This window comes from Engraulis encrasicolus, chromosome 24 (genome assembly GCF_034702125.1).
Source record: "Engraulis encrasicolus isolate BLACKSEA-1 chromosome 24, IST_EnEncr_1.0, whole genome shotgun sequence".
NCBI classification, from domain to species: domain Eukaryota; kingdom Metazoa; phylum Chordata; class Actinopteri; order Clupeiformes; family Engraulidae; genus Engraulis; species Engraulis encrasicolus.
The window spans coordinates 44,490,539-44,562,076 of NC_085880.1; the positions used below are offsets into that span (position 1 = coordinate 44,490,539).

The 71,538-nt window shown below is 44.0% G+C and overlaps 3 protein-coding genes across 3 annotated transcripts in view; 2 read left to right on the forward strand and 1 right to left on the reverse strand.

Annotated features, from left to right (window-relative positions):
- Positions 1–11,859: 11,859 nt before the first annotated feature.
- LOC134441117 (uncharacterized) lies at positions 11,860–12,740 on the forward strand. Its single transcript, XM_063191306.1, has one exon. It carries the CDS (start codon positions 11,860–11,862, stop codon positions 12,646–12,648), a length of 789 nt encoding a protein of 262 aa, XP_063047376.1. The 3' UTR covers positions 12,649–12,740.
- Positions 12,741–23,076: 10,336 nt separating this feature from the next.
- LOC134441397 (GTP-binding protein 2-like) lies at positions 23,077–43,835 on the reverse strand. The gene is made up of 12 exons (XM_063191687.1): positions 43,491–43,835; positions 38,306–38,332; positions 36,825–37,009; positions 33,780–33,888; positions 33,233–33,430; positions 32,446–32,620; positions 31,486–31,705; positions 30,220–30,355; positions 29,328–29,386; positions 28,805–28,976; positions 26,943–27,107; positions 23,077–26,174 (listed from the first exon to the last, which is right to left on the reverse strand). The coding sequence occupies exons 1-12, from the start codon at positions 43,677–43,679 to the stop codon at positions 26,025–26,027; spliced, it is 1,785 nt and encodes a 594-aa protein (XP_063047757.1). The 5' UTR covers positions 43,680–43,835; the 3' UTR covers positions 23,077–26,024.
- Positions 43,836–60,074: 16,239 nt separating this feature from the next.
- Positions 60,075–71,538, forward strand: part of pcsk2 (proprotein convertase subtilisin/kexin type 2) — a 45,856-nt gene continuing 34,392 nt past the window's right edge. Inside the window, exons 1-2 of the mRNA XM_063192211.1 lie at positions 60,075–60,424; positions 61,767–61,871. Coding sequence (XP_063048281.1) covers positions 60,242–60,424; positions 61,767–61,871 — 288 coding nt within the window. The 5' untranslated portion in view covers positions 60,075–60,241. The remainder of the gene's footprint in view (positions 60,425–61,766; positions 61,872–71,538) is intronic.

The window sequence follows — 71,538 nt, forward strand, 5'->3', positions numbered from 1 at the left end:
GAGAAACCTGTGATATATGGGCATTACTTACAGTAAGAAAGTTACTGATAAATGTCCTTGGTAAATTATCTGTGTTGTCAAACTTCAATGGTTTCACTCACTTTTTCATTTTTATACATAGTTGAAATCTGTTAGCTGAACGTAGATAAAACACCTAACCATTTTGACTGGCAGTGCTTACACAATGGCAAAGGGACAATTTATTTTGGGGGTACTGATGATATATGTGGGGAAGAAATTTAGTTTTGACACATGGGTAAACTGTTTTTGGGGTGATATGAGCGAGTGATGAGGATCCATGTAGTTATGCTGAACCATCCAGTTTATTTTGACAGAAGGACTAAATTAATGCAAATGAGCCAAAGCAATTGAGAAGGATCTATGCCATTTTGATGGTACTGACTATTTATATGTGAGACGGTTTAGTGCTGATGCAAGAATGAGGTGTTTTGGGAGGTATATGACATTTTGCTAGTTATCTGAACTGTTGTGCAGAAGTGTAAGAATGTTTGGCCAAATGACCCAATGGTTATAGGAATGTCATCTCAGTTTCAAGAAATGAGCCAAACCAATCGAGAAAAACTGTAAAAAATAAGCTCTGCTGCACAATCATGATTAATAATCGTGATAGTGATTTTGATTATAATTTTTTCCAGAATTGTGCAGCCCTAAATGTTATTGCCAACAGCAAATGTTTAGTAAGTGTTTTACAATTGATTTACTAGTGATAGGCTATATCAATGTTTATAATAGTATTATAGATGCACATCAAACCATTAGCTAACCATTAGTTAACCCTTTTTGCGGAAGGTTATTGTGAAGTGTTACCTAATAATCTAATAGAAGAGCCATGGAGTCCTCAAGATAAGATGATTTCTTTCTATTCTCCTATTCTGGGCCGGATTAATATGGCCTGGGGCCCCTAGGCTACCGGTTGCTGTGGGGCCTCCCAGAAGGCAAATTTTGAAACTAATGCACATATATAGACAGTGTCATAATTAACAGCTGGAAATTAGGGATAACATATCTACCAACTGTACTGAACACAACTGATACATTTTTTCAATATTGCATCTTCACAATTCTGCCATTTTTCACGTTTAACCAATCAGCCCCCTGCCCCTGGCAAGTGGGGGCCCTTAGGCTGCAGCTATATCCAGCCTGTGGGGGGCCCTAGGCTGCAGCCATATCTAGCCTGTGGGGGCCCCTAGGCTGCAGCCATATCTAGCCTGTGGGGGCCCCTAGGCTGCAGCCATATCTAGCCTGTGCATTAATCCGGCCCTGCTCCTATTCTTCTATACTCCTGAACCAGCTTTGTAGTATAGGCCCCTGCTGGGCCCTTGGGAAACTGCCCTGTATGCCAGATTACCAGGCCAGCCCAGAGGGCAGATGAGACTGCTTCTGCACTCCCTCTGGCCTCGCTCACCGCAATACGTAATTTCAGTGCGTAACTAATAGCCATACACACTGAAACACAGTGCCTGAAGTGCACAAGTACATCATCTCAGACACAGCAAGTAAGTAAGGATGACATGTCTACCAACTGTACTTAACACAACAGATGATTTTTTCAATACTGCATCTTGTCACAATTCTGCATTTTTTCACTTTTGGCTGATCAGGGGGCCCCTGGCAGGTGTGGGTGGGGGGGCTAGGCTACAGCCATATATAGCCCATAGAGGTAGAAAATAACACTAGAGAGGACCCCGCCCCCTTTTTACGGCAATCTGTAGCGGCCATTATCTGTAGGTAGATCAGAGAAATGGAAATTAACGGAGAACGAGGCTCACCTCTGTCAAAAATGGCTTAATCATGTGAAAATGTCCATCAACACACTATACAAGGACAAAGTTGAAGTGTGTTGCTAACTATGTTCATAAAAGATATTATTTGATTTTTAAATGTATTTTATCGACTCATATGATTTAAGTAAATATTTAGATCTGATCTTTGATCTTTGATTAATGTGTTACTTCATATTCACACAGTTTTAGTCAATTTTTTGACAGGGGTGGGCGTGTTCTCCATTGACTTGCATTGCCTGAAGGTACCTATACACTACCTACGGAAGTTGGGAAGCTCCATCTGCCATTTTCCCGTGCTGTCGCAAATTGCTGTGCCCTCTCTAGTGTTATTTTCTACCTCTATGATCTAGCCTGTGCATTAATCCGCCCCTGGGGGTGTGTTCAGTTTTGTCAGCTGATGGTTCATCTCCTGTCTCTGAACCATGGCATTGCCTTTCCACCAGGGGGCAGACACAACAAGCTGATTTTATCCTCATTGTCATTGGGTTGTTGTACGTACTGTAGGCTAAGTTCTTGCAACTGTGAGGTATTGTAAATGCAAATATGTATGGTAGATCTCTCTCATTCTCTTGTCCTTGGCTGCGATATTGTTGTAAAGTTAATTTGAATCTATGAGAATTTTCCCAGTCCACCTGGGAAACACCCATTGTTATTTTGACACGGCACACATTATGCAACACAATTGCATTTATGCCTCACCTGTGAGTGCAAGAGGGCAGCTCCAAATGGCACACCAAAGGGAGCAGTGCTGCATGGCGGTATGCTCAAGGTACCTCAGTCATGGAAAGGAACACTGGTTAATTACTCTCCCCACTAATCTGACAGGTCGGGAGTCGAACTGGCAACCTTTGGGCTACAAGCCTGTAGCCTGAATATCATCGATTTTCTCTTCGAGACTTGGTCTGACCAAGAGCATAACATTTAACATTTCCCGATTTTTCCGGTGCACAGAAACAATAGGTGCGATCGAGATGTGTTAACGCATGCATGCACATTTAGACAGCAATGCACCCTGGATGGAAAATGCTGCATGACGGTTAGATTTCCTGTCAAACTTCGAAATTTCGTCGACGTTGCGTTGACGAGGTGACATGTCACATGGTGTAAAACTATCGCGGGATGAATGCGGCTGCAGTCAGATCTTGCAACCTCTGCAGTTGCTTATCCCCTTCAACGCTCGTCGACGGACTGCCTACGAGGTCACGCGCCCATGAACTGGTTGGTCAACAACTCACTCACGTGTGTATATGGGTCTTGTCTCACACCTCTACACAAGTTTGCGCAGGTCCCCACTTCAGCTCCTCCTCACTGTCTGTCCCCCCACTCCTCACACGTGGTGTGTTAGTAGAGCAAACCGATGCGAGCTCATCGTCTCGTTCATATTTGTGGCCGACTTTAAATGCGCTGTATTTAATAACACCCACATCGTGACAACAAGTTCTCGCTGACGTGCGTTGCGCAACGTCGACGCTTGCAATGAAGTCGTATGCGCTTATTATTTGTATTGCTCCTGGCCTGACTAGAAGCAACACTGAAGGCGTTGTGTCTCTAGGAGGGCGTGGCCTGGCTAACAAGTCTGACACCTTAACTGTTTGCCCATGGCTGCGCACTTTACTTTTGTAACGTTTGTGTAACCTACCTCATAAGTATTTTGCTCTTATGACAAAATGTTGTCTTTACCTCTGGCATTGCGTTGCGCATGAATAAAACCTAGACTCGCTACTAAAGAAAGACGTGTACCACAACAGAGCAAATGCAAAACACACACTGTCCGAGTTTGTAAGTCAAAAATGTTGTTTTAAGAATCAAGATGATAAGTAGGTGAGTATTAATATTTCGTAAATGTGTGAGCGAATAACTTAGTGAGAATGCACTGATGGGCTCTCCTCTGCTCTCTCTCAGCAGCAGGTGCAGGTCTGACGTGTGTGCCTTGGGTGCAGCTGTGGCATTCTGGATCTTTTTACCTCCATAAAGGAGGTTGTTTTTTCGGTCGAGTTGGTTTGACTGTTTATCTGTCTGTCAGCAGGTTAACTCAAGTTATGAAACTTTGTGGAGTTTTTGGATATGACAAAGGGAACAAGTGATTCAATTTTGGTGGTGATCCAGATCATGATCCGGATCCAGGATTTAAAGGGACACTGTGCAGGAAATGGTCAAACAAGGTACTGCAACTATGCTGCTCATTGAAACTGGGCTGCCTATTGTCAAATTTGATCTTTACATGAAAGTTTACTAAGTAATAAACAAATATTTTCTAGTATGGTCCAAATACAGTAATTTGTGCAGCTAAAATGGCTATTTTTGGAAATTCAAAATGGCGGACCATGGAGAAGATCCCCCTCTTCATGTATGAAAAGTGCAATTTTTCCAGTCATAATGAACTTAGAATTTGATGCTGGTGGTAAGTATTCATGAAAAAAGTAACATTAGTGAAGGGGCAGCATGAATTTGGGAAATAAACAACTAAAAATCTCACACAGTGTCCCTTTAAAAAAAGATTCTTCCCCATTGCAGGATCGGGCGAATTTTGACATCCCAGTTTCTTACTCCACAAACACAGAGCAGGGTGTAGCATATAGTCAACTGTTCTATCAAACAGCTTCCTTGACGGAGGTGTGCACCCTCTGAGTGCATTTCTAGTTAGTAATGGAATTTCACGATATTTTGCATTTTTAGGAGGGATAAGTCATCCGTGCCCTCACCCTTTACCTCTAAAAGTCGTATCACAGGTTACCTATTTTTTTTACATGACATTGACCAAAGCGACTTTAAAGAAGGACATTCAAGCAAGTGTGGAGTAAGGGTTCAGCAGCACAGAGTACAGCAGTATTAAAGTAACGAAGAACAGAAGAAAAGTAGAGGGCCTAATACAGGGGTACTCAACTAGAAACTGAAAAGGTTCACTCGCCAAATTTCCAATGTTTCCAGGGTCCGAGAAAGTTGCAACGGGCCGATGCAGAAAATAGCCTCACTCTGCCAGTTGAGTATGTCTGGCCTATCAGATGTAGTGCAAGCAGTGTTGCCAGATTGGGCGGGTGCCTGCCCAATTGGGCTACTTTGCATGAGCGTCTGCGGGTAAAAATCTGAAAAATTGGCCATTTGGCGTTTTTTTCAGCCGTTTTGGGCCCATAGAAGTCAATGTAATTTGTTGAATTTGGGTGGAATTTAGTGCATTTTGGCGGTTTTTGAGAAGCTTTTGGGCGGGATTTGGTCAGCCTCATCTGGCAACCCTGAGTGCAGGTCACCTCGCCTGAGGAGCTCCTTTCCTTTACCCCCATGATGGTGTCACCTGCTGCGCTACTGGCCCTCTCTCTGTACCAATCTGCTACTCAAAACCTCTCAAAATACAAACAACCATGTAGTTACCTTGGAAAGGGGGATGACAGGCAATTTTGTGCCCAATTCCACATTCTTTAGTCGGGGCATTGCTGTCTTAGTGAAACCACAGCTGTCATTCGTATTTCACACATTTTCCGGCATGCAAGCAAATGCCAGGCTTATTAAATGAATGATGCCCATTTAATGTGCTATACGTGTCTACGTGTAAGTGTATGTAACCACCCAAAACCTTCTGTAAGAGGAGGTCATTTGCGCCTGGAAGAAGACAATGAAATGTTTCACTCGTTCTCTCAAGGGCTAACGGCCATTCCTGATAAAGGATAACCTGGGCCGCATAGGCAAACATTTCATGTAAAATATTGTAGTATCTCCAGTCGCATCTTGGCACGTGGCCAGACCTAACTGTAATTCCTGATAAATTGGGTCTTGGCAGTTGTAGGCAAACATTCATGTAAGATATTGTAGCTCCTGAGCAGGCAAATGGACAATGGCAGTTTAGAGAAAGAGAGAAGGAGGGAGACAGAGAAAAAGAAAGAGATGGAGGGAGCAACAGAGAGGAATAGAAAGCACCAAAGTGTGTGTGCGTCTGGGCATGTGTGTGCGTGCGTGCATGAGAGAGAGAGAGAAAGAGAGAGAGAGAGAGAGAAAGAGAGAGAGACAGAGAGAGAGGGACTGTATATTTGTCAGTGAAGTTTTGAATGAGGTTCATTTGAGATGCTATTCCATTAAATTTAGTATGTGCGAAGTCCAAACTTAACAAATCAAAAGAGGCTTGCCTTATCCCAACTTTCTTTCTTTCTTTCTTTCTTTCTTTCTTTCTTTCTTTCTTTCTTTCTTTCTTTCTTTCTTCCCACAGGTAATATGATCACGACCTCTTGTATGTTCATGTGTGTGCCTTATTCAGTCTGACATATTTAAAAAGCTTGTTTATGTTGTACTACATACAGTGCCTTGCAAAAGTATTCATACCCCTTGAGCTTGTTCAACAGCATGCTACACCCAAAAAACATAAATATATTTAATTGAAGCTTAGTATGAATAGGCCTACTTTTGCAAGGCACAGTAGCAACATTGATCAAGAGGCCTTTGAGCAAAAGGCAATAAAATGTTAAAGATAATATCTCCTGTCACGGCCCAGTGCACGTGCAGGATGAGCTTGTGGTGCACAGCATTTGAATGAGCTTAACTGGCACCTGCTGTCTCCAAGGGCACAATGACCTCCTAAAACATGGCATGAAATGCACGGTTCCAGTGTTATTTCTCTTTAAAAGAAGTAATTGATGACTATTCGTTCAGCAAACGCAGCAACCAAAAAACATTAAGCACTGCAGAACAGCTTATAAGTAAATCTGGTGTCACTTTCTTTTTTATTGTTTGGGGGGATTGTTTCGCATTTCTTAGGACAGTGAAGACAGGACAGGAGAGATAGGGGGGATCCTAGCCTAGAAATCTAGACGCCCCTAGTGGCCGCTAATTGAATTTGCTACTGGGGGCAGTCTAGCCACCCCTGGTCGTTTGGTGAGGCTGAAAGCAAAATTACTGAATCAGAGCAAGATATCGCAAAACACGCCCACTCAATGCAAAAGCATGTGCTCAAGTTGGGTCTCCGGGGCGTTGTCCCCTACTTCTTCTTCTCTTTTTGAGGTTTTTGACGTTTTTGATGAGGTTTAAGACGTGCGCTACCGTCATCTACAGCGCTAAGGGGACTTAATTGATTTTCAACCTCAGGACTCCGAAGGTCTCCTAACCGAAGGTCTCCTAAAGGGGCGTTCACCCGACATAAAGTGGATACCGGAAAAGAAACAAAATGACGCTTCTTGTTAGATCCACCTTCTTTGCTGAAAGTTATCCGATGACAGAGCCAATCAAATTGTGAGGAGCGTGGTGGCGGGCCGGTCTACGACAGTTGCCAGATTGGGCGGGTGCCCGCCTAATTGGGCAACTTGGGATGAGTGTCTGCGCGTAAAAGCGGGAAAAAGTGGCCATTTTTTCAGCCGTTTTGGGCACATAGAAGTCAATGTAATTTGTTGATTTTGGGCGGAATTTAGCGCATTTTGGCGTTTTTTGAGAAGCTTTTGGGCAGGATTTGGTCAGACACATCTGGCAACACTGGACACAACTGAGCTTTCAGAACATTGTTTACATGCCCCTTGAAACTGCTAGCACTAGCTAGGAATGAATGCGTCTGACCACCACAGCCACTAAAACGAGTTACCTAATAAATTGTGTTTTCACTTACAAAGTAACTTGTTAAATAGTTGTATAAATGAATATGATTGTTGTCAACATGATGGATACCCAGTTAGCTAGCTGTGTTATTTGACAAGAGGTGGGTTAGCCGCTAGCTCGGTCGGCGAGGTCTCATTCCCATATATAAGCTACTTGTGGACTTCCAAAGCTCCCAAATGTCTCGTTTTTAATGCTATGGGTTATTGTAACTGCCACTTTATAATATATTGGCGAGTCATTTCAAGTCTTTTCATGGTTGAAAAGAGTTGCTCTGGTGGAATGGTGGTTAGATTGCCCGCCGGTGATATCATTTGAAATTGTTTGAATAACAATTTCTTAAATGGCGACATCCGTTAATACTTAGAAGATAGATCATATAACTTGTCTGCTTGCTGACCATATGTTTATGCCTTTGTATAGCAATATTTAATTTTCGATTCCAGAAAGCAGAAAGCAGAGATGCACCACATAGACTCCCATGAATTGACAGGGCTAGCCGGGTAAGCTAGGCTACTGTTAGCATTTTACAGAACCAGCTATGTTATTAGACAATTTCTTGTAGGTGTAGAATGAAATTGTGGCCATTAAATGTTACTTGGGATCAAAATATGCTAGTCGTTAACCCATGTAGACATTGTGTTGTGATACTGAGTAGGTTACGTGGGCAAACAGCCATCTGCTGTATGCGATCTCGCTGTGTCTGAGCTGGAGGGAAGGGTTACGTGGCGCTATTCCGACATGTCGCTATTCCGACGTTAATGTCTATGTTTTCCACCGTCCGCCGCTATTCCTACATGCCGCTATTCCTACATGCCGCTATTCCGACATCCCTATCCCTAACCGTAACCCTGGGGATGAAAAGTGTCGGAATAGCGATTGCCCCCCCGGAGAGAAGCAGCCATGCCAGACAGGTTCGACCGGAAATTATTGTTGGCCGCTCCCCTACTACAGTTTGCTGTGTGTGGATTCAGTGTGATTGGTTGTTGCGCCATCCTATTGCGTGGCGTTGAGTGCAGGGGCATTTTGATGGACAACCGTTTATCCCGCCCACACGGCTTCCCAGCTACCCTAGACCCCTTAGGTTTAGCTCACTAGGCTAGGGGAATCTAGCCTCGCGACGGCATCCTCTGTACTCCACCCAAAGATTTTGGCTCCGCACATCGTCTGGCAAAAGCCTCGAGCTCGGTTCTCTCAGTGTTTCGCCAATCAGCAAACAGTTGAGAGTGGTGACGTAGAACTCACCCGCGAGCTCCGTTACTGATTGGTTAAGGTAACTATATTCACACTTTCGTTTTGTTATTTGTATGCTTTTGTGACGCTATAACGTAACAGGCATGCTAATAAAGCACAATATGGGTTTTAATTTGAGTTTGGAACTTCAATTAATTTAAATGATAGAGTAAGATCAGACCATCTCCCATCGTCCACGGAGACTGATTCCTCATGGCTTTTGCCAGACTGATTGACGGAGTCAACAGTCGGCTATCCGCCCAGGCTAAGGGGAATCTAGCACAGTGCACCTTTAACACAACTTGTACAGTAGAGAGGGGGGGGAAGTATCTTTGTGGCTGGCTTCATGGCCTGTGTCATGTCCCTATTGGAGTTCACAAGTAGAACTGCCCAGTTCCAATTAGGGTACTGGAAATGTGAGATTAAACATTTAATCCCCCAATCCACATACCTGTATATACAAGGGCTCCACTAAAATGTTGGGCCCCATGAAAGATTCAAATTTTGGGCCCCCAAAATGTAAAATTATGTTATCAGCATCCATCCAGGGGCCCTGTCAGTGTTGTTGGGCCCTTAGAATCTGTAACACCTCCCTCCCCCACCTCACGGCACCCATGTGTATAGTACGCACACATGCACATACGCATGCACACATTCACACACACCATTACCATAGCCTTTTATGGTAATCATTAACATGTGTACATGCGTGTGGGTCCTGCAGCAGGTGGATGCTGAGGTGTGGCCACTCAGGTACAGTACCTATAGTATAAAAGTGAGTGCACCTGTGCAGGTGAGTCTATGGGTCGAGGACATCCCGTCAGACCCTCCATCACCCACCTGACAGACCAGACGTCGCCATCGCAGACACAGACTGCCTACATCACCCACCAGCTCGCTACTGCAGATATCACCCACAGACCCACCTGCTCGCCTCACTGCTGTCGCCCTCCCTCATAGGCTAGGCCGCCCGACTGCTGTCCAACCACATCTCTGAAGAGACCATCACGTCTCGTGCTGCAGGTGTGTATTTATTTTTTTCCCCTTTTTTTGGACTTTATTTATACTCATGAACGGCCATCCGGGTACTTATACTCATGAACGGCCATCCGGGTACTTTGCTCTTAAATTTGCGTTACGCCCCTTTATGGGTGAAAACAAACCGAATGTCTCATTGACTTACATGCTACATCGGCTAGCCTAAATGAACACATTCCATGCTTCAGCCACGGCTGTTTGGCTATATAATTTGAACAGCCGGCAACACAACACGTTTTCGGCATGTTGCGTGTGAACAACGCTAGTCTACAGGTCCATATCCTTCGTTTATTAAACCCCAACATCACCAATTGACTTGCATGGGTTGTTTTCCCCCACAAATGGGCGTTACGCACATGGAAAACGTCACGTCGTTCATGAGTATAATAGGACAGTGAAAGTGGTGACAGTGAGATGGGGGAGGGCCGGCAAAGGACCCGGGCAAGGAATCGAACCTGGGTCAGCCGCATGGTAGACGAGTGCCCTACCGTTTGGTCACGGCAGGGCCTCAGGTGTGTATGTCAGTATTTTTTCCATGTACATCTCACTTGAAATCTTTCCTTTCTGTCAGGAAATATGTCCATGTAACCCATGATACAACCTTCACATTGCACACAATATCTTGTCATGTTAATTCAGAATGTAGGGAGTAGGAGGAAATGCACTACAGAAAAGTGTTAAATTAACACTGCAAAGCTTGCTGTGTTGTCTCTGTATTCTGGTTTGACAGTCTAAAGAACTCTCTGCTCTGTCTGTTTATTTCCCTTTTTTGTCATTTTCTAATGGCACTAAATTGGTTTAATTCACTGCAAATCTGCTATGCTGATGTGGTCTTACACCGCACATATAGAGACAAAGACGCTCCCGCACACTATTCGCATTTGCAGAGAAAGGTCACAGACCGAAACGTCGCAAATAATGCGGGAGCTTCTTTGTCTCTACGTTGGTGACCCAGTGGATCCACTCCTACGCACCTGGCAAAAGGAGATGTGGAAGAATCCTAAAAATACTTACACCGCAAATAAACACAACAGTTGTAATGTCCTAAGTAATTCACGTAATCCACACTAAGATATGGCATCTGTCAAAAAATGCTAAATATGTCAAAGAGATAGCCTATCTACTACAGTAAGATTGAAAAATAAATGTTCTGGACGTCGGTGGCCTTTCTGAAGTCACATCTCTATTGTGTTTAGGTTAATGTTAATGTACAGTGAAGACACATCATTAGTTTTGTTTTTGTGCGTATCTATCTATAATACTGAAATAAAATACTTTTGAAAAAATATATATACCGTATATATTGTACCACTGGCCTACAGTGAAAACATGTCCTAGTAGGCTAACTGAAGTAAAGTTCTTTCTTGTGTATGTTGTTGTGTGTGTGTGTTATTGTGTGTTGGCAGCCATGATGTCGTCCCGCCTGCTGGTCCTGCTCCTGACGGCCTCCTTCCTCCTCATCTCCTGCGCCTCTCCGCCTGCTGCCATCAACACTACAGCCGTACGCCATCACAAGAGGGGTTTCACGAGCACTGTTCTCAAACAGGCCGGGCCCACAGTGGTTATCATTGCAGCTGTTATAGCTGTAGCCTCCACTGCAATGGGTCCGGCTGCACCTATTGGCTTGGCAGTGGCAGCAGCTGTCCTCGCTGGTGGAGGAACAATACATGGAATTGTATATACGGCTATAAATGAGAAAAAATCTGGAGCTGATACGGACCATATTAAAGCTGTACTCAACCAAATTCAGGTTAAGCAAGAACAGGACGCGATTTCAAAAGAGTTCAAAGAGCTGGGAATAGGAGAGGTATATAATTCTATTGAAGTCTCCTGGACTGAGTTCAATACAATATATAAGAGCATATTATCTACAGCAAGTGATGCAGAAAAACTAAAGCTAGCCAATCATTTTAAAAACATCCACATATCTAAGACTGTGCCCTGGAAGGAGCTAGTTCTTGGTTTTCAAAATATAGGGAGGTTTTTCCAAACCAGCTTTGGAGATGTGATATCTACTCATTTGAAATGTCGTGAACTTGATCTCATCAGATTAACTGAGGTAATCAACCACATGCTGTTCAAGGCCTTTGCTCTGAACATGTTCTACTACAGTCTTGATGGAACACTTAATGAACACTTTATTGACGAAGAAGCTAATGTGATTAGAGCCGCAAATGCAGTCATATATGATATTCGGAAGCAGTGCTTGAGTCAGAGCATGACCTATGTCACGCAGGATGTAAAAGTTTTGATGGACACGGTCAAAGATAAGCAAAAACTGACGAAAGATGTATTGTCGACTTTGCAAAAGACGTACGAGCGGTATGACTGGACGGTTGTTGTCTTCAAAACCAAAAGCTCTAATCAAAAGAGTATATTCAAGGTTTTTAAAAGCCACACGCTGACAGGCTTTACTGCGATGGAAAAGGATGATATCACTGTGGCTGTAGCCAGGCAGGTGAAAGGTAAGCAGGCCAATGCAGCTGTGGTCAAAAAAGCCATGGAGACATGCTTTCCTCAGTCTGTGCAGTGCCATAAGGTAGGGGAACACCTCGAGAAATGCAAGGAAGACTCCTCCAAGGTCTTCACCGCAGTGCATGCCTACAGAAAAAAGCCTCACTATGAGTCAACGAGCGAAAATGAGCAAGAGGTTGAGGAAGATGCCATAGCCCTTCCAGACACCAGCCCTCAGTCTTCCTACATTCAGATTGGGGATTGTCAGAACGTTATTGCCAAGGTAGCAAGGAAAAATCCCAAATTTGTGGTTATGGCTAAAAGTCAGGATGAGATCTCAGGAACAGACCCGTGTTCCAAGCTGAAGTGTGGTGCTGGCAAATGTGTTCGCATTGACTCTGTGGTGGCACTGTGTGAGTGTGATTTTACCTGGGATGGCAAAACATGTGAAAACTTGGATGCCGCAATAGACATATTGTTCAAGGTATCTGAGAAGAAAAAGGGCACCCCTGCTCAGATTCAACAAGGCAAAGTACCCGCTATTGCCAACTGAGTTTTTATTGCAGAAGGGTCACATGTAGTACCCCCAATCTAATTGGCAATCTTTGTTACAAACCAGGCGTCCTTCACCTGTGCAAATATGAATGTGACAACATGTTCTTGTTCCCTGTGAATAATTAAACGCTGGTTTTGACTCATGCATGAATTTGTTCTTCTTCATTTTGTGTGTTCTGTGTTGTTAAAAGATTTGAGTGGGAATGAAGCACATCATCCTAGTTATGTTTTAATTGTATCTCAAACATTTGGGAATGTCGTCCACAACAAATTCGGTTTAACACATTTGGTAGGCTACAATTATATATTGTAGAACTGTTATGTCAGCATTGTTAACAGACAAGCATCTCCCTGTATTTGAGGAAGTCCCATGGTTTATAGAGCAGTGTGTGTGTGCGTGAGATTTTCCATTTTCAATGAGCAGCATAGTTGCAGTACCTTTTTTTACCATTTCCTGCACAGTGTACCTTTAACACAACTTGTACAGTAGAGAGGGGGGAAAGTATCTTTGTGTCAGGCTTCATGACCTGTGTCCCTATTGGAGTTCACAAGTAGCACTGCCCATTTACAATTAGGGTACTGGAAATGTGAGATTAAACATTCAACCCCACAGTCCACATATCAGCACACGCGCACTCACACACCCACGCACGCAGGCACCATTTCCATAAACTTTTATGGTAGTCATTAACTGTCCGTGCAAGTCTTGCAAGTCCTTGTTAAAAGATTTGAGTGGGAAGGAAGCACATCATCTTCTTATTTATGTTTTAATTGTATCTCATTGAAGGAGGAAACCAACGCACACCAGAGGTTTCGAGGTGCAGGTAGATCAGTTTTTCAGAAAAAGATACCGCACACTCTTGTCCATTGTGCTGCAATTTATTAAGAAAACAATGTTTCAGCCCGTATGGCCTTTCTCAAGTTTTTTTCAATATATGATGCTATTTTCACAATGCCAAATGTATTTCATAATGTATTTAAAAATATATTAGTATTCATATTAATTTCATACTAGTGTGTATTTTAATAAAAATATTTAAAATGTCAGTATGTTTACATTTTTAACACTTATAGACAGGTCATCAGCTGGGAAAATTAGGCCTTTCGTCCTACCGCACTTTTCTCTGTGCATTACTGACCAGAAGCCCTATTGGAAGAAATTAAATCATGGGGCCACGTCAATTTTTGCTCAGAATTCAATATGGCCGCCATTTTCCAAAATGACTTGTTTTCATGCATTATTACATTGTACTATAAGGTGATATTCATGAACGATGAACTACTTTCAGCACTATTCTGTCCTATTTCCTTACATATATGTTTACAAAGGTTGACCAAACTAAAAGAAATGAAAATAAAGTTGGCCACCTTGCAATATCCAAAGGAAAGTGCTGAAAATAATGATTGAAATGCACATACAGAGTCTTTGGCTGCAAAAATTAGGCCTAATGTCCTGTCAGGGTCTTCACAGTGGATTACAGACCAGAAGGCCTATTGAAAAAGATTCACCAGCTGGTTGCCATCTCAAATGTGCTCCAACATTCAAAATGTTCTCTGTTATTCAGAATGGCAGACTTTCATACATTTTTCTCATTATTGTAAGACCATAATTATCAATAAAGATAACCTATTTTCAGTGAAATCTCCTATCTACAGACGTGAGTACAAAGGTTGGCAACAGTAAGATGTAAATTTCCTATAGACAATATCCTAAGGATTGATGTCAGAAAATGATTGAATTACACATACACAGTTGACTGCTGAAAAAAGGCTATTGATCTGCCAAACTTTTCACATTAGATTTCTGACCAAAAGTTTTTCAGGCCTACATTTTTTTTTTTGCATAAAGCAAGGGTGAGTGTGCGTGCGTGTGTGTGTGTGTGTGCGCGCGTGCGCGTATCCCCCGCTCATCTTCCCCCTGCTCTACAGTGTCTTTCCCCCACACACTATTCTGCCTCCTCCACCCCCTCACTCATCCTTCCCATGCTACTCTGCCCCTCCACCCCTCACTCACCCCCCACTATTCTGCCCCCCACGCTCAACCCCCCTGACTCATTCTTCCCCCACAAAATACTCGCCCACCCCACATCCAATGTGAAAAGTTTGGCAGGTCACCCCCCACCCCCCGACTCAACTTACCCCCCCCCCCGCCCACCACCACACACACACACATTATTCTACCCCCCCGAACCCCCCACACACTATTCTGTCCCCCCACCTCCTAATTCAACCCTGACTCATTTCCCCCCCAACCCCACACACACACACAGATGCTCCTCCGCATCATTCGGTCAGTTTTGCTCAAAATTTTGCAATGCACACAACATTATGGGTGACATGTCAAGAGTTCAAAAAGGAGAAATTCTGTGAAACTGTTGCATCTTTGACCGAGACAGCAAGTCTTGTGATGTATCAAGAGCCACAGTATCCGAGGTAATGTCTGCATACCACCAAAAAGTATGAACCACATCCAACAGGATTAACTGTTAATGCAAGAGGAACTAAATGACACTAAAATGACAGGTGTCTCAGTTATTTTGTCCACCCCCTGTATATATATTCATGCCTTTTTCTAGACAACCCTTATACTCACGTCTGTAAGGAAATAGGACAATTTAACTGAAAAATAGCTCATCTTTATTGGTAATTATGGCCTTACAGTACTGGGCAGTCATGGGTGAGCGGTTAGGGCGTCAGACTTGCATCCCAGAGGTTGCCGGTTCGACTCCCGACCCGCCAGGTTGGTGGGGGGAGTAATCAACCAGTGCTCTTTCCCCATCCTCCTCCATGACTGAGGTACCCTGAGCATGGTACCGTCCCACTGCACTGCTCCCCATGGGGCGCCACTGAGGGCTGCCCCCTTGCACAGGTGAGGCATAAATGCAATTTCGTTGTGTGCAGTGTGCAGTGTTCACTTGTGTGCACAATGACAATGGGAGTTGGAGTCTCCCAATGGGCTTTCACTTTCACTTTTTTCACTTTCACTTGAGAAAAATGTGTGAAAGTCTGCCATTCTGAAAAACAGAGAACATTTTGAATTTTGGAGCACATAGATGGCCCCAAGTTTCATCTTTTTCAATAGGCCTTCTGGTCTGTAATCCACTGTGAAAACCCTGACAGGACAATAGGCCTAATTTTCGCAGCCATAGACTCTGTATGTGCATTTCAATCATTATTTTCAGCACTTTCCTTTGGATATTGCAAGGTGGCCAACTTTATTTTCATTTCTTTTAGTTTAGTCAACCTTTGTTAACATGTATGTAAGGAAATAGGACAGAATAGTGTTGAAAGTAGTTCATCGTTCATGAATATCACCTTATAGTACAATGTAATAATGCATGAAAACAAGTCATTTTGGAAAATGGTGGCCATATTGAATTCTGAGCAAAAATTGACGTGGCCCCATGATTTAATTTCTTCCAATAGGGCTTCTGGTCAGTAATGCACAGAGAAAAGTGCGGTAGGACGAAAGGCCTAATTTTCCCAGCTGATGACCTGTCTATTACGTACTGTATATTTTGCCATTTCCTTGACTTGATGTCATTACATGTTTCAGCCACAAGGGCTAAACTACGTCCATGAATGGAATGAATGTTCCTCTCTCTTCTCGTCTAGTTGTTGACAACTTCTCTCAAATATGCAGTATATATACAACATAGGCCTACTATAAGCTGGGTAAAAATACCAAAAATACATTTCATCCATGTAAACATTCCTAAAGTAGAGTTGCAAATGTTGTGCACTTGAGTTCACTTGAGTATTTTCTTATCTCTTCAACAGTCAAGCATCTTCATCTTCCTTGAAGAGGAAGTTATAGAGCTCATTGCTTTGCTGCTGACATCTGCAGTGTGTGTGTGTGTGTGTGTGCGCGTGCATGCGTGCGCGTTTGCGTGCGCGTGTGTGTGTATGTGTGTGTGTGCGTGCGTGCGTGTGTGCGTCCGTCTAATTTAGGAAAGGTCGTTGCAAGGTCAAGCTCCTTGTGTAGGCTACAGCTGCTGCGGTAATCACTTGACATTACAACTATGCTGGGTTTATGTCAGAAGTGATAGGACTTTCACTTTATTTCCTTGTTTCCACCTGATTACTATGAACTTATGGACAACAATCTTGTTGGTTGACAAATGAGTGAATAAATATAACTTGTAGAACCCATTACCTGCTAACTAATTTTGAATGCGGTATTCACTCACCCTAAAAGTAAGTAAGTAAAAGAGCACATCATTCTAGGTCTACTACTGTATTTGTCAACATGCATTAGCTCCTGTTGTGCTGCTTGAATTAGACCCAAGGCCTTAGGCCTACCTCTTAGCTCACTGGCATTTCACATCTTATTGGCCAGTGTTTCACCAACTTTCTTTTGTCTTGCACAACCCCTATCCTTTCTAGGCTCTTTTCCACTGCCTGATTTCTGGTAGGCCTCAACCCCTATCCTTTCTAGGCTCTTTTCCACTGTCTGATTTCTGGTAGGCCTCAACCCCTATCCTTTCTAGGTTCTTTTCCACTGCCTGTTGTCTTGCACAACCCCTATCCTTTCTAGGCTCTTTTCCACTGCCTGATTTCTGGTAGGCCTCAACCCCTATCCTTTCTAGGCTCTTTTTCCACTGCCTGATTTCTGGTAGGCCTCTTACCTCTTTGGCACTTCACATCAGTGTTTTACCAACTTTTTTTGTCTTGTGCCTTTTTGTCATATCATGAGTACCCCCTCAACACATATGTCTTTCTATATCCCAATGTGATACATTTGTTATTATATTACTTTCCCCCCATGTACCCACTGCAGTGTTCTTGTGTACACCTAGTGGTACACATAGCCTTGTCCTAGTTGGGAATGTATGTTCACCAATTTCACTTCCTTTAATGTAGTTTTCATATGAGACAATGTTAGTGTATTGTTCTCAGCTGTTTCATAGCAGTATGAATAAGCTACTTAGATTAGATTTATTATTGTAATCATTTAAGTTTTATTGCTTTTTCATCATTACATAACAGAGACACAGACAAGCACCTTCACAAATAAAAGACAAAAAAGACGGAGTGGGGGGGGGGGGTGCTACTGTAACTCGCGGTTTAAGTCATTAGAGTTCTCCTAAAGTCCATACAATACAATATACAATACAATACAATATCTTTTATTTGTCATTGTGACAAGCACAACGAAATTGTGCATTCCTTGTTGGAGCAAAAAAAAAAAAAAAATGGAATAAAAAGAATGGTATGTATATAAAAATTATGCTTTTGATCCAAAATTCAGTTCTGTGATGGCCGCTGCATAGAAACTGTTTTTCAGTCTGTTTGTCCTTGTCTTTATGGACCTGAACCTCCTGCCCGATGGCAGCAATTCAAAAAGACTGTGACCTGGGTGGAAAGTGTCTCTCAGAATGCACTTGGCCTTTTTTAGGCAGTGGGTGCTGTGTAGGCCCTCCAAAGATGGAAGAGGGCAGCCAATGATGTTCTCTGCAGCCTTTATGACCCCCTGGAGCTCTTTCCTCTGTGCCGCTTGTGTACCCCTAGGCCTCTCTGTTGGATTTAGAGCCTGTTCCAATAATATATGTCCATATTACAAAATAAATTAGAAGTGGTCTAGAACAGTGCTTCTCAACCTTTTTTTAGGCAAGGCACCCTTTCAATTCATAAAAAAATTCAAGGCACCCCAAACCAACAAGCCGTAACATGGCATCGCATCCGATACCACACAAGCTTAGAAAAGTAACACATTTGGAGATGTCACACGACCTACGTTCAAAGTTGCAGCTGACTGGGGCGACCTATATTTACTTTATTGTGCGGAAATGGCAGAAGATTCCACTGACTAGCATTAACGGTAACACTTTATTTTAGGGACACATCTATTAGCACTAATACATACAATATTAATGCCTGTGTAAGTAACTTGTAAGGCATGTACTAAGCAAAATAAGACAGTTGTTAAGCATGTATTCACAAATGTCTTGTTCATGCCCAATTAGGGATTTATTACTAATATAACCTTAGTAAGGACCAGTAAGCCTATATTTCTATTTATTAGTAAGTAGTAAGTGGCAGAATACAATGTGTATAAGCTCCCGACACACTGTGTGAACAAACCCTGAACAGTGTGAAAACAGATGCAGAATAAGGGTCCCTATTCTAAAGTGATGCATTGGTCAGCCCAGATGGCTCAGGGCCTCTGCACTACCAAAGTCCTAGGGCCCCCACACCACCCAGGCCTGCACTACCTAGCTCCCTCGATCTACAAAGTGTAAGGGTATATCAAATAATTAATACTTATCCTGCCAAGTCATCTAGTTTTCTCTTGTTCATATCAATAAGAGGGAGGTGACAAGAGCCTATATATAGCAAGGATTGAACGTACACTTGTCAATGGCGGTGGGTTAGTGAGATGTAATTTTTTTTCATGTACGGTACCACTGAGTTTTAATTGTAAAAAAACCCAAAATAAATGCAGAACATTAGAATAATAGTTTTGAAGCAAAACTAAACTACTCTTTTGTGATAATTAAGTGAATGTTTGAGAACATTAGCTTCAAGAAGTGCAGTGCATGATGGGTACGCAATCTAGGCCAACAGACAACCTACCCAGCTCTGAGCCTACGTCCTTAGCTCCTCCCCTCACTTGTGAAATTTAGTTGCTATCCAAACAATTTGCCATGTACGTAACAACAGAAATATTATCATTGCTGCATTGGCCATGCATTGCATTTCTGACTAAGGGCGTACCCATCATGCACTGCACTTCTTGTAGCTAAGTTTCTCAAACATTAACTTATTTATCAGAAAGGAATAGCTTAGTTTCGCTTCCAAACTATTACTCATCGTTATATTCTGCATTTATTGCAGGGTTTTTACAATTAAAACTAATTGGTGTATGAAAAAATGACATCTCACCACCCACCGTCATTGATAACTTTACGTCCAATCCTTGCTATATAATGCTTCCAATTACTCATTAACATAATGAGTAGAATAAGTGAGATCTTCATACCTACTGAGACTACTGTAGAATCTGAAATGTTCTTACACTTTGCTTCCCGGGGTGGGGGGGGGCGTAGAGCGGGGGCCCTAGGTAGTGTGGGGGCCTTAAGCCATCTGGGCTGAGCAATGCATCACTTTAGAATAGGGACCCTTATTCCACATCTGTTTTCACACTGTTCAGGGTTTGTTCACACAGTGTACCAGGAGCTTATACACATTGTATTCTGGTCCTTACTGCTTACACATAAATAGAAATCTAGGTCTACTAGGTCCTTACTAAGGTTATATTGGTAATAAATCCCTTATTGTGCATGAACAAGACATTTGTGAATACATGCTTAACAACTGTCTTATTTTGCTTAGTACATGCCTTACAAGTTACTTACACATGCATTAATATTTTATGTATTAGTGCTAATAGATGTGTCCCTAAAATAAAGTGTTACCGCATTAACTTATCAATTTAGACAAATATGTATTACATTACGTAATTTATTTATCAGCCACGTTTCCGCGGCACCCCTGTTGAGAAACACTGGTCTAGAGCAGTAACACAGTAAATTGGACATCCATGGCCACGTAACCCTGTGAGGTATCTGTCAACCATTTCAGCTGAAGTGATACACAGGTCAACTGCTGTGTCTCAGATGGCACACTTGTGCCAGTGCACAGGACACTGGGCTTCATGGGCTCATTATTATTTGTCAGGCAGGCCAGTATGAGAGAGAGAGGAAATGAGTGGGGAGAGAGAGACGGAGGAGGATTGGCAAATGACCCGGGCCGGAATCGAACCCGGTTCACCAGCGTATAGCATTGCAGTGCCCAGCCGTTTAAGCCACGGCAGGGCCATTCCAATGAATTTTCAGCATGAGCGCCCCACGCACTGAAACATGGCGCCCGAAGTGCACAAGTGCCTCATTTGAGACACAGCAAATGTCTCAGCAGCACCACCGACTCAACACATGGGGAAAAGCAGGTGGCCAGAGAAGGTGGTGTAATGATTCTCATCATCATACACCCAACAACCTGGCCACAGCTTCACATAGACCACGTCTCCCACCTCCAGCAGCAGAGAAGCAGCATTGGCCGGAGTGACACTGTGGTTGGGATTGAGGTGGTATGCAATAACAACGTGCTCTCCATTTTTATAAAGATTGATCCCAGTGGCTGTGGATGCATGGGGAGAACCAATGGCGAATATAACAAAGTGATAGACCCCTCTGACCGGAGCTGTGAAGACACCTGGGAAAGACACAACGACATTGTGGTAAGATTCACCCATCAAAACACGTGTTATCAGAATGGCAATGACCAAGTTGTATGTGCATTACTAAAGGCCCTGTGTTATGTCATAGTAGAGTAGTAGGCCTACTATGGTACCTTTCAATTACTATTACAGTGTGCCTCAGATGGTACGGCGTGCATTATGGGTCTACCTGTGTGTGTGTGTGTGTGTGTGTGTGTGTGTGTGTGTGTGTGCGCGTGTACGTGCGTGCGTGCATGTGTGCGTGCGTGTGTGTGTGTGTGTGTGTGATCACTGAGTCATGGCAAGCACACACACACACACACACATCATCATCCTCACGTGCATCCAGCGTTGAGTAGGGAGCCAGGTGTCTACCTCTGGTTGCTCTTGTTGTATTGCTGCTGTCTATTGGAAGTATCGTACAACATTACATACATTACATACACAACAACTGTTATGTGACATTATGTGTCGTTCACAGGGCCGTATTAATGCACAGGCTAGATACGGCTGCAGCCTAGGGCCCCCCACCTGTCAGGGGGCCCCTGATTGGCCAAAAGTGAAAAATTGCAGAATTGTGACAAGATTGTAGTCAATAGTGGTGCTGAGCACAGTTGGCAGACATGTTATCCTTAATTCCTATCGCGTACTTATGACACCGTCTATGTAAATTTGGCTCGAAATTTGGCCCCACAACAACCTGTAGCCTAGGGGCCCTAGGCCATCTTAATCCGGCCCTGGTCGTTCAATTTTCAGATTGTCATGACATAGGCCTACAAATAGTGTCAACTTGATATAGGCCCTACCAAACACCAAATGACATATTACGACAACTGTCATAAACATCAGTAGCCTGATAAACCAGCCTAAGACAAGATGTTTTGGCGTACAGCGAATGCCGCTGGTTTACTAGGCTAAAACATCAGTAATGTGTCATTAACGTCCCTGACATGTGTCTTGTCATTCTCACGCCAGTTACATGGCACCCTCATATAAAGTGTTAACACACATCTTGAAGGTTTTATGCACACGGTGCCTTCTCTCCCCAAGCCCCGCAGGGGTCCCAACCCCCAGTTTGGGAACATCTACTTTCATTGCTTACACATTGATTACATAGCCTATTATGACAAAGACAATGTCTTTGATCAAGCTGTATTCATTTAACACAGACACACGCACACACACACACACACATGCGCTCGTGTGTGTTCGCACGCGCTACACACTACTTTAGGAGCAGGGCACCAAGGTATGGCAGAGGCGATACAGTGTTTATATATGTTCATATCTTAAAGCTACCCTTGAACACCTGTCGACTGTGCTCTAATAATCCCTGCATGTTGAAATAGGCTGAATTTATCCTTTAAACGTGGCCCTTGGGCCAGAATATTGCCCATAGTGTAACTCTCTACCTCCCTCTTGTGGCCAGATCTGAAGTTTCAGCCAGTCCAACTGAAGGTACCACACACAGAAGCCCACTCCTGGGCAAGCAGGTCCCTCAGTCCAGGTAATGACCATTGTTATAGTATAACAGTACTGTGCTGTGTAGCCTCATTGACTTCCTGCCCCCCAGGAGCCACTAATTTTATTCAATGTTTTTGTGACTGTAATATCCAGGTAATGGATACTGCTTGTGCTTTGGTTAAAGCCAGCTACAAATGAAAGTCGATGATGAAGAAACGTTTTTCTATTTTTGGGTACTGCTAAAGTGAAAATGTTGTGTAAATGATAGGCATCATTCCAGCTGCAGACTAGGACAATATGTTCTTCAGCTTACTTTCCCAACGTGATGTTACGATCACAATTCCCATATTTAAATTACACTTAAAGGGAAACACTCCACCACCATGGGCCTATACTACAAAGCTGGTTCAGGATAAGTTAAGGTTAAGTTAAGCGGTAAATCATCTAATAAAAGAGCCTGGAGTCATCATTTTCTTGAGAAAAGCTCTTGTATTAGATGATTTACCTCTTAACCTAACCTTAAAGGTGGGGTTGCAGGTAAGACATCACGTTGGGGGAACACCCCCAGGATTCTAAGGTTCTACATAGGCTCCTATGAGCCTGCGGAACCCCCAACGTGATGTCATACTAGTACATATTCTTAAAATGGTTAACCTGCAAACCCACCTTAACTGATCCTGAACCAGCTTTGTAGTATAGAAGGCCCCATGTGTCAAATTCTATAAGCAACAACAAGCACATTCACACATTCATTCATTTTATTTTGGTATAATGTACATACAGGTATTTTACAGAGGTGTATTAACTACATAATATTAAAAATATACACGGTTGAAAAAGAGAGAAAAAAAATAACTTTTAAACTGCTCAAAGTGACAAACTGGTCAAAGGACCATGACAGTCCAGACGTGTGATTTAAAATGTACTACAAAGGTATACAAAGGTGTCAAAGGCAGTACGATTTTTTTCACCTGACCTCATCAAAGTTTGAACTGAAACATACCATCACACAGACACTGATGTTAGGCTATTTGACCAGAAGATCATTTCTGATAACATTGTAGAAAAGGCTGGTGACTGTTGAACATCATCAAACTACAAACAATCCATTTGTACTTCAAAATAAAATCTCAACATGCATGAACAGTCCATTTGTTTTCAGTGGAGTACTGCAGTACTTCATAATCATACTATTCACAATCATACTATTCCTAAAACAGCCACATAAATACAAATATGTCAATGTGAAAATGCCTCAACGCAAACATTGATCAGAAACAGAACAGCAAGATGCAGGGGAAAAAAACACGACGCAGAACATGAATGGCTATAATATGCATGTAATATATGGTCAACTTAAAAGCAGTGCATTTTTACAGATATATTGTACTCTTTATTTTGTCAAACTATTTATAGAAGAAACCTGATAAAACATTCCATACACTGATAACCGTCTATGACTAAAACTTAAGTGTGTAAGGCTATATTTGTTGAACTATAAAATCCTGAGAAAGAAAAAAAAGCACTTTAGTGAAGGCAAGTAAAGTGACATACACTACAGATATTCATTCATAAGGCACCGCTCCTAAATAAAGGTGTGACCATGAACTCTGGATAAAGCCCAGACTCAGCAAGGAGCCACCATTGGAATACTATGGCAGTGTGGACAGTGGTGTAGTCTACATAGAACGCAGGTATACGGAGTATACCCACTTCAACATTTTAGGGGCTTCAGTATACCCACTTAAAATGAATTGATCCATTATTTAGAATAGCATAAATATATACAGTATACCCACTTCAAAAAATACTTGAATAGACAGTATACCCACTTCAAAAAAGTAGACTACACCACTGAGTTCGGACGCAACTGAGGGCTGCCATTCAAATGTAAAGAGAAACCCTGCACACTGTCCATTCCACTAACAAATTTTAATATAAGTTAATTCAATTTTGTTGGTGGAATGGACAGTGTGCGGGATTTCTGTACCCTTGAACAACAACCCCACAGGGATTAATATCCTACACAACTGTCCCACTACAGAGGTGTGCAAAAGCCTCATTTTGAGGACGCAACTGTGGGTGTAATGTGTATTCCCAATGGTCTTACCCTACTGCGTTGTTCCTATTGCAAGTCTCTACAGAGATCGGTGTACAAGTCAAGCCTACGCCCACCAAAGACCACAGGTGCCTCGTTAAAATCAACACACTGGATTGTCAGAACATGTTTTGGGCAGTGAAGTGTGATTCTAAAAAAAGGCAGGCTGGTTTACAAACTGCTGTAACAACATTGTATGCCTAACTTTGCTGTAGCTCAAGGGTATTCCAAGAGTGTGGTTTAGTAGTGAACCAGGTTAAGTTCACCTGCAGGTAGTGGTAAATCACCTAATAAAAGAGCCTGGAGTTTGTTAATGAAATGACTCCTGCAGGCCGTCTATTGCAGCTTTACCACTTCCTGCAGGTGAACTAACTCAGGTTTATCACTTTGCCATGTCGCGATTTTTCTTCCACTCTCTAAACTTGACCTTACAAACAGGCCAGCAGCTGCCATATACATGTCTGCAACAAGACATGTATGCGGTGCTATAAACGTCGTCCCAGGCTTATCACTTAACCTGAGTCCAAGATTAGCACTCTCACCTGCACGGGACTAGTCGGGGTTAGCAAAAGTCATTATCAACCTTTAATCAGGCAACGAGGAGAAAGCAGATAGAACGTGTCAAGCAAAAACATCCCAGAATAATCAGTGACCTATAGAGTTTAGAAGTATTGATTATGGAACAAAAAGGCCATGTTAAAGCTTAAAGTGATTTTTGGCATAAGAACCAGGCGTCGTGTTGTGATGACATCACTTTAACAGGTCTGCTGTACGACAAGACTGGTTTCCACATCCAAGTGTGTCGTCACTCTTGCTTTTGGTTTTCCTGTTAAATTCTGAGGTGTCCTTATTCATGTTTGTGCAGTAGTGCAGTTGTCGTCTCTTACGAGAGGCTCACGGTTACTCTGCCTGTGAGTGCGCACTGGTCTTAAGTCAACATGTGCGTGTAACAGGGCCCTAAATTAACTTTTTTTTCACCACCAGCCAAAATGGCTGCTAGCTTTTAATCTTACTAGACAAACACACACTAACTAATGGGTCTTCTAAGTAGCTAGTAAGTTGGTCTTTTCTACAAGCCTGAAACTGAAATCTCACCAGCATTTGGCCGGTTGGCTGGTGTTCATTTAGAGCCCTGTCGTGTAATAATCACTTCCATTTCTGGCAGTGATCGTTGTGCACCAACTAAGTCAGCCATTCATGTCTGTAAGTAACCTCAAGTCCACTGCGGTGGGGATGGCATTCTTTAACAGTGAACGAACAGTACAACTTTGTCAGCACCAAGTATATAAAAAGAGTACCTCAAAACGAACTGATCTTGAAATAATATAGCTGGCAAGAAGACACTGCCGAGGTATTTTAAGAGTGATGTGGGAACTGGGAAGCATAAAAAAAAAAAAACGGTACCAGTCCGTTTTTTTTCTTTTCTGTGCCAAAGTGACGAGAGAGAAGAAAATAAAGAGGGAAAAAAGGAACATTCTGCAGCATGTGCTACGAACAAGCGTGTCACTGGCTAGCCCTCCCTCCATAGTATCTTCAGCCGAGGAAGTTACAGTAGGCCTTCACTGGGTGCAGTCTGGCGACCTGGTGGAGGATGTTAGGCCTTCACTGGGTGCAGTCTGGTGACCTGGCCGATGCCTTTGGTGACTCCCTCTCTGAACAGCAGCTTCGCCCCCACCTTCAGGTATTCTGGGTGCTTGATGAATTTGAACTGTACCACCGCCTTCTCGCCGGTGCGGAGCTCCTCCTGTCAAACAGAGAGACATGTTGTGAAGCATGTGTGAAACAATGATATAGAAGTGGAGGAGACGCGCTCACACTAGCGCCTAATGACTCTCACAGCTTCAGCTGGGTGTTGATTCCCACGTAACTTAAACCATAAATGAATGAAGGAAGCAAAGGACAGCACTCTTCAGATTCATAAGAATTAAGAAAAAAAATCGGAAGAGTGCTGTCCTTCACAATTCACTTCCTTCAAACAATGACATTGATACAGGAAGCGCGTTTAAAGTTATAAATGCAATAAATTTAAAGCATAAATGCAATTTCATTGTGTGCAGTGTGCACTCGTGTTCTGTGGCGTGCTGTCACAATGACAATGGGAGTTGGAGTTTCCCAGTTAGGCTTTCATTCACTTTCAACTTTAAAAAGAAGACAATCCGCACACTTCAGGTCTTTTGTGCAAAGAAGCTTTACTTGACTTGCAAGCTTTCGGTCCTTAGACCTTCAACATGAACTGATGAGGGTCTAAGGACCGAAAGCTTGCAAGTCAAGTAAAGTTTCTTTGCACAAAAAAAACCTGAAGAGTGCGGATTGTCTCCTTTTTGTACAGAAATTTCTACTGAATCCTGCACCTTCTAAACAGATGAGCGGTGGCCTATCACAACTTTCAACTTAAAAAAAATGTGCATGCACAAAAGTCTTGTGACATGTGAAACGCTGCAAGAAGCGACTCACCTTCCCTTACATTACATTGCATTACATTTAGCGGACACTTTAGACCAAAGCGACTCACCTTCCCTTGCAGGGCCTCCACTGTGGCCGTCTGTCTGACGTTGCCCACGTGGACGGTCACCTGGAAGCCCCTGTGGAAGGTCTTGGCGTGGAACAGCAGCACGATCTCCGCCTCGAACAGCCAGCAGATGGTGGGGTTCATCTCCGGGCTCACCATCACCATGCCCTGGCCAACCAGGAGACAGGGATTTCATTATTGTTATTATTTGTAACAACAAAACATCTGATTCACAGTGAGCAATGTTGTTTTAAATGTAATATTCATCCTTGGTATAATCAAAGAGGTTTTTGAGCTGGAGGAGAGAGAGAGAGAGAGAGAGAGAGAGAGAGAGAGAGAGAGAGAAGGGGGGAGAGAGAGAGAGAGAGAGAGAGAGAGAGAGAGAGAGAGAGAGAGGGAGAGAGGGAGAGAGTGGGAGAATGAGAGAGAGTGAGAGTGAGGGTGAGGGGGAGAGTGAGAGTTAGAGTGAGGGGGAGAGTGAGAGTGAGTGCGAGAGTGAGAGATAGAGTGAGAGAGAGTGGGAGAATGAGAGAGAGTGAGGGAGAGTGGGAGAGAGTGGGAGAATGAGAGAGAGTGAGGGGGAGAGTGAGAATGAGAGTGAGAGAGAGGGTGAGAGTGAGAGAGTGGGAGAATGAGAGAGTGAGAGTGAAAGAGAGGGGAGAGTGAGAGTGAGAATGAGAGAGAGTGAGAGTGAGAGTGAGAGGGGGACTCTCACTCCCCAGGAGAGTCGGAGAGGTGCCGCACCATTTGCTCCATGATAAACTATCTTCAAGGTGCACAATGTTTAATTTTTTTCTTTACACATGCCAGGTTTTGTCAGTGGCAGTGTGTGGGACAATTCTTACATCCGAATGACAACCCAATAATATCCAACGCACCTGTCCAACCTACAGAGGTGTGTAAAAGCACTCTTTTTTGAACAGGTGTTGCCACAGCACCAACCTTTCGAAGTATGGAGCGGTCGAAGGATTTGGTTTATTACTATACAATACAATATCCTTTATTTGTCATTGTGACGAGCACAACGAAATTGAGTATTCCTTTTTGAGGAAAAAAAATGGCACATGTATAAAAAAAAAAGCCATGCTTTTGAAGCATAATTGAGTCCTGTAATGGCCGCTGGGTAGAAACTGTTTTTCAGTCTGTTATCTAGTATTAACAACAAAAAATCTGATTCACAGTGAGCAATGTTGTTTTAAATGTAATACTCATCCTTGGTATAATCAAAGAGGTTTTTGAGCTGGAGGAGAGAGAGAGAGAGAGAGAGAGAGAGAGAGAGAGAGAGAGAGAGAGAGAGAGAGAGAGAGAGAGAGAGAGAGAGAGAGAGAGAGTGAGAGAGTGGGAGAATGAGAGAGAGTGAGAGTGAGGGGGAGAGGGAGAGGGAGAGGGGGAGAGGGAGAGTGAGTGCGAGAGTGAGAGATAGAGTGAGAGAGAGTGGGAGAATGAGAGAGAGTGAGGGAGAGTGGGAGAGAGTGGGAGAATGAGAGAGAGTGGGGAGAGTTAGAATGAGAGTGAGAGAGAGGGCGAGAGTGAGAGAGTGGGAGAATGTGAGAGTGAGAGAAAGAGGGGGAGAGTGGGAGAATGAGAGAGAGAGAGAGAGAGAGAGAGAGAGAGTGAGAGTGAGGGGGGGACTCTCACTCCCCAGGAGAGTCGGAGAGGTGCCGCACCATGACAAACTATCTTCAAGGTGCACAATGTTTAATTTTTCCTTTTTTTTACTTTACACATGCCAGGTTTTGTCAGTGGCAGTGTGTGGGACAATTCTTACATCCGAATGACAACCCAATAATATCCAACGCACCTGTCCAACCTACAGAGGTGTGTAAAAGCACTCTTTTTTGAACAGGTGTTGCCACAACACCAACCTTTCGAAGTATGGAGCGGTCGAAGTCCCCCAGTGCCAGGGTGGCGGCCTGTCCAGCGCGCAGTACTCGGCACGCCAGACGGTTCCTCTGGATGCTGCAGACCGTCAGCCTCTTGAACTCTCCCTCCTGCGTCGGACCCACAACCAGCTGCTCGCCCTCGCGACAGATACCACTACGGGACAGATTAAAGAAGAGAAAAAGAGCGTCCAGCAATGAGATTGCTTTTCTGAGTAATTAATTGACTGATTAGATGCTCATGAAAATCAATATATAATACTGGACAACAAACTCAATAACAAAAAAACTATCACTGAAAACCCACTGTCACACAAACAAATCTCTTTCGGTTCCATGGTTCAATCTGGCCATGTCCTCCAAATGTGTGTGCAGTAAGTCGATTGTACAAGTATGTCCTTGATTGTAAGTCGCTTTGGTTAAAAGGCGTCTGCCAAATGTAATGTAATGTCATAATAATGTAATGTCATGTAATGCAATATGTGAATGTAGCGGACTTGCAGCCTACCTGTAAAGAGTTCCTCCAACGACGGTTCCCACATCAGGAACTGTGTAGATCTCATCCACCTAGAAGCACCATACATGTTAAAATGAGTTAATTAGGTTATAAGACATCAATGTAACATAAAAGGAGAAGTCCCATGTGAGGAATGAGGAATGAGGATCTCATCCACCTAGAAGCACCATGCATATTGAAAAAAGCCAATTAGGTTATAAGACATCAATGTAACATTAAAGGAGAAGTCCCCTGAGAGGAATGAGGAATGAGGAATTTGGATACCATAGAACAAAAAGCAAGTCAGCTGGAACATGACCTAAACGGGGCATATAGAATGGACATTACTACATGTACTTCATGCCCTATTCAGTTAGTCTTAGAAGATCATTATTATAGAATCTACATTTCATCAACTTTTTCTTGAAAGACAAAACTCTATGACGCTATGGATTGATAAACTAGTTCTCACACGATGGTTGTTACCAACCATCTGGAACATTGTCAATGGCTTAGCTCTGGAAAGGCCTGGGTGTGTTCAAAACAGCTCGAATTTGATTGGAGAATTCACATGGCTTTTTTGGAATCACGTACTACTTCAACCACTGACTTGTATATACCCCGTACCGCGATCCCGCCCCACGATTCTGATTGGACAGGCTGTGAAATATCTGATTCTGTTCGGGCTCGTCTAAGATTCCAGACCGTCGTGCAAGCTCACGAAGTTTAAAGAAAATGTACGAAGCACAAAGGGTCTGCGTGAGAGCCAGGCTACTGGATTTAGCCAAACCACAGGCAGATTGATTAATATACAGTATGACCCCATTTACAGAACGTGCATATGTGTTTTTTTCACAGAGATGAAGTGCTGTTAAACTGGGTGTGTCGTTGTTAAGGCTCCTACCTGAAACTCGGTCAGCTGCTGCATGAGTTCCTCCTGCTCTTTGCTGTTGCTGAGTGGGGGAAGGATATTGCAGAACACCTTCAGCAGGTCCAGGTTCTCACCGGACACGCTGGACAAGGTGAAGATGGGCGTAATGCTGAAATGACATGAGAAAACACAGGAACGGATGTGTTAGTATTCAGAAGGGAAAAAATTACTAATTTAGCCAAGATAGCACAAATATGATGCTGATATAGCAGGAACAACACAGCAAAAGATGTGTTACACTCAGAGGTGAAAAAGCAGGCATGTTCTGCCTGTTACGCTTGTTATAGATTCACTTACCTGAAAAGATAACCCAAACGTGACATCCAACAACACACTCCACAAACTAAGCTCAAGATTGCCCTCTAGTAGTTTCTAGTTGTAAGTGCAATTAAAAACAGCAATCATCATTAACAACAGTAGCCATCATCAGATCATTAAAAAAATCAAATAAGTTTTTGAACAATTTTGAAAATTACACCAAAATCCACACAGTGGTTTGTGCAATCCCGCTAATCCTGTTCCTGAAAACTCAATAGTTATTGTGTAAACTTAATCCTGCTAACTGACAAACAGACCAACATCAAATGTACCCAAAACATATAACATGAGACCAGAGGCAGATGATGACACAGACTGGGTTGTTTTTTTCTTTTCTTTTTGTTTCTACCTGGGGCACTGTGCAAACTGCTGCGCTGTGGTGATAAAATAGGCATTACTCACTTAGTTGCACTTGAAGAAGGACTAAGGTCTGAAACGTTGTGCCATTCGCACCTGTGCCAATGACACGCGCACGCATCCTCTGCTTTCGTGTTTTTTTCTTTTTTCTTTTTACCTGGGGCCCTGTGCAAACTGCTGTGCTGCGGTGACAGCAGGGTTTTTACTTTCTGCACCAAGGTTTTTCCACCTGTGCGTGTTTAAATTGCGTGATAAATTATAAATGTCTGCAACACTGTTTTTATTGCACTTGAAGAAGGGCTAAGGTCCGAAACGTTGTGCCATTAAGTAACTGGAAGCATTAACAGTGTTTCAGACATTCATCATGTCCTTCAGTTATTTTGTTTTGTCCAGCACCTGTGCCACTGATGTGCAAGCATTCTCTGCTTTTGTGTTTTCTTTTTTTTTTTCCTTCGGGTTTCAGTAAACGCACACCGTTTGAGGTGCGACGTTGGTCTTATTAAATGTATCTGCATGAAGTTCTGAGTGTGCGACGACAATTCTTTTTCTTTTTTTTCTATTTACCTGGGGCACTGTGCGAACTGCTGCGCTGCGGAGACGGCGTCGTCGGCGTTGCAGACCTGCATGGGCACCTTGTTGCATCCCGGCTGCTTGAGGACGCGCTCCAGCTGCCGCAGGGTGCGCTCCACGGTGGCCCGCGTGCACAGGTCCACCTTGCTCACCACGATGAAGATCGGCACCTTCAGGGCCATCGCCAGACCCAGGTGCTCACGCGTCGTGCCCGCTGTGGTGTGGTGAGGAAAAATTAAACAATAAAAAAATTAAAAAAATGTTCAATCTATATTACAGTTACCTTGTTTTTTTTGCATTTGCTGAAAATGTCCAACAAAACGATTTATCAAATAAATAAGTAAATAAATGTAAAATAAGACCTCTGACATTATGCAGAAAAGAATCTCAAAATATCAAAAATCTTCACTTGAAACTAAACTGAGGGAACTCTATTTACCTGTTTTAAAAGTGTGTGTTCAAAAAAATATCCATGCATTTGTAAGCTTAAACAGGGGTCAAGACACCTAACCAAAACCTTTCATGATAAACAAAACATTATGTATGATGCTTAAGTTTTTAAGTTGGCAAGGGAATATTTCTTTGCATTCATTATGTACGTACTGCACTGAATGAGATATATGCATGAAGGGCCATGCGGGTACTTTGCTTGTGAATGTGCGTTAGGCCCCTTTTTGGGGGAAAACAAACCGAATGTCTCATTAACTTACATGCTACATCGGCTAGCCTAAATGAACACAGTCCATGCTTCAGCCACCACTGTTTTGCTATATGATTTGAACAGCCGACAACACAACACATTTTCGGTATGTTGAGCATGAACAATGCTAGTCTACAGGTCCTTGTCTTTAATTTATTCTTTCCCAATGTTTTCCCCCAAAATCGGGCGTAACGCACATGACACACGTCACGCCCTTTATGCGTATCAAGTGGTATGGTGGTAGACCAACGTACCAATGCCTGTGTTTGCGCCGACCACCAGCATTGCGAAGTCTGGACAGTAGCTGGTGAGGCCAAAGATGGTGGTCTTCAAGTACTTGTGATGACCGGCCAGGTCGATGAAGGTGATCATCTTGGAGGCACTCTCGCATATCTCCTCAGCGGTCCGCGACTCACTGTAATTCACCACCTGGCCACCAGGTGTCAAAACAAAAAGCAAAAGTACATTTGTGGTGTAATTAAAACACTAGCACATGATATTGTGTAGCTGTTACACCAATTAAATCCATTGTACCGAATGAGGTGGACAGACTGTATTATTATTACTGGAAAACACAAATCTGATCCAGCCAGACATAGCTGATCACAAGACATGTACACTGGTCTACTGGTTACTCAGATAAGTTATCTGTGTGGGAAGGAAATTGTGGTTGTTTTTTCTTTTTACTTTTACTTTCACTTTTGACACCTCTGGCACCTAGCAACACAGAGTGTACACATTACATAAGAGGGACCATGGCTGTATCTATTCTCCACACCCAAGCCAAGCCCTGTAGGACAGTAGGGCAAAGTCTAATCAACGATACTATGGATCCGTACACTTATATAGAAAGAAAGACAGTACAAATGTGGTGCAGGTCATAGAAACGCCTACTTCATTAGTAATGTAAGAATAAAATGTAAAATAAAAACTCAATACATATAATATATGCCATGTTTTGAGGGTCCGTCTCCCTCAAATTAAGCATTCAAATGGTAAACATGGCATGTGTGTAGAAAAAAACCTCAAGCTCTTTATTACCTCTCCTTTGCTATTGAAGCCCAGGATCTCGAAGCTGATGCTGGACGTTCGCCCTGTCTGGATCTCGTGAAGATGTCTGAAGAGGTTTAGCCGTGCTCTCCCCCGTCCGTTGTCCAGCTCCCCTTGCGTTAGCACGCCCAGCAGTGTTGATTTGCCAGAATCAACGTTTCCAAGCACTGCTACCCGGAGGTCCAAAAACTAAAAAGGTACAAACGCACAAAACATTTTTACTTTTCATTTTTGTGTAATGATTTTATTGACATAGCCTCTTTTATATGGGACATTTAACTCTGAAGTAACCACATTTAATTCTCGATAAAACTTAATTCTGCTTTAAAAACATCATGTAAACACTTCCCGAATCGGAATTAAGCTTATTCAGAATTAAATGAAAGTGCAATGTAAACTCGACGAAAAAATAACTTTAATTCACCAGAATTATTAATTCTGAATTAAAGCCATCGTGAAAACTTGGCCACTGACATTAGTCCCACAAGAACACTAATGTGAAACGGTATTATTTAAATCCGTCAACTAGAAATCCTACCTGTTGGTCGTCGGGAACTTTCCTAATTAGGACTTCTGCGATTTTGTGAGGTACGTCAGAGTCGTAGTCCACCTCTCGCTCTGTGAGGACGGTGATGTCAGCCCCTACCCTGGAGGAGAAAAGGATAAAACCCCATCAGCAGCTGGAAAACACACGGGACCACTACGTATCTCAAGTGTATGGGTAGTTACGCAGTCATGGGTAATCGGTTAGGATCAGGCTTGTACGAAATTCCGAATTGGATGACTTTCAATTCAAAGTAATGCCATAATACCAACACTAGGTGGCGTCATTACCTTGAATTTCTTTGAATGTAAGCTACACCACCCATAGAGTTCTTCAGCGTTGACGTCAACTTGTATGCGGCGTTTGGACTTCCGGTTCTATGGCGATTTTTTTACATTGCAACACGCCATAGAGATTCAGGTTTGGCAAAAATATAAGTTGCACGCCAACAACGAACATTAGCGTGTCCCCGCATCCCTTTCTCATTAGTGGAACGGATCGTATCATCATGTTGGTGTATTCACATGTTAAATCATGACGATTATAATTCAATATTGCTAACCCCTTTCTGATCATTAAAATTTCCGAACTACATGCTTTCCTTTGGTTGCCATGGGTACAACCCTCCGCACGTACATGACGTTAGATACAGGCGCCGCTTCTGTAGTCGCCAAAAGTTTCCGGGTTTAGCATATGGACGCAACATCGTATTTATGTCGAAGTTTGACACAAAATGATCAACCATGTCATACCTACAGCCTATTTTTAACACCCTCGACAGTTTGCGGGGGTTCGCTAAGCGCGTGCTTGCACTCGGAGCTTATTTGAAACTGGCCCCTATTCATTCCCAATGGAGGCCGAAAGCCGATACGAACCAGGAAGTCCTTAAATGCTAACATGAAAGACTACAATCTACTACATGCTTCCGCGTTACTGAAGAACTCTATTGAAAGTACATAGAACACTACCACCTAGTGTTCATATTATGGCATTACTTCTGAATTCAAATTCATCCAATTCGGAATTTCGTACAAGCCTGGTTAGGACGCCATTGGGGCTGCATCAATGCAATTTCATTGTGTGCAGTGAGCACTTGTGTGCTGTGGAGTGCTGTGTCACAATGACAATTGGGAATGGGAGTTTCCCAGGTGGGCTTTCACATATGTAACTACTTATTAATATGAGACTGGATCACAGGCCATCTCACTCTGGGACAGCACCCTTGTGCCATTTAAAATGACTTTACTGAAAAGAAGACCTGTTGTACCCTGTTGCATACATGTACATGTTAGTAAATATTAATAGTTGCTCGACTAGAGAAGTGCATACATACACATAGGATGAGGCAGACAAACAAAGCAGTGACTGTGTAAAACACAGTTTGAGGTATCCGGGTTATTATACGTAGATGAACTAGCAAGGAAAATGAAGAGGCCAAATGGTGTTATGATGGAAGACCTACAGTATAAAAGACAATGGGATAGAGTAGTAGAGTAGAGTAGAGTGCTTTTATTGTCACTTTATAAATGTAGTGAGATTATGTTTAGTAGCAACCCACAAATGCCCACAAAATAAAGATATATTAACAGTAAATAAATAATATATAAAAAATCCATAAAAATCCATGTGCATCTCACAGTATCGATAGTCCTGAAGAATTGAGGGGGGGGGCAGGTGACGTATTGAGTTCAAAAGTCTAATGGCAGTAGGATAGAAACTGTCCTTCATTCTCGTAGTGCGGGCACGCAGAGTCCTAAAGCGCCTGCCAGATGGTAGCATGGTGAAGAGCCTGTGACCAGGGTGTGTGTGATCTTTAAGGATGTTTAATGCTCTGTTTGTGCAGCGTGTATGGTGGATCTCCTCAAGTGTGGGTAGTTGGCATCCAATGATTCTCTCTGCTGTTTTAATGATGCGCTGTAACATCTTCTTGTTGTCGTGTGTGCAGCTGGTGTACCAAGATGTAATGCTGTATGTAATTACTGATTCAATTGTACATTGGATATTGATAATAGTGGAATAAGAGTGCAGAATTCTGTGAATATTAGTCTGCTTTTCTCCCACTATTTAGAGACATAAGTGGGTGGATATCATGGCATATCAAATGAATGGTGACTTGGCAGTGTCACTGCTGGACTAATAATCGCAACTCATGTCTGCTGCTGTAGGTATTTATCTGCTGCATCTAAGTGTTTATCTATTTGTGACTAGGCCATCCTTATGACTCATCTCTACCGTCAACAACTGTGCTTTTTCAAAGTGGGACACGCTCGCCCGTTTCCGCGTGCTCAGATGCTTCTCCGGCTAATGTAAGTGCATTTCTCAACCTTGCCGATCGATGCAGTGCGTCTTGTATTACAATATGGACAATAGCTTGTCTATCGCTATGGAAACCACAGCACGACTATAGCCCCTTTCCATTTACAAAACGGAAAAAAGGAAAGAAGACACTATCTGCTCATCTATTGTTTTGGTTACATTTTTGCCAATGATTTTATATACTGTATGTACACTGATTATAGAAGTCATCAACCGAGTAAAAGGAGAGCGAGTGTGTGAGTCAGTGTATAATGTATTGTCCTTCAACACAAGTGTGTGTGTGTGTGTGTGTGTGTGTGTGTGTGTGTGTGTGTGCATTATTTTTGTCTCTTTATCAGACAAGACCTCCAACCACTTCATAAAGAAGGGTTCAGGCCAGGCAGTGCAATTACCCTGTGTGTGTGTGTGTATGTGTGGGTGTGTGTGTGTGTAAGTGTGCATGCGTGTGTGTGTGTGTGTAAGAGTGCATGCGTGTGTGTGTGTGCAATTACCCTGTGTGTGTGTGTGTGTGTGTGTGTGTGTGTGTGTGTGTGTGTGTGTGTGTGTGTGTGTGTGTGTGTGTGTGTGTGTGTGTGTGTGTGTGTGTGTATGCGCGCGCGTGTACGTGTACGTGTGTGTACGTGTGTGAGAGTGAGTGCGTGCACCTGTATGTGTACTCCATGTGTGTGCGTGTCTGAAAGTGTTGTATGATGTCCCTGACTGTCTGTGATGTCTGCGACCTACTTCTCGGCCATCCTGTGCAGTGTTTTGAGCGAGGCCCTCATGTCTTCCTCCGGCAGGCCCACCGCCATCCCGTTGTCCTCCACCCCGATCTGGTACACCGCCTCCCCTTTGCCTTCCTGCAGACGCCACTTCATCTGCGTCGCCAGGTGCTCAAAGCGGTACTGCGTGGGGTTCACCAGCTTCAACTGGGACACATAGAGAGTGTTTTAATATGCGACCTTGCCTCCTCCACTTGCCTCCTCCACTTGCCTCCTCCACTTGCGCTTGGATCCTCGTCCTGCCTTTTTTAACCCTTTGATGCCTGATGTTACGTTGCGCAACATTGGCCCTGGCGCCTGGAGCTGCATTACGCAACATTCAGGCTCATGAGATTTTAGACAACTTTATTAAAAAGCTCTGTTTGCTTGAGATGAATGAACACATTCCAATGAAAGATGAGGGTCTTAGCGTTTATATTCAACTTAGGGCATATGTTTATGTGCTTCAGAAGCTGAGATATTTAGGTTTTTATAGGCTGAGGGCAGCTTTTCTTAAAAAGGGCTCAGGCATTCAGCACCCTTTTTTGCAGGTGCCTTAGGCATCAATGGGTTAAACGAGGCTGATGTTGTTTGTTTCCTATGAGTGCATATTAATATGCGACCTTGCCTCCTCCACTTGCCTCCTCCACTTGCTTCTCGTCATGATGACATCACTGACAACAGCATTATATTTCAATATCTTGCAAAAGCTCAATTGTAAAGTCTTTTTCTCGTTTGCAATTGGGATGGTGAATGAAAAACAGTCCCTCAAAAGTTGTTGTGGCGAGGCTGACAGCTGGGAAACTTTATCGTTTTCTCCACGGAGGAGGGGCCAGGAGGCGGGACGAGGAGACAAGCACAAGTGGAGGAGGCAAGGTCACATGTTGGGATGCACCCATAGGAAACAAACATCATCGGCCTCGTTTAAACATCAGACATTTAATTCAGAATGAACGCAATTTCATTAAAAAAAAGAATTAACTCAAAGCTTTATTCCGCTGTGTAATTGAAACACCTCACAATCCTGAATTAAAGTTCGATGTAAACTCGACGGAACTACTTAATTGTGAATTATTAATTCGGAATTAAAAACGTCACGTAAACGTGGCCATTGTCTCTACATGGATCATGATCATGAAATGGGATTGGTTCATCATATTGATCACATTGGAATAATAACGATGGGCTATAAATTGTGGCCTCAGATTTTTTTTTTAAATAACCATGTGGCTAAAACCAGGCTAAATTTAAAAAATAGCAACTAAATAGCAATTTACGATGCTCATTGAGGTTGTCCTACATCATGTTCATAATCCAAAATGTAAGTTAAGCATTGAAAATCTACTGCATATTGTGGCTTAACCCGTGCGTACGAAATAGATGAAGGTTTGATTGAGCAGTTTTAAGACTATGCTCTGCTCAACTGCAGAAAATGTGCAAAATTATCAAATTCAACATGCTCACCTTGTATTCTATGTTTCCCTCTTCAGCCTGAAATAGAACAATAAATTCATAGTCATTAGAGCGAATGCGACAAAACTTTTTGAGATGAAAGGGACAAACATGAAAGGAACACAAGTGAAAACAGTCATTTCCCCTGAAGCAAGCCTGTAATGTCATTACTCTCTTCAGAATAACTGGGCTTTGGTGTTTGGGTCATAGAGATAGGCTAGAGCAGGGTTATTCAATTAAAATTCACTGAGGGCCAGTTTTTCAAATTCCCTCCAGTGAAGGGGCCGAACATAGTCTGTATAACTACGAGCAGCATGCATGGTGCCTGAGGTTAGGGTGCGAAACAAGCGGATAGCTTTCCAGACACAACAGATATTCGCTTCTGTAGGCCTATTTCTCAGTAGCCTTGTGATGGTCTATTTATGACACTGTTTTAGGTAAGATTTCACTCTAACACTTCAGGTTGGTCTCCTGTGCATTCACGTTAGTGATCGCAAATTATGTACGGCCACAGATAACACACATATTTGTTTTCATTTTGTTCTGACCTTATGGGGGGGCAGAACTTTGCCATACAAGGGCCGCATCTGGCAACAGGGCCTCTATTTGAATAACCCTGGGCTAGAGAATCATGTTCTGTAAGGTGGCATTGTACAGTCTCGGGTCACTAAGTTAATTGATCTTTTTTACACATTATAACAATGCTTTAATGAATGACTGAATTAATGATGATTCAATGAATAAAACTAAATGCTGCAAGGAGCTATCCCATATCTCCACACATTCACAGTGAAACACCCCCGCCTGCACACTCTTCAACCTCTGATTGTTGGAAACTGCTGTCAATCAAAAAATGAGCTGACGTGGCTGGATGTTTAGCATCTTGCCCCTTCTCACTACATGAATGTTTGTAAACATGAAAGTTATGCATGTTATCCACCGCAACTGTAAACAAAGCAAATCTCACTGACCCATGCAGACAGACAGAGACAGGTGGGTTTGCAAATTTCACACGGCTATTTTTGAACACTGTGAACACAGACATAGGAGCTCCTTTTCTTACTAACGCCAGCCCGTGTAGCCACAGATTGCACTTGCACTGGACATTGTGTGTCCAATTATGCTAATTAAGATTCTAATGATCCTGAATTGAAAACTCAGAAGGTCAAAGGGCAGAGTTCGGCTCAGCAGGGTTCCAGCGTAAATACAGTGCCCTCCATTATTATTGGCACCCCTGGTTGAGATGTGTTTTTTAGCTTCCAATTATTATTATTTTTTTCTAAATAATATGGGACCTTAATGGAAAAAAAGAGAAAAATCCAACCTTCAATACAAGTGCATTTATTCAGTGGGGAAAAAATCCCACATAAAGAAATAATTATTTGACATCAAATAATGTGTATCACAATTATTAGCACCCCTGTTGTTAATATTTTGTACAACCCCCTTTTGCCAACAAAACAGCACATAATCTTCTCCTATAATGTTTCACAAGATGGGAAAAGACAGAAAGAGGGATCTTCAGCCATTCCTCTTTGCAGAATCTCTCTAAATCATCCAGAGACCTGGGTCCTCTCCTTTGTACTTTCCTCTTCAGCTCACCCCACAGGTTCTCAATGGGGTTGAGATCTGGGGACTGAGATGGCCATGGGAGGAGCTTGATTTTGTGTCTGGTGAACCATTTCTGTGTAGATTTGGCCATATGTTTAGGGTCATTGTCCTGCTGAAAGACCCAGTGACGACCCATCTTCAGCTTTCGGGCAGAGGGCAACAGATTTTGATTTAAAATGTCCTGGTATTTCAAAGCATTCATGATGCCATGCACCCTAACAAGGTTCCCAGGGCCTTTGGAAGCGAAACAGCCCCACAGCATCACTGACCCACCCCCATACTTCACAGTGGGTATGAGGTGCTTTTCAGCATGCGCATCTTTCGTGGCACGCCAGACCCACGTGCCAGTGTTTGTTGCCAAAAAGCTCAATCTTGGTCTCATATGACCAAAGCACACGGTCCCAGTTGAAGCCCCAATACCGCTTGGCGAACTCCAGACGTTTGCGTTTATGATTGTGGGTGAGGAAAGGTTTTCTCCGTGCATGCCTCCCAAACAGCTTGTTGGCGTGTACACAGCGCATGATGGTTGATTTGGACACTTTGTGACCCCAGGATGCTACGATTTGTTGTAATTCTGTAACAGTGAGCTTTGGAGATCTTTTGATTTCTCTTACCATCCTCCTCACTGTGCGTGGTGGCAAAATAAACTTGGGTCCTCGTCCAGGCTTGTTTACCACTGTTCCAGTTGTTTTGAACTTCTTAATTATTCCTCTCACAGTGGATATGGGCAGCTGCAGTTGAGTGGCAATCTTCTTGTAGCCTCTGCCTGACCTGTGAAGGTCGACGCACATCTGCCTTACTTGTATGCTGTGTTCCTTTGTCTTTCCCATGTTTAAGAGTGGATAAGAGAAATGGCCTCTGTGTCACGTCATATTTATACCCCAGGGAAACAGGAAGTGATGAATTACTAATTAAATGTTCCTACATACTCTGGTAAACTTTGTAAACTACTGTAGAAATGACAGAAATGCTTCAATTATAATTATTTCCTGGGAATTGTTAAGGGTGCCAATAATTGTGGAACAGGTGATTTAATGAAAAATAATTATTTTTTAGTCAGGGATTTTTTTTATTTTCCTACAATTCATTTGAGTTGAAGGCTACATTTTCCTAAATTTTTCAGTGTGACAGTATTCTTCTGCAATAAACACTGAATTTATTTTAAGGCTTTTAACACATCTCAACCAGGGGTGCCAATAATTATGGAGGGCACTGTATAATGCAACACCTTAGTGTCAAAAATGTCCAATTGATGACCTGTGAAGTTGCTGATAACTCAGCAACCCTTCATTTAAGGCAATCTTTCTCAAAGTGGGGCGGAGGCCCCTCTAGGGGGGCGCAGAGGTATTGGACGGGGGGCGCGTGAAGTCAGAGAGTTTTTCTTTTTTAATACTTTTCTGCTTTGCCATTAAGTCAACACATTCACTTTACAATCACAATATATTCATTAATTTATTAAATATTTAGAGAACATCAAAGGTCATATACGTGTATATTAGGCTCTAATAAACTTTACGAAGGCCTATTTATTTATATTTTCGTAACCATTTTGCTCGAGGGGGGCGCAGACAGACACCCTTCCTCTGAAGGGGGGAATGGCACGAAAAGTTTGAGAAACACTGATTTAAGGTATTGTACATTTTAAGAGCTCAGAAAAGCCAGTATACAGTATATGGTGTCACTGTAGCCTGTTACATTCTGTGCACCTCTTCCTTACCTCTGGATGCTGTGTATGTCCCTACTTATCAAATCAATACTAGATTTTGGGCATTTCTCAAAACTCTAGTGCGCGCACTTCCAAGTGTATCAGCCTAATTAGTCACGCCCAGTGATTGGATACTCTTTATTAGTCTCGCCCAGTGATTGGATACTGCGCAGAGTTCACCAAGGAGTATCCGATCACTAAGCAGGTCTAATTAGGCTGACACACTTGGAAGTGCGCGCAAAGAGTTTTGAGAAATGTCCCTTGTATGGCAGTCAGGCTACTTACTCTTTCACTGATAAGACTAAAAGAGTTCATTACCAAACTCCTGTCCTCGACTTGTGCTTGTGGCCTTAACTTACACTTTGCTGATGCCCCACCCCACTGTCACAACAACTTTTGAGGACAACTTTCAACAGCTTGGTTGCAAATGAGAAAATTACCTTTGAATTGCGCTTTTATGAGCTATTGAATTAAACTTCCATCATCAATGACGTCTTGCGATTTCATCGCGAGGCCACAAGCACAAGGGAGGATGGGAGATTGGATAACGGTATTTACCCATAGTTCTAGCCCAGACCAGAAAGGGGACACTTATTGCACTTATGATTTTGCACTTTTTAATTTCATGCAAAACTGTATTTGGTTACACACACACACACACAACACACACACACACACACACATATACACATATATATATATATATATAATACATGTGTAATTACATTTCTAGTTCAATCTAATCTAATGGTCTTTGGGGCAATTTGAGAGCAACATAGGCATGAAGTGCACTTGCTGATTGGCAAGGCGTGCAGTCAGCTGCATTGTAAACCAACACTGGCTACAAAGTGCTACTTGAGCTTGAATTTCAAGCGTCCAGTAGTTGGGGACAGGCCATATCAAGTTGACCCATGAAGAAAATAGAAGTTGACCCACAAATATCACACTGCATAGAAGTGTAACACATCCGCCAAATACCATAACAGCACTGTCAACATAGGCGCCCTGAGCATTAAATTGCATGATGCAAGCTTGATCCGAAATGACAGAGGCAGAAATCAAAGGGATTATTTTTTTTCTGTGAAACAAAACATTGCGCGATTGGCTATTCAAATTCAGGGCGGGTTAAACGTTGTCGGTGATTGGACAATTCGTGTTGGACACGCCCACAACATAGCTGAATTGACAGCTTTAGCAATCAAGCACATACTTCGACCAGAAAACAAAAATATAACAACGCATACACAAAACTCCCTGAAGTATTGTAGCACTGAAGTCTTTTCGTGTAACGTGTCAATTTCTGGTCTTTCAAGATTTTGTTTTAAGGAAAAGAGCATTGACTTTACTGCTGTGCTGTTAGCCTACTGTGTTTACATACAGGATACAGGCTGAACTGGCAGTTAGCCATACTTTATAAGCAAAACAGTCACAACATCTTGAGTGTTGTTGACATACAGAACATAGTATGATGGTTGTAGGTCGACAAGCATAGCAAGAGAACAGAAAAACAACTCGTACAGCGGCAAGTTGCCACTTGGCTGAGAGCGCCAATCAGCTGTGAACATTTCAGGCAGCCAAGAGCTAATATCGGATGTCAACCAGCTCCACTTTTCTGGAGCTATAAAAGTTGCCACCAGCTGACTAGAATATTATGCAACATTGTCGTGTCGTGTTGTGGTTGTGGACTTGAATCACCTGCAACTATGTAGGTCAAAATAGTTTTCGCTGCTAAGTTAAAACGTCGAGTGGTCTATGAATAGCCGACGTCCAGGGTAAACAGTGAAAATGCAATGTCAAGCAGCTAACTTTGGTCAAGGCACACAAAGTCACCATAATAGCTTTAACTATAAAATCGCTCAACACAACAGTTTTTGAACTCACCTCTGGAGGTAGGTATGGTGGATTGTTGCTGGGTTTAAACTGCCGCGTAGACCGACTCTTTGTTTTCTTTCCACTCTTACAAACCTTTTTGGAAGCCATAATTCCGTAATTTAAACAAGAGCCCACGCCCTGTATAGTCGATTTACACCCGGAACATGTTCCGAAGAGGTCTGCTACCCGTGTGTCCATATACGGGCGACGGTTCTGGACGTTTTAATGAAATAAAGTTGAACTAACAGGCGGAGTAAACATGAGAAGGAACGCCCGACCACTGCGATGTGAGCCGAGGACTAACAGGTCGAGCTGCTAGCCTACCATACACGACCACTGACTGGTAACAAAACACAGCGCCCGCTTGCCCGAGCCAGCAGTCTGTTACGTCAGTCAGCTGCGATATCAGTAGGCTACGTCAGCAATTTTGTCTTCTTGAGACATTTGAAAACACTTGCCTGATGAAATGTAATGTTTTGTAAGGGCAACGTCTTCTTTCTTGTTTTTTGGGCGGTGCACCTCACATGAGAAAATCGTTCCCCAATTGAAAGGGTGTTTTTTGTTTGTTTGTTTGTTTGTTTGTTTGTGCAAAGCACGCATTCGCGTTGTTACGCTGGAAGGTGAAGCGATAGTGGGGCCTCAAGTCAAGTTATGATAAGTCGAGTGGGGGTGGGGGGCCTACATATTTAGCCGTTTTGCTTTTTCCATTACATAACCAGGTGAGTTGTTGGCGTGACATGTTGATAAAGGACCGAAAATAGCCATGAACATCAGTTAGGCTAGGCTGGGGATTAGTAAAGTCGAGGATGCAGGCCTGAGATCTGTGTTCCTTTGTCTCTTCTGTTCTTCTTTGTTCTCCATTCTTTTGTCTGGAGGGTTCGACACTAGGCCTACAAGCAGGCCTGTAATGGCCTGGCCTGCCTGGGAGGACAATCTGAATGGAATAGCCAGACCCAGAGAGTAAATTCTATGTTTTTTTTATGACCCATCCATCCGGGGCTGGATTAAGATGGCCTGGGGCCCCTAGGCCTACAGGTTGCTGTGGGGCCTCCCAGAAGGGACATTTTGAAACAAATGTACATAGGCTACGTAGACATTGTGATAATTACAAATGGGAAATTAGGGATAACGTATCTACTAACTGTACTGAACACTAACTGATACAGTTTTTCAATATTGCATCGTCACAATTCAGCAATTTTTCACTTTTAACCAATCAGCCCCCTGCCCCTGGCAGGTGGAGGCCCCTAGGCTGCAGCCCTATCTAGCCTGTGGGGGCCCCTAGGCTGCAGCCCTATCTAGCCTGTGCATTAATCCGGCCCTGCATCCATCCCATCTTTTAAAACTGTTGGCTATTCCAGGCTTAGGCCTATGATATTCATTTAGCCAGCCTGTGCCTACGGCATATTCAACGTAACAAAAGCAGTCCACAGACCAAAGGCTTTATTGTGTTCTGAGTAGAGTGCAATGATCCACCATTATGGCTGCATAATTTTAAAGGCTAGCCCTACCCTGAAAACCTGCCTACATTAATTTACATATGTGTAGGCCTATTTAGTTGATTTGCATCAAGTAGGTCTACAACCTTGGTGGCAAAGAAAGCTAGAGAGATCGTGTAGTTGGAGACCAACAAGGCCTAGGCCTGCAATAGGCCTATCATGCAAAAGCGGTTGCTGTCACATTTAGGCCTACTACCATAAATGAATAACACTTTTATTAGCCAATGTTAACATGCTGTGGGGAATTCATGAAATGCCAAATCAAAAGGTCAGACATAATTCTTTATGTGTGGCCCATGCTGCCTTGCCTGGCTCTTGCCCGACCTGTAGTTCCGTGCAGCTTCATGATAGCTACACACACACAGAGGTCTGGTAGGAACCAGGCTACATACTGCCACCTGTGCAAGTGGAATGATGTTGTTAAACCCTGTAAGTTGCTGCTAAAGCTCAGTAGCTGTTTATTACACCTTTTGGCTCCAAAAGCTCAAACGCTTGGAGTGCAGCCTATGTGAAATGACATGAAAATTCATTATAGGCTACATTTGTTGTTTTTTTATTGTTTTTTTTTTTTTAACTTTATTTAGACAGGACAGTGAAGAGTGGACAGGAAACGAGTGGGAGAGAGAGATGGGAGGATCAGGAAATGACCCAGGTCGGGTATGTATAATGGAACCTGGGTCGCCTGCATACATGGTTTCACCGTGTTTAGAAAGGAGGGGCAAAACACTGGCAGCCAAACACATGAGCTAATTTTTTGACCGACAGCGGTTTCCAACAATCAGAGGTTGAGTTGTGCGCAGCCAGTGTCGCACAGCCCGGAGAAAACTAAAATGTAGAACCATACTGCCCTACAAAGGCAAAGTCCAGTAACTATATTTTGTCAAAACTGAGTTTAGACTGAAAATGGTTTTCATAGCACGTCCTCTATCTTGTGACAAAACCTTATGGTCCAATTGTGTCCTGTTTTAGAGATATTGCTCTGTCAAATTTGCAGTAATTACAATGTCCAACCTAATGCCAAGGCTTTGAAGGCATTTTTCTCAATTTAAATGTTGGCATAGTTACTACACTTTGCCTTCGTAGGGCAGCATAGCAGTCCAGTGCCCAGCTGAGTAAGCCATGGCACACATTTGTTTAAAATTTGCATTGGACTATTCGTTTCCCAGGCTATTTCTGCCTCTCCTGCTGTCCACATCAAGGGTGGATTTCTTGAAACCATAGTTGCTAACCATGTTGGCTACTTTGTTGTTTGCAATGCAATTTGCTATTGGCAACTTCCCAAGTTGCTAACTGGCTAACAACTATTCTTTCGAGAAATGCACGTCCCTGGTCATTCATCTGCTTGTAGAAGATGGGTTTTCTCATTCTTATGCCTCGGGTTTGGTTTATTTCCTTTTTACAGTGACATGACACTGTTCATTTTTTATTATTATTAACTGGAACTCTATGCATCATCCCTCAGCTTGCAGGTGCATCACAGTGGGACAGACATCACTTGAAGTAGAGGCTGGAGCACACTGCAGCGTATTTTTAAACCTTTATTTGTTTGTTTATTTGTTTGTTTGATTGTTTGTTTTATTTTACACCTCCCCTCAAGTTAAATAATTGAGTTTACAACCAGACTCTGAGAACGGCCGGAACAAGAGATGTGTAAAATTCAAGTAGCCTATTTAAATCAGGGGTGGGGAACCTATGTCTCGAGGGGCGTTTTTGGCCCTTGAGGCCGTTTTATGTAATTTTAACGTTATGCAGCTTCACATGAAATATGACATATTTTGTAATGGAATCTTATAAAATACATTTGCAATACAATTAAGTTATATTCAGGGGACCTAGAGAAGCTGGGATCTGTTTAAAGGGGTGTCTGCCTTCAATATAGGACTAAAGTCGTGGTTTGTGTTCATAGTACGGCCCTCGGAGGACATTTACGGCCCTCGGATGAATTCGAAGTGGCCCCTAGAATGAAAGAGGTTCCCCACCCCTGCTTTAAATAGTAGAAGGGACGTGTAAAATGAGACTTTTTCCAAAAATGGTGGACTGTTCCTTTAAATGTTACCTTTTACAAAGTCTAAGTATTCATTATGGCATGGGAAAATTGCACTTTTCATACAGGAAAAGGGGGATCTCTTTGTCTGCCATTTTGAATTTCCAGAAATAGACATTGAAGGTGAAACAGTGGATCGCACTTGGGTTCTTCTTTTCTTCTTTTTTATTTTTTTATTTACATAGCAGCAGATGTGTAGACAAACGTTTCGGCTGTTGCCTTCGTCAGTGTCTCCTCCAGAATTTCCAAAAATAGACATTTGTAGCTGCAAATCTGTACTTTGGTCATTGGCTCCTTGTAAACATTGCTTTGTTAATCAGTAAATATTCATGAGAAGATCAAATTTGACAATAGGCAGCGTGGTTTCAATCAGCAGCTTAGTTGCAATAGGGTCTTGTATATACCCGGCCACCACCCTGCACGGTGCAATTTTAAAGATGTTTATGTCTGAACCATTTTAGTCAAGATACACAGCAGAATATTCTGAATGAAATTTCTTTATTAAAATATGAATTACATTTGCCAGTATGGCTCTGTACGGAGGACCCCCCCTATATCCATGAGCACCATGAAAAGGCTGAGAGTCAAGGGGGCAACAGCAGCTAGGGAATTCTCGCCCAGGCTGAACAGGGAGAGATACATATTCCCCCCAGTGAACATAGCCATGCGACATGACAATCAGGCAGTCATGGGTAAGCGGTTAGGGCGTGAGACTTGTATTCAAAAGGTTGCTGGTTCGACTCCCGACCCGCCAGTCTGGTGGGGGGAGTAATTAACCAGTGCTCTCTCCCCCATCCTCCTCCATAACTGAGGTACCCTGAGCATGGTATCATCCCGCCACACTGCTTCCGTTCGGGCGCTATTGAGGGCTGCCCCCTTGCACGGGGTGAGGTATAAATGCAATTTGGTTGTGTGCAGTGTACACTTGTGTGCTGTGGAGTGCTGTGTCACAATGACAATGGGAGTTGGAGTTTCCCAGTCGGATTTCACAAGAACATGCCATGTCGTACACAACAGGTGGAGCATGGAGAGGAGGTGGGTAGGAAAAACCATGCAGCATGCATAAATGTTGAGGGGGAATTTAAAGGGCGTGCCAAAGGTACGTGGCCAATCGCCAGGGAAGAAAGATGATCAGCTGAGAGGATACACCTGGATCAATTTATAAGGGTATGAGAGGTGAGGGGAAAGCAGCGAGCTTCTTGACTACCATGGCCTGGCCAGAACTAACGTATAAACACTCAATTTTTCATGCATTCACAGACATTGTAGCCTATTCATGAAAACAAATACAAAAGCTACAATATGCAGCACTAAATGAATCTAATGTTTTTTTAAGTCAGATGTGTTTTGACATTTGTTATTAATGAATTATGAATCATTTTAATCTGACAGATGCCTGTTATGACACAGTAACAGTAAGGATGTTTCAGTCTAAGTGGAATTCCAGGTTTAGCCTATTTGAAAGTCAGACCTGACCTCTCTGTCATATACGCTGTGAGAACTACAAGGTCACAGTTTCATTTTTAAAGGCTAAATCTGTGGACATTGAAGTGGACAGTGGACACTTAGCCATCCCCGGTTTAAAAAAAAAACAACAAAAAACAAGAGTGGAAAAATATCATCACAATGCGTCGCAAAGTAGATTCGGTGTACCCTGGTTTCTACAGGAGAGCAACCCCTATGACGCCAGCATGAAATTAGTGTTCCGATGAGACGTAGGCTACTTGCCTGTCCTTGGAAATGCCATTAATACCATTTAAAATTCCACGGAAACGCAACAATGACACAGCTTTTCTCGACTGCAGTTGAGTTTTTAAACATCTGTGACTACAGACCCTTCTTTCTGAAAAATGTCTTGTTCAGTTTGGCAGAACATTGGTCATAAAACAAACAGTGGAACTCATAGCATGTGCTTACATGAACTTTGCAGCAAGCTGTTATGCAAAGCTTCACCGTGTGTGGGGGGCATTGACGTCCTTTTCCATTTTAAAAGCACATTAGCACTAATGATGATTGTATCTCTGTGCTCTCCTCCACCCATAAAGTGTGCTTGTCGTAGCACAAGGAAAACACCTGACCACGGGAGACACTCTCTCCATTACAGAGGCATACATGCAGGGCTGGACTGGCCATCTGGCATAGCGGGCTTTTCCCGGTGGGCCCCGCACCCTCGTGGGCCCCTACTTTCAAAAATGTAAAAAAATAAAAAAAAATAAAAAAAATATATACATTTTACATTTATAGGGCCCAGGCACTTTTGGCCTAAATGGGCCCCTCATAATTAGCTGCGCAGAACTGACTCACCGGTGGGCCCCGCACCCTCGTGGTTTTCAGAATGTAGATTTTTAAAATTATTTTTTATTTTTTTACATTTTTGAAAATAGGGGCCCAAGACGATGCAGGGCCCACCAGTGAGTCAGTTCTGCGCCACTAATTATGAGGGGCCCCTTTAAGCCAAAAGTGCCCGGGCCCTATTTGTCCCCCAGGTCAGCCCTACACACAAGTCACCAGGGCCACTGCTAAGATTTTGGAGCCCCCCCATAATTAAATAATAATACCAATAATAATACCTTTTTTAGTAAATCTCAATTTAGGAGGCCTCAATTCTGGGGGCAAAATGGTTCAGGCCCTAAGCACTCTGCTCATTCTGCTTAATGCCTAGCGGCGGCCCTGCAGGTCATGCTGAGTCTAATACACCTTCCCTGTTGCGTTTAGTCTGTAGCGTGAACCTGAGCAAGTAATTACACGAAAAATAAGACCTAGGAATACAAAGTCATTTCATGCACGCAGGCAACATAGCTCAGAAAAGTCAGCATGTCTGACATATGGCAATGACCTTTTTTTTTTTTTTGCACCAGTCACCTAATGAAAAGAACTTTACAACGTTGAAATCCACATGTAAATTCAACTGTAAGGGTTGCTATGGCGCACTGTCTTAAAATGCCACACCATGTATGGGCAACCAGGTTTGAATCCGGCCTGCCTGGGTCATTTTACCCAGCCTTACCCAGTCACTCTCTTCCCCACAACCATCTCCTGTCTTCTCTGTACTGAAGGAAATAGGCAGAGCATTTTCTTTCTTTCTTTCTTTCTTTCTTTCTTTCTTTCTTTCTTTCTTTCTTTCTTTCTTTCTTTCTTTCTTTCTTTCTTTCTTTCATCAAGTAATAAATCCAAGCGCCCAGATAACAAACATTTAGTCCCAGCTCATCTCTGTACAGATTCATCCTGTCCCGATTCACCATTCTCCTGTTGTGAAGCTGGGTGTCACCTGGAAAGCTCCTCGGGCCTTCAGTAGATGGAAACACTGTGACACTGAGTCCACTTGACAGCAGTCTTAGCAGGAGAGTGTGAACCCCCAACCCGATACCCACTAGATTAAAGGAGTCGCATAGGGCTGGACTGGTCATCTGGCATAGCGGGCATTTTCTGGTGGGGGGCCCACGAGGGTGAGGGGCCCACCGGTGCGCCGCTAATTATGAGGGGGCCCCTTTAAGCCAAAAGTGCCCGGGCCCTATTTCTCCCCCATGAGGGGGCCCCTTTAAGCCAAAAGTGCCCGGGCCCTATTTCTCCCCCATGAGGGGGCCCCTTTAAGCCAAAAGTGCCCGGGCCCTATTTCTCCCCCAGTGCAGCCCTGGTGTAGCATGACTCACAGGTGTCCTCTCTTCGTGGCGCTCCCGTCATGAATGCCAAAAAGATTACATGAAATATGAAAGTGAAAGCCCATTGGGAAACTCCAACTCCCATTGTCATTGTGACACAGCACTCCACAGCACACAAGTGAACACTGCACACAACGAAATTGCATTTAAGCCCTCAGTGGCGCCCCATGGGGAGTAGTGCGGTGGGACGGTACCATGCTCAGGGTACCTCAGTCATGGAGGAGGATGGGGGAGAGCACTGGTTGATTACTCCCCCCACCAACCTGGCGGGTCGGGAGTCGAACCGGCAACCTCTGGGATGCAAGTCTGACGCCCATGACTGCCCATATGACAACACACATACAGTATACTACATGCAGCCACCATGCACACTTTCAGCAGAGGCAAAGACATTCCGTTGACAAGTTATTTGAAGCATGTTACTACTACAAAACCTAAAAAATGTTTATTGTATTACTAAAAAATATAAAAAGAATAGATCAGTTGGGGCGCTGTGGTGCAGTGCGCTAAGGCCCCCACATCTGGGCTTGCATGCCCACCCCATGGGGACCCCGGTTCGAGCCCGGCTGGGGTCATTTCCCGATCCTCCCTTGTCTCTCTGTCCCATTCGCTTCCTGTCACCATCTTTGACTGTCCTGTTAAATAAAGGCATACAAGCCCCTAAATATATATATATTTTTAAAAGAATAGATATTAAGTTGTACTACTCCTGAGGGTTTTAATGCTCGTTGTAACATCCTGCGAACCTCCTCCTCAAAGATCAATGTCGCCAGTGTACTAATTGGTCAACAAGCAACTAATCACTGGCCGAGTACCTTCAATTAGCACCTCATCAGCACCATTCACCAATTACCCACACCTGTACCAGAGACTTTAAAGACTCTCACTTCCTTCTTTGTTCGTGGATTGTTGCAGCATTTCTGTTGGACTCTGTGTGTGCAAGCTTATTTCTTCCACAGTCCTATTTAGCTGTCTACTGTGTGTATTTTCTGTTTCACCCCTCGTGGTGCCGTTTTGTTTGTTCTCTGGTTTTTTGAAGTAAAGTCACTGAAGTGCACCGGAGTCGCACTTGGGTCCTGCCTCTTCATTTGTCACAGAACAATCCACCAAACTATGGACCCAGCGACCAACCAACCCCTTGCTAACACCTCTGCAGGGACTACAGCTCCGGTACCATCATCCAGACCAGCTCCTGTGCCAGTGCTAGACCTCCGCGCCGTGGTGAATGAAAATCGTCAGGAATTGGCCCGACTGGGAACCTCTGTTCAAGAAATTGTGGACCACCTCAAGCAACAGATGCCCACTCCAGCGCCAGCACAAGTGGTTCAACCAACCCCAGCAGAAGCCACCAACACGGCGCGCTGCCCTCATCATGATGGCCCGGTACGTCTGCCTGATCCGTATGATGGCTCCCCGACGGCCAGTAAAGGGTTCCTGCTGCAATGCTCCCTGTACTTTGCCTACCGCCCAACACTCACAGATTCAGTGAAGATAGCCACCATTATCTCCAGGCTGAAAGGACGGGCACTGCAATGGGCAACAGCAGTGTGGGAGCAGGGCGGAGAAGCAGTGTCCACTTACGAAAAGTTCCTGTCCGCTTTCCGAGCGGTTTTCGACCAGCCCCGGGAGGGAAGAGAGAAGGGTGAGCAGCTCCTCCGGCTACGACAGGGGTCACGCCCTGCAGCAGACTATGCCCTCAGCTTCCGCACTTTGGCTGCAGAGAGTGGCTGGAATGATTCAGCGTTGATCACCGTCTTCCGCCGGGGGTTGAGAACCGAACTACAAACTGAGTTGGCCTGCAGGGATGACGCCCTCTCACTCGATGCCCTCATCACGCTCGCCATCCGCTTGGACAACCTGCTCTACGGACGCCAAAGTTCACTTGTGACCACTTCCGATCCGGTTGCCGTGCCTGATCCAGAACCGATGCAGCTTGGTTCTACTCGTCTAACCCCAGCAGAGCGCCGACTCCGAATCCGCGAAGGGCGCTGCCTATACTGTGGAGAAGGGGATCACCAGTTACTCACCTGCCCATTCAAACCTGGCAACCCCAGAGGGCGGCAACCAGCAGCAGACCGTTCAAAGGTATGTGTCTCTCCATCTACCTTTGCGGTCAATGTCTGCAATATTCCAGTAGAATTGTGTACTGGCGGTTGCCCTTCCTCTGTTTCAGCTCTGGTTGACTCGGGCGCAGCTGGAAACTTCATCTCCCAGGCACTGGTCAGTCGGCTGAACATCCGCACGCAACGTCTCGATGTACCCATCTCTGTGCATGCCCTGGATGGAAGGCCCATTGGCGATGGATCCATCACCCACCAGACGGTCCCAGTGCAGCTTGTGGCCCCTCGTCACCACACAGAGCAGCTCCAACTCCTTGTTCTCCCCTCCGCACATCACCACTTGATCCTTGGGTTCCCCTGGCTGGCTCTTCACAACCCTGAATTCAACTGGAAGGAGAGAGAGATCGTCACTTGGTCTACCCGATGCCTTGACCATGCCCCTTCCATGTCATGTGCTTCTACCTCGATCGAGAGTCCAGAGGCAATACTTACCTCCAAGATCCCAGAAGATTACGAAGACCTGGGCATTGTCTTCAGCAAGGCCCAAGCCACATGCCTCCCTCCACATCGGCCGTGGGACTGCGCTATTGACCTGTTGCCGGGTGCCTCACCCCCTCGTAGCGGTGTCTATCCTCTCTCTCTCCCTGAGACGCGTGCCATGGAAGAGTACATTCAGGAGGCCCTGCAGCAGGGGTACATCCGCCCATCTACCTCTCCAGCCTCTGCCGGATTCTTCTTTGTGGAGAAGAAGGATGGTGGTCTGCGCCCCTGCATAGATTACCGTGGCCTGAACGAGAGGACAGTGAAGTATCGGTACCCACTCCCGCTGGTACCCAGTGCTATCGAGCAGCTCCGTGGATCCCGGTACTTCACGAAACTGGACCTACGCAGCGCCTACAACCTGGTCAGAATCAGGGAAGGCGATGAGTGGAAGACCGCATTCAGCACCTCGGTGGGCCACTTCGAGTACCTTGTGATGCCATACGGGCTCGCCAATGCCCCATCAGTGTTTCAGGCGTTCATGAACGACATCTTCCGGGATTTGCTGGGGAAAAGTGTAATTACTTACATCGACGATATTTTAATCCATTCGTCCACCCTTGCCCAGCATGTCTCTCATGTCCGCCAGGTGCTGTCTCGCCTGGCCGAACACCAGCTCTATGCCAAGGCAGAAAAATGCGTCTTCCACCAGACCTCCATATCGTTCCTTGGCTACATCATCGGGCCAGAGGGAGTGCAAATGGAACGGGACAAGATCAAGGCAGTGACTGACTGGGCGGTTCCCCAAACGGTGAAGCAGCTGCAGCGCTTCCTAGGCTTCGCCAACTTTTACCGCCGCTTCATCCGTGGCTTCAGCTCCATTGCCGCCCCTCTCTCTGCACTCCTCCATGGCAAGCCACGCACACTGCATTGGACACCTGAGGCTCACCAAGCGCTCCAGGAGCTGAAAAAACGTTTCACCACGGCCCCCATTCTGAAACTTCCGGACCCTGGGAAACAGTTCATCCTGGAGGTGGACGCCTCAGACACAGGGGTAGGAGCCGTGCTGTCCCAACGGCTCGGAGAGCCGCCTAAGCTGCACCCATGTGCGTTCTTCTCCCGAAAACTGACCCCAGCAGAGAGGAATTACGACGTGGGCAATAGAGAGTTGCTGGCGGTCAAGTTGGCGATGGAGGAATGGAGACATTGGCTAGAGGGGGCCCAACAGCCGTTTCTGGTGCTGACAGACCACCGCAACCTGGAATACATCAGAGCTGCAAAGAGGTTGAACCCACGGCAGGCAAGATGGACACTATTCTTCTCCCGGTTTCACTTCTCCATTACTTACCGTCCGGGGTCGAAGAATACCAAGGCTGACGCCCTGTCCCGGAGCCATGATCCTGATGACATCACTCCAGAGGTCCATCCCATCATTCCCGAGTCCTCCATCCTGGCCCCTGTCGTCTGGGATCTGGACGCCGACATCCAGCGCGAAACCAGAAGAGAGCCAGCTCCAAACACCTGCCCTCCAGGGAAGACGTATGTACCATCAAGGCTACGTGCTCGGGTCATCACATGGTCGCACGTTTGTCTCTCTTCTGGGCACCCCGGCATTCTGCGCAACCAGCAGCTTGTTGAAAACAAGTACTGGTGGCCCGGCCTGGCTGCGGAGGTGAAACGATTTGTTATGTCCTGTTCCACCTGCGCTACCACCAAGTCTCCTCGCCAACTCCCAGCAGGAAAACTGCATCCCCTTCCAGTCCCGCAACGTCCATGGACTCATCTGGCGGTGGACTTCATCACTGATCTCCCAGTCTCTGAAGGGCATACGGTAATACTGGTGGTTATTGACCGTTTCTCTAAGTTCTGTAAATTAATCCCCTTCACTGCTCTGCCAACTGCCTTCCAGGTTGCAGAGACGCTGTTCCACTATGTGTTCCGGAACTATGGCCTCCCAGAAGACATTGTCTCGGACCGGGGGCCCCAATTCACGTCAAGAGTGTGGCGGGCCTTCCTTGATCGGCTGGGGGTGAACGTCAGCCTCACATCCGGATATCATCCCGAGTCAAATGGCCAGGCGGAGAGGTCCATCCAAGAGGTGGGAAGATTTCTGCGTGCACACTGCCACCGCCGACAGCACGACTGGGCCAGGTTCCTGCCTTGGGCTGAATACGCCCAGAATTCTCTTCGCCAAGCCTCCACTGGCATCTCACCATTTCAGTGTGTGCTGGGGTTCCAACCACCACTCTGTCCATGGATCCCTAGCTCGACGGAAGTCCAAGCAGTGGATGACTGGTTCCGACGGGCGGAGCGGGTATGGGAAGACACTCATGTCCAAATTGGCCGTGCTATTCGTCGCCAAAAGTCAGCTGCAGACCGCCGCCGGAGAGATGCACCTGAATATCAGCCAGGGGACCGTGTGTGGCTTTCCACCAGGGACCTCCGTCTCCGTCTGCCCTGCCGCAAGTTGAGCCCGCGGTTTGTGGGCCCATTCAGGGTTCTGCGGAGGGTGAACCCCACTGCAGTCACTTTAGCTCTTCCTGCTCACTATCGTATCTCACCTACTTTTCATGTCTCTCTCCTCAGGCCGGTGATTCCTGGTCCACTGGCGGAGGCGTCCCCCACTGATGCACCACCCCCGGCACTGGACGTTGATGGGACCCCAGCCTACCGGGTCCATGCCCTACTGAACTCCAGGCGCCGAGGGGGACGCATCCAGTATCTGGTGGACTGGGAGGGGTACGGTCCCGAGGAGAGGAGCTGGGTCTTTGCTCGAGACATCCTTGATCCCTCTCTCGTCAGGGATTTCCATCGCGCTTTTCCTGATCGGCCGGCTCCTCGACCCAGGGGCCGCCCCCCGGCCCGGCAGCATCACACGGCTGGAGCCGTGCCTCAGGGGGGGGGTACTGTAACATCCTGCGAACCTCCTCCTCAAAGATCAATGTCGCCAGTGTACTAATTGGTCAACAAGCAACTAATCACTGGCCAAGTACCTTCAATTAGCACCTCATCAGCACCATTCACCAATTACCCACACCTGTACCAGAGACTTTAAAGACTCTCACTTCCTTCTTTGTTCGTGGATTGTTGCAGCATTTCTGTTGGACTCTGTGTGTGCAAGCTTATTTCTTCCACAGTCCTATTTAGCTGTCTACTGTGTGTATTTTCTGTTTCACCCCTCGTGGTGCCGTTTTGTTTGTTCTCTGGTTTTTTGAAGTAAAGTCACTGAAGTGCACCGGAGTCGCACTTGGGTCCTGCCTCTTCATTTGTCACACTCGTGGATACAGCCACCGCTCTAAACTATGTAATGCCTGATATCACATTGCTGTGACATGCATGATGTGCTGTGACAATACAATTTTAACTTTGACTTTTGACAGTGCCTCATACCTCATTTGTTTACATAAACAAAGATGGTTGAAGAACTATTCGCTAAAGATGCATACGAACAGGGACGAACTGCTGCACGGGCCTATCGGGCCCTGGCCCAGGGGTCCAAGAAACTATTCCAAAGTCCAAAAGGGGGTGAAAAAGTTTGGGAACCGCTGGCATTCAGACTCTTGTGCTGCACACTCCAGCAAACCATCACACACGCAAAAATGTTTGTGTTTGTTACACTGTCATATTCAGCAAAAATGGGAATAACTAAAGCCTTAGCCCGGTGATAGACCACCCTATTCCAAATAAAGTTATTCGACTTTGTTGAAAAATTAACATTAAACATTGGATATGACTGTGAGTGATCATTTGTTATCTGCTATTATCTGTCATCATAAGAGTGATTAATTTACCCCTGGCTTTTGCTTGCCAAATTATCCTTTTGCGCTGAATGTGAGCTCCTTGTCATGTAGCCTCTTACTGCAGATGGGGTCGCCGGCGGGCCTATTCACTATTTGTTGAAAATACTCAAATACATCATAACAACATTGCTATGACAGTATCAAGAGCCTTAAGTAACAGATTAAGACATAGACATTATAATTTTGGTGATAGTAAGGTTATAACATACGTGCTGTGCTAAGGGGTTAAGAGTATAATGTTCTAGTGACAATCCTTTGCTGCAGTAAACAAAACAAGACGGGATTCCTGACAACATGGTTGTATTCAGGCTTGAGATCGGCCTTGCCAGCCTTTCAGGTTTTGAAAAATCTATGAAAGTGAAAGTGGAAGTCAAAGTGAAAGCCCACCTGGGAAACTCCAACTCCCATTGTCATTGTGACACAGCACTCCACAGCACACAACAAAATTGCATTTACAGTATGCCTCACCCGTGAAAGGGGTCAGACCCCAATGACGCCCGAAAGGGAGCACTGGTTAAAGGGGTATGCCACTATTTTGGGACCCACTAGTTTGACGCCCTTTCGGTACTGATGTCTTACGTCACATGGTAATCAAACATTTCAAACAAGCGATTTTAGGGTTAGGTTTAGGGTTAAGGTTAGGGTTAGGTTTAGGTTTAGGTTTAGGTTTAGGGTTAAGGTTAGGGTTAGGATTAGGGTTAGGTTTGTATGACGTAAGACATCAGTACCGAAAGGGCGTCAAATTAGTGAGTCCCCCACTTTTTCGGGGCTTAATACAGTAAAAATCGTTGCCTGGGGTTTATAAAGGTGGGTAAGTGTCTTATTTTTCATGTCAGCCGTTGTCTTGCTTTAAGACAAGTTAAAAGAGGGAGCATGTCGCTAAGCTAGAGAAAGTCAATGCATCCGTGTAACATTCTACAGTGATCCATTGACTTTCACTAGCTTAGCTACATAGGCCTACTCCCTCTTTTAACTTGTCTTAAATCAAGACAATGCTTAACATGAAAAATAAGACACTTTACCACCTTTATAAACCCCAGCCAATGATTTTTACTGTATTAAGCCCCCAAATAGTGGCATACCCCTTTAATTGCTCCACTGGCCGGGAGTCGAACCGGCAACCTTTGGGCTACAAGTCTAACGCCCTAACCGCTTACTACCCTAACTAAGGTAATGTTAGGCTAAATAATAATATAGGCTCTAGTTAGGCCCCACTGTGAGATGCAGACCTGTGCACAGAGAAATAGCCTGGTCCTGACCATCCCATAATACTACCATTTCATTTTGTATTCATGGTCTGGAGGTTGTTTGATCTGACAAGATTGCAGGAAGCGGGAAGTTTGCACTCAGTTCTGGTTTGGAATGATTGGACAGCTCTCACCCAATCGCCGACGGTTACTCAACAACAACACAGCCGCGTTTTACATCATCGTCATAAGCGCCCGCCCTCCCCCTTTTCCCCACACCAACCTGTCTCTTCGCTTATAGGTTGTTTTCTGGGGAGGGTTGACCCGCCAAATCCTACCACTCAACCTCTCTCCACAGAAAACAGTTCAGACGTGGTACGGAGCCAAGTCTCTTGGAGGAAGTACGTAGGATGGCGCGTGAGGCTAACAAAGAAATGGGTAACTGATAATTGATGGGCAAGAACCCTTTTGCTGTACAATTAGGCCTAGCCTACCTGTCTAAGGGTTAACAAAAAAGAATAAGCAAAAGCATGTGCTATCAAATGAAATGATATAAAGCATGTATCATTTATCTGGACTCTGTTGTACAGATACAAATAACTGAGATGCCAAGCAAGTACTGTTGTGTGTGCGTGCGTGCATGTGTGTGCGCGCGCCTGTGTGTGTGTGTGTGTTTGTGTGTGTGTGTGTGTGTGTGTGTCTGTGTCTGTGTCTGTGTGTGTGTCTGTGTGTGTGTGTGTGTGTGTGTGTGTGTGTGTGTGTGTGTGTGTGTGTGTGTGTGTGTGTGTGTGTGTGTGTGTGTGTGTGTGTGTGTGTGTGTGTGTGTGTGTGTGTGTGTCTGTGTCTGTGTGTCTGTGTGTCTGTGTGTGTTTCACACCATGAAAGCTGATGAGCAACACTCACTGGTAAAATAGCAATTTGGTCACATTGCCAATGTCATTACAGCTGACCATACATTATCCAATTACAAATTCATGCATTAGGCTATTATAATTTCACATTGTGTGTGAAGCCCATTAACCAAACGGCCTGCATTGAAAAAGGAAGAAAGTCTCTCCTCAGATGCATTAGATGTCCAATGTCTAATTGGAATATTAACATAATTATCATAAAGCCTAATCTTATACGTTTGAGTAGCCTAACTCTCTTTGGAAGACCTGCTACATCAATATTGCATAGGCTACTGTTTTGACATGTTTATGTTTTTAATCTATGATATGATGACCTTCCATTTGTAATACCCAAATTATTACATGCTGGAATGATGGCAGCTGTTTAATGTGCACTGTTTAATGTTTTTAGTAGCCTAGTTCATTTCCAGAATCCATGCTGCCCCTTCACAAATGTTATCTTTTTCATGAATAATTGGGCCTGCCAGCACCATCAAATTCTAAGTGCTCATTATGATTGGGAAGAGGCATTTTTCATACAGAAAGGGGAAACATTTACAATGTCCACAAATGAGCATTTTTTTTTCTTCAAAACATACTGTACTTTGGTCATAGGCCTAATATATGATTTTATTATTTGGTAAATAGTCATGAAATTTGACAATATGCAGCACAGTTTCCATGAGCAGCATAGTTGCAATACCTACTCTGGCCACCACCCTACACAGTGCCCCTTTAAGATTTCTTGTAGGCTACACATGACACATGAAGGTCTCAGAGTGGGGTCTGGAGAGAGAGTACCTCCACCATCATCAAGAAGAGGAGGCTGACAGGCGATGGCCACGCCTTCCGGATCCTATTGGGCACAGTCCCGCAGAACGTCACATGGAGAAGACCCACACGATCACGCTGAATTATAGATGAAAGAGCAGTTGAAAATGCAGATTTGGTCCACAGCAGGAGGCTCACCTCGCTCCGCACACTGCGCTCATCCGACTCGCAGTCAAACTTGAATTGTCATTATCCCCGAGTATCAGGACATGCATTCCAAAAAGCTGCGGTAGAAGCCATTTCATGTCATTTGGAGCATCCCGTTTATAGATTTTTTTTCTCCTTCAAGATAACACAGACCGTGTCGAGAATGTGTGGATTTTTAAGACATGGGCCACTGACTGCCTTGGTACTGGTCAACGCATTGGTTTTTGCAGTGGGGGAAACGGGGGATGGCATTTTTACAAATCATTTCTTGGTAGAGTTAAATGAAGGCTCTTCTGATGAAGCCCGTCAAGTTGCGTTGGAGCACGGCTTTCAGAGTGTCCGGAAGGTAAGATGCGAAGTCGCATGCCCAAAATAAGACAAAAATAGCCTTGGCTGCCCTGCTGTATCGGCCTATACTGTAAGCATCACTCACACCGTACGCTGCATTAATTCTAAACTACGTTATCATTGTGGATAACAGTCAGCAGATTTGCCTTTCAAAATTGCGCTGTGAGGAATCCTGTAAATGTTTAATATGTTATCAATGTTATTCTAATCGTGTAAGGACAACACATCTTCCATATTGTTGATAGCCTACTCTTTGAGCAAACTGTCTGAAGTAGGCCTATATTTACTTATGTTGCCTATACAAATGTTTACGTCATCAAACTGCTTATTTTGGCAAGGCTTTAATATCAAATTATTACATAACCCCAGTCTGGCGTTGTTAGGCTATTGATCCATCAGTCCTGTGCACTTCAAGAAGTATGAAAGCTTATAGTGTGAACCAGACAGTATTGTTTTGTAGTCTACAATATGTCACATAACCTACAGGACCAGTACTGGACTAGATCCTTCCATTTGTTTATTTTCTATGCACTGACACGTGGATATACTGCCTGGCATCATCAATCTTCCCTTTTCTGATTTATATATTGGTGTTATGTTGCAGTGTCATCCCTGTTGCAGGGACTTGCATCTTGTTAAATGTATTGGTTGTCACACAGACACATTCTGGGAGATTGCACACTACCATTCCGTCTTGGCCTATTTGTTTTGTCTTTTTAAATGAGTCACAATCCTGACATTTAATAGTATACACTGGAACTGTTATTATTCATTGGGTGAAGTGATCGAACTGTCATACCTTAAAGGTTATCTGCAAATAATGCATTTGTTTTCCAAAAGAAAAAAAACACACCAACACACTCTAGAACACAGCCAGACAGAAGATAGACTAATGTTGCCCATCAGATCACTTGATTCCTTATCTCAAATGTATTCATGTTACTGCATAATTGGGAATGGGCTATCGACTGTATAATATGTGTAGATTATCTCTATCCACTGTTTGGACAGACCATATGTAATGTATCTTTCCACATTAGTGGATGTTGTTGCTAATGACCCACAGAGTAGAATGTCATACCATGGAGAGAGACACAGTCTTGTCCACTGCCTTCTTTCCATCTTAAAAAGAAGAACAGCATAACATAAATCAAAACAATAAATGTTTAAATTTCCAAAGAATTAAAACAAAAAAAAGATTAGAAGTGCAGTGGAGTTGTGTGGTGAGTTATTAAAGGCACAATTTCACGAGACATAAAAGGACGTTCCCAAGCTAATGTGCTTACTGTACATTTTTTCCCGTCCATCCGTCCATCAACTGCATCTGTCCTCCATCTCAGCTTCCGTTCGGAGAGAGCCTCTTCCATTTCTACCCACACGATGCCCCCAAGACCAGGGACAAGCGCAGCCCCCGGCACGGTCAGAGCCTCCATGAGGACCACAGGGTAAGTAGCCTGGAGGAGAAGGCTTACTAATTCACATGGTGCCGTTCCCATAGAAACCAAAAGTGGCCCCCATCACTACACTAGACTACACTACACTAGAAAACAATACTTAATTTAGAGCGTGATTGTTTGTGAGAGACATGATAAAGCCCTGCTAATGTATATGGTGAAGTCAGTGGGGGGGAGGGTGCTTTGCTTTGCTAAATGTTCTCTTGTCTGTGGTTTCCTAAACACGAGCATTTACATGCCCTATACATGAAGCATGCACAGTGTGTCCACAATGAAATTAAACAGACAAGCCACAGCACTGGCCATTGCTCTCACCAAAGAAGCCAATTCAGTTGACATATTTACAGGCGAGGAAGACAAAAAAAAAATCCACATTGCATCTGCCCAGGCTTATCAATTTACCCTTTTCCCCAACAAGACAGATCGATCCCATTGATTTTGTGTGCGATATTCAGTGTGTTTGGTGGAAGACGCAACCGTGTGTCCTTGTACTGGTGAGACAGAAGGGTGCATTAGAGCAGTGTTTCCCAACCTTTTTTGTCTTGAGTACCCCCTAAGCATTTTTGTTGTGCCGTGAGTTACCCCAGTCACGTTTTGTATCGCTTTCTCTATCTCAATGTAACTAAGTTCCATACATTTGTTAAATTTACATTGTTCCAAGTACCCCCTGCAGTGTCCTCGCGTACCCCTAGTGGTACACGTACCCCTGGTTGGGAAACTGTGCATTAGAGCATTAGGGAGCCTGTCTGACTCTGTGGCGGCCAGCGGGGGCCTTCAAGAGAGCACACTAGGGCTGTAACGATATTGTATCGAACCGAGAAATCGTGATACACAGAGTCATGATACTGTATCGTGATACAAAGAGGCAGTATCGAGATACGCCCTTTTAACGTTTTGATACCCACCTGCCCAGAAAACAACCACATGATATGAAGTGATAGTGCTTCCAAGCATCATCATTATTATATAGAAACTTTTAAAAAAAATTGTTGCCTCTTGTAACCTATTCTACCTTTGAACTATCATAGGTTTTATTCATAAAGATTATAATGTTGGCAAATGTAAAATCGAGGGGTGTATCGAACCGTCGGTCATGAATCGTGATACAAACCGAATCGTGAGTTGAGTGTATCGTTACAGCCCTAGAGCAGACACACGTGGAGGAATCGGAGAGAGAGAGAGAGAGCTGGCTACAGCCTTGGCAACATCGCCATCTGAATCGCCATTTGGTTTTGAGGGCCTGCCTGCTGCTGCAAACACTGTATTGATTAGCCTGGTGTTTCCTGAACCTGTCAGTTTGCTTAATGTCGGAAGTAGTAAAATGTTTCCTGTCCTCTCCTCTCCCAGCTTGGCACTGTGCCCAAACGGTGAAGCTTTTTACGTTGCGTAAGGTAGTCAGACAGCCACCATCATTGACAGGGGTTAAGTGCTGTGAGAAACACTGGATGGCCCATTGTAGCGGATTATTATTGGTATTTCTGACTTGTGTTTAACTGTGAATGGTTGTTGGGTGACAAACGTGTCCACACAGAGGAATATTTGAATGAGGACTGATAAGCTGCATGGGAGTAACTTTGACTTTGACATTGGTGGGGACATAAAATTTGGGGTTCGGGGGTTTCTCCCCCGAGAAAATTTAGAAAATACAGTTGTTAAAACTACAATTTTAACACAATATGTGAATGTATTAGCCTATGAATGAATGTAGCTCAATGGTTTTAGAGGGGGATGATTTTTGACAATTTTCATTGTGTGTGTGTGTGTGTGTGGGGGGGCTGATTATCAATCATAAGTTCATGGCACACAGATGTTAGGCCTATATCAATGAGCAGATGATATGTCAACGAGCGTTCCTTAGGAAGTTGCTCTTTCAATCACACGGTTGCAGGGTTAAATCCCACCCGGCTACCTCTGTTTACACCTCCATCCATGACTGGAGTGAAATTGACCAAAGCAGCTAGTTCTGATACAACATTGCTCCAGAGACTTTTACCAATAACATATAAGTCGCTTTGTGTTCAAATGTCAGCAAAGTGGTATTGCCTAACATGAAAATGATCACCAGTTCTACCAATAGGCCTAGGCCCAGCCTACTCACTTTATCGATATTTAGGCCTATTTTAACAGCAACAAAAATGACACTGACATTTGCAAACCTTTTCTTGAAATAAGCTTGCTTGTTTTTGAAATAAAAAATAAATAAGACGGGGCCTAGAAAAAAAATGTTTTGGTTCCGGTGCCGACTGACCCTTTTTATCCTCCAAAATTAGCGATGCTGTGTGGACTGTTGTAGCCTACATACAAAACAACACACTTCTTCATTCTCATAGGCTAACTCCCTATATCTCGCTTTCTTCCTGCCTGTAGCTGTGTTTGCATCATAGCAGCCTACAGGCAACACACATGCGCGTGCAAGTGTCTTTGCGCAGCGCGTCTTGACAGAAATCCCAGCGATGTAGCCGCATAGTTGCGCACCAACTGTGTCACGTTGTAGGCGAATTTTAATGTTACAACATACCAGTTAGCTTTGTAGCCCTTCTACATGACCGAAATGCAATACAACACAATGAGTAGGTGTAGGCTCTATCTGCGATTTTTGAATGATGTTGGTTACATACTCGTCATGGAAGAAGGCTTCCATTTCAGTCGAGTTGGATGTTCAGCGAGTCTAGGCTACTCAAGTAGTCCTACAGTTAAATAGCCTGTAAAACAAAGCCAGGTTAATTTAATATGAAAGAAGGGAAATGTTTTGCCGAAGTGTACCTTTAGGAACTCTTTCATTTACCACATGGGTCGCGTTAACAGAGGTTTGTCCGTCATTGACCGTTTTTTAAAAAAAAAGGAAGACTGAAGATTCTGAAGCCTGCCCGTCCTTTCGATGATAGTTTAAATAGGCTACACCCGTATCAGTAGATCAAATGTGCATTTCAATTCGTTATTATCTGCGCTGCGCAGAGACCACATTTCTTCTTAAATAGGCCACTTTATCCTTCACCTTTCTCCGCCTCTCTCTGCTTGTCACGCAACTATTACGCATCTGCAGAGCTCCGTTCCCTGCACCCAAATAGTGAATTAGAAATTGCCGATGATGTCGGCACAACTGTTCGAATAGGCTAATTAAGATTCAGAACCGTTTGTAGGCCTATACGTAGGGCTAGGTTACTACATTTCCCCACAATCTGATTTAATGGCAGGGCGAAGTTATCCCTCTATCATCTTTCATAAAAGTTTCATAGGCCTATCATAAAAGGGTTTTTTTCATATCCTCAGGCATCGCCACAAACTCCTCGCTTGAAACAAAAAGTAGGCGGGCCTATGTACCAGAAATGGTAGGTAACGCACGGTGTCTTATGAAAGTAACTTTAATCTGACGTTTTGAAATGGTAGTTAGACTACTCGTTACTGAAAAAAATAGTGCGACTACAACGTTACCGGCAACACCGGTCGTGATTACACAGTAGGGGGCTAAATATTGGTGGGGACGTGTCCCTACCGTCCCCACCATAAATTACGCCCATGATAAGCTGCCAAAGGGTTCATGGATAACGTGATTTTATTCTGTTATCACTGTACGGATGACATTTAATGTGACGTAAATGGCATTTGTTTTGTTTTTTTGTGTGACTTTTATTTGGCTCATTTTTTTTTTCTTCCATGCAGCGTGTCCACAAAGTCATTAAGTGCACGGTCACAGTCTCAGCCCGGCATTACAAACAGAGGGCACTGGGCTGTTCAAAATTGGAGCGTATCAGCGAGTTAATAAAATTTCCACAGCAGCGAGTGGAGACTTGAGCCATGGCCGCGTGTCGTGTTGAAGTGTGACTAATGAGCGATGATGAAGAGAAGGAGAAGGAGAAATGCTGCTGCTAGTAGTCATGTAGTGTAGCTCTCAGAGCTGGACTGGCCATCTGGCATAGCGGGCATTTCCTGATGGGCCCCTGTTACAAACAGGTAGCATAAATGGGACCCAACGCAGATTGAAAAGGTGAATTTGATATTTAAAGGGGTATACCACTATTTTGGGGCTTAATATAGTTAAAATCGTCGGCTGGGGTTTATAAAGGTGGTAAAGTGTCTTATTTTTAGATGCGTCCCACGCATCTCTATAAGAGGCTTTGGTGTCCGTCCGTCCGTCCGTCCGTCCGCCCTCCCGTGATGAGTTTCTGAATTGTGATTCCCTCTTGTGATTCCCTCTTGTGTCCACAAGGTGGCAGTCGCTCAGTTTTGGCCTGGAGCTCATGCGTGCAAACCAAAACGTCTACCATAATGGTTAGCAAACCGGCTACGCAGCTGATTGATTGCATTATCTGACACAACTGCAGAAGCACAGAAGTCTGTATGCATATTCCATCCATGTGTGCCATGAAATAGGAAGGCATGAGACATTTGCAGATAGCGTTTCCTATGTACACATCTATGGCCAAGAGACCGTGCTCTTTGCCAGTGAGAAAAACATGGCGGCACTTCCTGTTGATTTTCACATGAAAGTTTTGCTTAATTTAAAGTCCCTAAGCGACTATAAATGTTGTGGCTTCCATGTATTGATGTAAAAGTGCCCCACGAAGTAATGAAGCACAACAAAGTTACTCCACATTACCATTTGACCACTCGTTTTTCTATGCTAACAGGGTAGCTAATGTAGCATTGTAAATGATCCAGGGAGAAAGGGGGAAATGTTGTGATTTCAGTCCGCCTGAGGCAACGATTTTCGTGGGGAAGATGACCTGCATCTCGGTGGCATTGAACCACGCCCCCGTGCCTTATTTGGCTCGCTCAGCACGTGCGTCCTCAGTCCAATCGCAATGCTTTATTTTCCCCAGACGTTTAATCGCATTTAAGTGAAAGTGCCATGTATACGCATCGCAAAATTAAGCAATATGACACGAGTGGGAGTGAGGTTAGTCTGGGATACCCTCACCAGTGTGATTCGCCGCAGGCACGAAGCCGCAGGCTTAGTGCTGTAGGTAATTACACCCGTGAGGGTGTCCCAGAACAACCTCACGACCACAAGTGTTATATTGCTTTTATACAATAGTTCCTTTGCTAACACAATTAGTTCATTGAAAGAAATGTTAAATTATTTTAATTACTTTATTTGATTGTTTATTTGCTTGTTCCTCCGCTCCGGAAAAATAGTTCCAGTTATTGTCTTTGGTTGCTGCGCAACGCGCACCACGTTGGTTACGGTTACTTTGTATCTTTGGTCGCGGAGTGATTATTAGATGTGAAGAGTCATTCATAGAGTGTTGGAGGATACCCTCACTCCTAGTGACGTGTAGAACGCCTCTTGTCCAATCACAATTTGTGAAATAACTCGACCGGATCTAACTATTGTATAATAACTCTTAATCTGATCTATTTAAATCGCATTTATTAAATCGGACTTAAAAACATCATGTACACGTAGCCAATGTCTCATTGATTAGTTTATGGAACTTACGGTTTGTCTGTTACGGTCCACGAAGACAATATCCACGTGAAAACGCAAACGCCTGCAAACCACTGTTTTGACAGAAATACAGTTCACCTGTCGCCTACTCTGTTTTCTTCCCAAAGCGGCATTTAAAAGTATTCCATGAAATCCAACATCAACGTCACTTCAAATAGGTGACAGCATCATGCACACACATGAAATAACACTTCAGTGAGGGGGGGACATCACTGCTGTCATATTAAAGTGAAAAGAGAATTTCACATTTTAGTTTATTTAATGTAGGCCTATGCAAAATTGCAAATAGCCTATTCATTGAAATCTGTCCAGAAAGGGTTGTAATGTTTGCCTGTTTTTTATGTTTGTAATTATTATTTTTTTTAAATAAAAAATCGTGATTAAAAAAAAAATAGCCTAACAAAAATAGAGATTTTATGTTAAAAAAAAATGTGATATGGGATGGACCGATGGCCCCCCTAAGCTAAATTCGCCTTAGGTCCCCACATTGCTAAATGTAGTGTAAGGGATTATTTTGAAAAGACAGTAACATGTAATCAGCAATGCATTACAGTTTTTCAGTAAATTGCCCAACACTGTTGAAATCCTATGGTACTTTTTCAAATCCAGGCTTATACAGTACATGGTAGGCTTATTGATAAATTGCCTTGACAGGTTATGAGGAGGCCAAGGGGGCGTTTGGGCAAAAAAGGTTCAGAACGGGCATAGACGGACGCATCTGTTGTCCGCCTGTCGGACTTGTTCATGTAAGCCATTGTCTTGCTTTAAGACAAGTTAAAAGAGGGAGCATGTCGCTAAGTAAGAACAGAAAATAAGACACTTTACCACCTTTATAAACCCCAGCCAACGATTTTAACTGTATGAAGCCCCAAAATAGTGGCATACCCCTTTAATGGCAGGTAAATGTCTAGGGGTTCTCAAGCACAGCCCCGCACCATTGTGGGCCCCTATTTTCAGAATTTGTTTTTTTTTCACATTTCTGAAAATAGGGGCCCACAAGGGTGCAGGGCCCACCGGTGAGTCAGTTCTGCACCGCTAATTATGAGGTGGCCCCTTTAAGCCAAAAGTGCCCGGGCCCTATTTCTCTAATTATGAGGGGGCCCCTTTAAGCCAAAAGTGCCCGGGCCCTGTTTCACCCCCAGTCCAGCCCTGGCAGCGCTTCTTGCTAAGAGGCTGCCACTCACGGTGCTAGAAAAGTTGGAGAAATTTGTAACAATAAATAGAACAATAGAACAGAAAGTAAATGTATAACAAAATGTTAACTATAAAGCACATACTAAACCTGAGAAAAAAGATCATTCTGATTGTCTGAAACATTGTTTTGGCAGCATTCTGTCTTGCTAGTGTATACCCCATCTCAAGCATGTAGAAGGTCCTGCCGTGGCCTAACGGCCTGGGTTATTGGGGCACCTAAGTCACGCCCTCTACTTCCTGGTTCATGGGGCAGGGGGAGTCTAAAAATAATTACTGGGCTTGAAAATTAGTGTTTTTTTGGCACCAATCCAAACCTTGGACCTCCACCTATGCACCACAAATCCAAAAATCACTCATTTTCAAGCCCAATAATCATTTTTTGACTCCCTCTGCCCCATGAACCAGGAAGTAGAGGGCGTGACTTAGGTGCCCCATGCAGGCGACCCGGGTCATTTCCCGATCTTCCCCCATTTTTCTCTCTCTCTCGCTTCCTGTCACCATCTCCTGTCCTATCAAATAGAGGCAAAAAAGTCCTAAAAAATATTTAAAAGAAAAACGTGTGAAAGGAACATGTGAAGTGGAAGTCAACAGTGAACGCCCACGAGGGAAACTCCCATTGTCATTGTGACATAGCACTCCACAACAGCACACAGTGCTCACTGCACACAATGAAATTGCATTTATGCCTCACCGGTGCAAGGGGGCAGACCCAAATGGCGCCCCAAGGGAGCAGTGCCGCATTACAGTACCATGCTCATCAGCCATGGTGGAGGATGGGGGAGAGAGTTAGGCCTCCCATACACCTGGCAGGTCAGGTCGGGAATCGAACCGGCACCGTTTGGGCTACAAGCCTGACACCCTTACCACTTTAATGGTTTTGGTTATAGTGCGCACATCCGAATATGCTTTTTACAGGCGCCAGACAAAAGTGTCAGACAGTTGCCTGATGAAGATCCAGGGTGATCAAAACATTTCTTTTTAAATAACAAAGTATTTTTTGGAGCTTACTGGCAGTGTGCAGCAGACCAACACCCTTGTCGCTTTACCCATTGACTGCCCAGGGTATTGGAGATCTACCCTATGCCTTTTTTTCCATTGTCGGTTTTCTGGTAGGCCTACAGCTCAACAATGCACAACTCGGCCGACACTTTTTGCTTTTCGAATAGGCGTGACACAGCTCAATCGTAAAGCAACAGGTGGCGGCTGAGTCGCGCTCTGTTGAGCTGTAGTAGGCCTACCAGAAAACGGGCAGTGGAAAAGAGGCACAAGTGAGCCTGAATGAGATGGAACTGGAGATGTGACGAAGGAGGTCGAGGAGGTGATCTGCTTCATCTGTCTCGTGAGAGAAAATAAAACGATAGTGAATGTTGGGAGAAAAATCCTTTTAGAAGAGCATACAGAAGAATGAGAGTGTCTGATGTGCCGTTTCACAAGTGGTAGACTGCAAAATGCTCCATCTTGAACATGTAAAAGGTGTTGGAGATGTACTCAGGTGGGACTGGTGATGGAGCTGGAGATTGGTTTCAAGGTCGTTGTGCAGGTACAGTTGTAAAAGAAATTTCACCTCCAATTTCCCCACCATTTAAACTATTATCCATCATATTTACACCATTTCAGAGAATTATTCAATGGCATACATATCTTGTCGTGTTGAGTGCTGTAAGTAGGCCCACCTATTACTCATCACTGGTGGTTAACCTCAATCACCTTTAAAGTGATACTGTCCCATTTTTGCAAATAAGCTCATATACTCATGAACGACCATCCGGGTACTTTACTCTTAAATTTGCGTTACGCCCCTTTATAGGTGAAAACAAACCGAATGTCTCATTGACTTACATGCTACAAAGGCTAGCCTAAATGAACACATTCCATGCTTCAGCCACGGCTGTTTGGCTATATTATTTGAACAGCCGGCAACACAACACGTTTTCGGCATGTTGCGCATGAACAACGCTAGTCTACAGGTCCGTATCTTTTTTCCCTAATATCACCAATTGACTTGCATGGGTTGTTTTCCCCCACAAATGGGCGTAACGCACATGGAAAACATCACGCCGTTCATGAGTATTACACCTCCCATTGAGTTAAATAGTTGAGTTTTACATTTTCCCCTACTTTCAACCGTTCTCTGAGTATGGCAGCGAAAATTTTACCTCCATGCTAGCAGTTAACATTGAGTCCTATGAGACCAGCTGGCGGCTAACTGGTCTCATAGTTTTCAATGTCACCTGCGGTCTTGGAGGTAAAATTTGCACTGCCGTATTCAGAGAACAGTGGAAAGTACAGGAGAAAGGTAAAACTCAGTTATTTAACTCAGGGGGATGTGTAATATGAGCTTATTTCCAAAATGGGACAGTATCACTTTAAGGAGGTCAAGGTCAGGAGGTGATGTCAAAGAGGTTAGATATATAGTAAGAGGAATCGAAACACGCCGACTCAATGCAAAAGCATGTGCTCAAAATTTTATCTCCTAAGGGGGCGTTGTCCTAGCCTGGCGAGAAGCCAGACTTTAATACTTCTTTCCAGGCTAGCGTTGTCCCTCCTTCTTCTTCTCTTTTCGTGAATTTTGCACAAGACGTGTGCTACCGCCATCTACAGCGCTAAGGGGACTCCATTTATTCTCTACCTCAAGACTCCGAAGGTCTCCTAATCGAAGGTCTCCTAAAGGGGCGTTCACCCGACGTAAAGTGGATACCGGAAAAGAACCCGCCTGCCAGCGGTGTAGTCTACTTTTTTGAAGTGGGTATACTGTATATTTTAGCATTTTTTTGAAGTGGGTATGCTGTATATATTTATGCTATTCTAAATAATGGATCAATCTATTTTAAGTGGGTATACTGAAGCCCCTAAAATTTAGAAGTGGGTATACTCCGTATACCTGCGTTCTACGTAGACTACACCACTGCCGCCTGCTTTATATCACTCTCATATACGATTCTCTGGTGATGCCTTCCCATAGAGGTAGAAAATAACACTAGAGGTGACCCCGCCCCCCTTTTTACGGCAATCTGT

Excerpts from the sequence above, each read along its gene's own strand:
- LOC134441397 (XM_063191687.1), bottom strand. The coding sequence starts at position 43,679 with ATGGACACACGGGTAGCAGACCTCTTCGGAACATGTTCCGGGTGTAAA. Across the intron at positions 37,010-38,305 it reads AGGGAAACATAGAATACAAG|TTGAAGCTGGTGAACCCCAC; the intron begins GTGAGCATGTTG and ends TATGTGTCCCAG. Across the intron at positions 33,431-33,779 it reads AAGTTCCCGACGACCAACAG|TTTTTGGACCTCCGGGTAGC; the intron begins GTAGGATTTCTA and ends GTACCTTTTTAG.
- LOC134441117 (XM_063191306.1), top strand. The coding sequence starts at position 11,860 with ATGACCTATGTCACGCAGGATGTAAAAGTTTTGATGGACACGGTCAAA.